The sequence below is a fragment of the Ixodes scapularis genome, unplaced genomic scaffold, assembly GCF_016920785.2.
Source record: "Ixodes scapularis isolate PalLabHiFi unplaced genomic scaffold, ASM1692078v2 PGA_scaffold0__279_contigs__length_252992795, whole genome shotgun sequence".
NCBI lineage: Eukaryota > Metazoa > Arthropoda > Arachnida > Ixodida > Ixodidae > Ixodes > Ixodes scapularis.
This window is the reverse complement of record NW_024609835.1, coordinates 26035916-26108004: the sequence shown is the minus strand read 5'-3', so window position 1 is coordinate 26108004 and position 72089 is coordinate 26035916. Positions and strand designations below refer to the sequence as shown.

Here is a 72089-nt window from a genome sequence, read left to right as displayed (position 1 = left end):
CATCAGAACTGGTGGGGTCATGCTGGCCGCAGCGAGCCAGTCGTAGTGTAGCCACTTGCCCATGATGTACGCCAAGAGCACGCCCACGGAGTAAGACATGGAGCACATGACGTTGAGGAGGCCGCGGATATTCTTGGGGCTCACTTCAGACACAAAGACAGGCGCCGTTATCGACGTCATGCCCATGAAGGCGCCCGTCAGAGCTCGGCCGAAGAAGAGTACACCGGGAACTGTACCAGAGACGATGCAAAGCCAACCGGCGACGCTGACGGCCGTCGCGAGTAGTAGCGTGAGCTTGCGGCCTATGAATCTGATGAGCTGACCTGCAATGTTTAAAAGAGAACAATGATAGGAAGCAATTCGCAACAAGAGCTTCAAGTAGAAAATCTCAGGAATAAAGTTGGTCACGCGCCAGAATGGTTTATGCATGCGTTGGACAGGTCACGTAGGCCGTAAAGTGATTGCTGTTCTAGGTTTAATGCCGCAGGAGCAACAAAGCGGTAGCGGATAACGGCCACAGTTCCTTAACATATTTTCTGAGAGCTATAGAAAGCGAAGGAGATGTAGGATGTGCAGATAAAGAGATGCTGATCAGCCTGAGCAGCAGTTCTGTCGAGCTTCCCCGTAAGGAAATAAAGAATTCGAGATTTAGAACCAAGGAAGAAAGCTGGGACAGAGAGAGTGAAAGAGAGAGAGAAAGAGAAGGACATGCGGAGCCAGAGGGAAGATACGTAAAATATTAACTGCTCCGGATTAACGCATAACTTGTCTTCACTTCACCTAAGGCATGTTTCGACTAGTCTGGGAGATAAAAAAATCACACAATTACCTGACCCGATTGTCAGACTGAATTTATGATAGCCGGCTTATACCCCCAGCATCAACACCCTAGTAATCGTGGTATGCTCGTATGAAGATATGACCGCATTGCCTTACCGTATGCGGAATAATACGAGAAAATGAATCGCTTTGACAGCGAGGCAGCTCCGGGACAAAAAGATTAAACTTGATAAAAGCAGGATTATCTCGTAAGAAACCAAAAGGGACTTTGCTAAAAAAAGAAAAAGAAAACAAGTGACATGTAAAACTTGATATTATGTTTCACATTAACGTGAAGTATAAAGGATTAAACGACGATGGTCCACTGAAACACAAAAGTACTATCCGTAATCAGAATCAACTATATTTGGTGTCACAGAAAAGAACAGCGCGGCTGACAAACACCAAAACACTGCCAGGCAAGATAAAGTCTATAAATAATACGACAAAGAATACGCCATCAATCAGATCTAATTGTAATCCTCAAAAAGAATATGAAATTAAATGAATTGCATTAACCTGCCCTCTGGAAATATTGCTAGACTGTATTTTTTTTTTTATGGTTGAATGCGCTGCGCTTACCTGGTTTTGCCAGACGCGGAGGGTGAGTTACGTTTATCAAATGTAGCGGTCTTTATAATTGTTGTTTGTTTGTTACAGTTACAAAATGTTTATTGTGTTTTATAGTTTGAGCCTTGAAACGGAGTCCTACGACACCTTCGAAGCGAAGGTGTCGTAGTATCTGTAAATAAAATAACACATAACATCCCCAATTGTCCCACAGTCTCATATCACGTAAGAAAAAGTGAGCCGCCAAACTATTTTTTTAATGTCTTCTATCATAGCTAGCGCCTCTTCGAAGATATGGACTGCCTGCAGGTGTTCGGGTGAGGCTTAAACGAGCTTGAAAACAGCGTATATAAACTTGTTCGTCTCTCGTTTGTGAGGGTAAGATTCTTTATGCTTGTCTACAAGGTTCTCGAGGCTAGCTTCTTTGATGAGGATTGCAAAGACGTATTCGTGGAAATCCCTATATCCCCTGAACTTTCGACGCCATTAATCGAACAACCCTATGTACAATCAAATCGCTCCTTTGTAAAGTTTAATTCTTATTTCGGATCAAACTATCATAAATCAGTGTGAAAAAAAATTTTTTAATGGGGACGCTTTATATAATGGTCTCGTGGTCCCTCAAGAAAACTTCTCATCCACTATTATCGAACAACGAAAACGTTTATTCGGTACATCTAGAGGGTTACCTTTCTGAGCTAGACGTAAACACATTTTTGTGTATGTAATAAAATCAGTCAGTGACAAACCTGGCTGCTTTTTTTCTGAATGCGACCGTGCGCATCAAATAAAAATGTCGCTACTTCAATTTTGTTAAATAGAAAAAGAACTAGTGTTTGTTTTTTTTTGTTCTTTTTTTAAGCGTGGGATTGATTTTTTGTCGATGGGCTTCGGTCGCTTCCTCGCATATACAGCCAGTAAATTATCGTAGAAATATTGGCAACACGACGTTTCTGTCATGTATGTGAGTTGAATTCGTTGGCAATTTGCCTATTTGAAGTTCTAACAGACTTCACTCCTTCGAGGATTGCTTCAGGCTTCACATTTTCGCGAAACAACGGTAAGCTTCATTATAGTTTGGGAATTTTTACTTCGAAAATGTCCTACATCCTATTTTCGAGGGTACATCTCATTGCCTAATAGTCTCTGCATTTGCATCTCTCCGTCTCTCCCCACGTAGATTTTGCCCTACGTCCTTATTCATTTGCCTCTTTATCTTGGTCTTGTTCTTTGTATTCATATTTTTTCCATCTCCCTTCCCGAGTCGTTTTCTCTCGCTCTTGCACTCTAGAAAACGCCTGTGCGCTAAATTTTCTGCAGAGCACGCAGATTGTACATAATTACGAAGAACAGAAGGATCCCAGTGAATAACGAAGCACATAAAACGATTAGATCAGAAAGAGAGAGAGAATAAACTTCATAAAAGCCTAATAAGATCCAGAACGTTGGGTTCCTTCTCCTACGGCCGACGACGTGCGCGGAAATAGATCTTTTTCAAAAGTTCATCGAGCAACATTGGCGGTCGTCATTGCTTGGACACGAAGCACGTGATTGGATCCGAGTCCTCGCCGAACCCTGACGTAGCGCTCGTGTCCAATACGAGCCGAGCCGAGTTCACGCCGAACACTGACGCAGTGCTCGTGCTACATGCTTAGAGTATGTGAACAAGCAATGGCGGACAGGCGGTGGCGCAGACTTGTGAAAAGGGTCTGTTAAGCGAGTGAAACGTCATGCTCATTGTCCCTGCGGACATTGCTTTCTTTGTTTAATGTTAATATAATCGTCGTGATTCGCTGGAATGTTCGTATTGTTTGCCGTAATTGCCTGTCTCGTGTTTTTCAGGAAAGCCAACTTGCAGTCCGTTTCTTTTTAGAGAGTGCTCTGTTTATTTGTTTTCATCTCTCTCTTTCTCGAAGCTTCTTTATCTTTTTCTCTCTTTCTGCCATTGCTTCTGTCTCTATCTCTTTCTCTCTCTTTCTCTTAAAGTCTCTATCTTCCGCTTCTCTCGCTTCATCTCTCTTCTTCCGGTTATTTTCAACTCTATATCTTTTTGTGTACACTTTTCAAGTGGATCAGGTTCCACCTTACCCCCAGCAAGGGCTCCGAATATTCCGCCGATGTTGAGCAAGGATCCGAACCAGTCGCTCTGGTCGTCAGACAGGTCCATGCGCTGGCGGATGTCAGGCAGCGCAGGCGACGTGTATCCCACGGACATGCCGTACGACATGGTGGCCATCATGGCCGCGGTCACGGCCAAAAAAAGTCGACGGTGTCCTGCCTTCTGCATCTTTAGGTCCGGCGTCCCCGACAAGCTTCCCCCGACCGAATCGGGGTCGATCGACGATGGAACTGGGGGCGTCCACTGCTGGGCGGGCCTTTGGGGAAGAAGTGGAGACTTCTCAGACACGCTGGGTGCATCCGCCTTAGAGCCCGCCTTAAAGACAAGGAGGTCTCTGGAAACAGAGTGAAGGCGTGAGGAGAGTCGGTGATAATTATGACTCCACGAGGAAGGAACCACCGAGCATACATGCAGCCCGATGGCTGAATGTGTACAAGACATTCCAAACAGAGGTTAGGGAGTATCATTGTGTAGAATCTTAGAAGTTCCCCTTTGCTCGCGGCCCCTCAGTGCACCCAGAACACGCCTGACGCGTTTAACTTAATCGATGAGAAGGTGATCGGAATCTGAGGAGGTGAGCGGTATTCTGTCCCGGTAATCATACCGTCTGTTGTAAAAGCCCATTGACGGCGAGTGCTTCGCGATGCGCTATGCATTCGCAGACATCTGATAGCGCACGAAGTAAGCTTTTAAAGTGCTCTATACTTTATTCTACAAGAGCTTGAAATATACGCTCAGTCTCGGAAGTGCCTTCGCGCATATTATTCACTCGGAACGCTAATCACTCATCCTCTTTCAATCAGCATACATATATTTCCTTTCAATTTACAGACGCCGCCGACGCTAGCTAGTGGGATCGATCAAGCAGCTTAAAAAGCGCAACTCACTGGGCCTTTTCTGTTTTTGATCGGTTCAGCGATGACAGAACACGTACAGACATGTGACGAACACCATCATGGTGCTCGTCGGCTGCGTCTGTACTTAAGATGAAACGAAGTAGGAAACATCTTGCTTCAATGATAACGTCTCAGTGGCTCAAGGACGTCCATTGCATTTGTCACTGAGACTGCATCAGCATTTGAAGCTGGCCATTTTCGCTGGTTAACTGAAGATTAGTGATAAAGGCTTGAAGTGCAATGATGGGAGGGGGCAAGGGAGGCAGCATAAATTCACAAATTTAAGAGGGCGTATACCATATGAACCAGCGCATTTCAATGTTAGGGTAAATAGCGCAGCTATCAAGTGATGTAGATTTCGTGAACTGTCAGAAGTCTAGTCTCTAACAGCTTAAAAAGCGCAGGGCGTGGAGAGTCCCAAGAATCTTATTAGCGCTTCGCAGCCAATGAAGTTCCGAAATTAGGCGATAAGGGCACCGAAGAACGAATCACGAATTGCGAACAGAATAAACCACGTCTTGCGTTTCTTAATTTGTCGGTGACTACAGTGTCTGCACCAATACATTTAACCAGTTCAATCAATGAAAAGGGCTAGCAGTGTCGCGTTTTAATGGTCCTGCAGCCTCGGGGACACAAGAGGAGGCTACCTTTTTTGGAACTGAGGCAGCATGGCCACGAGGCATGATACCGATCGCCCTTCTCATTATCTCCACAGATGAAAAGAAGTTCGGTGATCGGTGTTCAGTGCGTTGTGGGGCAGCATTCAGGCACGAGCTTCTGAGAGTGTATCGACAAGGCTATTTCCCGAGTAGAATAGATATGCAGACCCTATAACGTTACCGTGTAGCCGGTGGCGACGTCCATCTATCCCGTGGCGTTGTTGCCTCGGGCTGTGCTTGCGACGGAGGCTGCATAGTGAAACCTCCCGCTGAAGGTGTGCATATGTATATCGTCGTGGGCCACTCCTCAGATCCTCTTTGATCCAGCGCTCCAGTCTGCTATCGTATGTAGCCCACCGGAACACTTCCTAGGGAGTGCCGTCGTCCCATCTCCGACGGCGTCCCGTGGTCCACCGTCCACCGGCAGTTGCGCGCGGCTCAGGGGCATTATCAATGTTACGGCTTCGCGCGAGTCCCCTTTATCTGGCCGAAACATATCTTTGTGGCGCGCCGAAAAGGAAAAAGAGTGCGCTAGATATCACGATTCCGCATGCGCGAGCTCAATGACTTTTACTGCTGGGGTCAGCGTGCGAGGTGACGGTAGTTGTAGTTTACGGTCCGTGGGAAGAGGGATACATGTTCGTCCTTAAGAAATAGTCCTAATTTTGTGTCACGCATTCGGAAGTTCTTACATCTAGAAAGTAGTCCAGCCCAGGAGGCTAGGCAGAACACCAAAAATCTACCCTGAATTCTCTCTTATAGATTTTATTAGGTTGTCGGGTATCAAGAACTACATATATTTCAGGTAACCGTACGCACAAAGCCTGTATATTAATTTACCTAGCTTGTATGCAACACACCATATAGTTTTTATAATAGTCATAATTATCCTCATTTTTTGTCTCAATCCTCTTGATGTTGATTGCCTTTTTTTAATGTCACCATCACATCTTCCTTAATAAATGCGTTATCAATCTTTGCGCACAGTCCTGCGACTAAATAAACACTGATAATGTTTTTAGTTAGTTAAATTAGAAGGGTGAACCGCATCCGCCACGGTGATGATGTAGTGATGTAGTCTCAATGATAAGGAGCAGGGCCGGATTAAGGAATCTGGGGGCCCTTGGCAAAAACAGTTCATGAGGTCCCTAATGATGATGATAATACTGAATATTGCCGCGTGCGAATAGCTGTGTCAGCAGCGTGCTCGACCCCCGCACTTCAGGCAGGGGTTTGATCCCCGCCAGCGTTTCTCCTTTTTATATTTCTTTTGGTTGCATGACTGGAATGTTCCAGATTAATCAACAATCTTGTTGTTTGTTCGTGCTCGGAAACCTCTAGGTAGCCACGCGCACACAAAAGAAGCTTCGCATGTCTGCTTCAGACAGTCGTCCTTCCGTCGCCGTCAAGTATGTACGCTCTTTGTTACTTTATGTGTCTTGGCATAAGTTCGAGGAATTAAACATTCATCTTAAGTTTTATTAATCAAGTTTATGTTTTCATTCGTGACATCTTGGTGGAGGAGCGAGGCAACGCAATCTATGCCCACGATGAGAACCACCTGTGAACACAATAACTGCGAAGGCGACGATCGTGAAGGCGGCGTCCCCGAAAACATGCGAGAATGACCCCAACTGTGACATCAATGACGACCTCAACTATGGCCTGAAAAACGATCCGGACTACAAACTCCACAAAGCCCCTGGCTACGACCCAGACGACCACATGATGGTAATCTTGACGGCGCCGTCGCCGATGAAACGGTCAACGACTCCAAAAACAAACCCCGGCTACGACATCAACAACCAACCTCACTACGGCCTCGACGATAAACAGTTTCTTCGACCTTGACGACGAGACTGACGACGACACTGACGATGACACAGGCGACGACTGGAACGGCGACATAAACGACGATCCCGACTACGACTTCGACGGCAACTCTGGCGATGACTTCGACGGCGACTCAAGAACAACTCGGACGGTTACTTCATCATCAACCCCGACTATAACCTTGACGATGGCCTTCATGACAAACCCGATGACGGTACCGACAATGAGTGTGATGTCGGCCACGAAGACGAACAGGACGACGACTCTTGGTTTCTTCACTCAACGAGCGTAAGAAAAGTCCGCCAGCTCGGCCGCATTTTGATTCAAGCCGCACAACCTGCTGATAATGGCCGGTACACTCTTTGCCGCCAAGACACCCAGTTCCCGCCCAGCTACCAAGTGTGGACTTGAACACTAATTCATCGTCTCAGCGATTGACTGTTAACGTGGTGCTTCGGCCTCAAGGCTATTCGCTACCTAAAGGACCCACACTGCAAGCCGTTGCCCGACGGAACATGAACATTGTCACGGAGCCCTCTGCGACCCGAAGGTGATTCACGTAGTCAACTCGAACTGAACTATGCCCGAGAGGGGAGTAATGTCATGCGCGCGAATAGCTGAGTCAGCAGCGTGCTCGACTCCCACGTCGCTGCCTGTGGTTTGATCTTCGCCAGCGCTGGTCCTTTTTATCTATTTTTTTGTTTGCATGACAAGAATGTTCCAGATATGACACGAAAATTTTGCTGTTTGTTCGAGCTCAGAAACCTCTAAATACCCACACGTTTACAAAAAGGAGCTTCGCCATGGCCGGACAGTCGTCCTTCCGTCGCCGTCAAGTATTGTGAGAGAGCGTTCCCTTATCCTATCCATAGCATCAATCACGGCGTGCCCCGACAGAGGGAGCCCGTGTCCAAGAGCCGAGGCCTTAGGCAGGGGTGGCCGTTATCGCCTTTGCTGTTTATGTTGTATCTGAGAGGAGTGGAAGATAGACTAGAGAAGAGTGGGCTTGGATTCGACCTTTCGTACAGTAAGCTAGGCCAAAAAATTCAGCAAATCCTTACCGGGATTGATGTATGCGGGTGATATCGTACTGATGGCTAACAACAGGATAGATTTGCAGGAATTAGTGAGCATCTGTGGTAGGGAAGGAGAGGAATTAGGTTTAGAATTCAGTAGTGAAAAATCAGCTGTCATGATTTTTAACAATGATGAAGTTGAGATGCTGAAGATACAGAATATTACAGTTGAGAGAGCTAATAAATACAAGTATCTAGGAGTATGGATATGTGATGGTGCAGAATATCTCAGTGATCATGAAAAGTATATAATAGGTAAGGGCAACAGAAATGCTGCTGTACTGAAAAATAGAGCACTTTGTAATTACAACAGGTATGAGGTGGTGAGGGAGATTTGGAAAGGGGTGATGGTGCTTGGCTTGACTTTTGGAAACGCAGTACTATGCATGAAATCCGATGTGCAAGCAAGAGTAGAAATAAAACAGCGTGGAGTAGGTAGGCTGACTTTGGGGGCGCATTGCAAAACGCCAAACAAACTAGCGAATACAAGGAGACATCGGATGGGCGTCATTTGAGGGCAGGGAAGCCGTGAGCAAGATGGAATTTGAGGATCGGTCGAGGCAAACGGGTGGGGAGCAATGGGCACGAAAGGTTTTCAGCTATTTATAGACCTTTTCATCCTCCTCCGCATGGGCGCTGCCATCTTGGAATCACGTGACGCGGCAGCCATTAGGTTGCTTCAACTAGCTCCCCCGCTCTCCCCTCCGCAACTTGGCGGATGCGTTGCATCCGTGTTTTTTGTTGCGTTTCACCGCGCTTTCTGGCCTTGCTTCGGAAACTGTAGTCCGATATGTCTACTCGACGACTAAAGCATCACGAGAATTTAAAGGTTCTTATGTTAACTATGGTTTGTTTAGTAATAGTAACGGAATATTCCCAGTAAGAAGCGCGTATATTTATATCGCGCATTTAGGATCGGAAGGCTTCAAGAATAGTCAGCGCAAGGAGACTATCGTTATTTCCTGAAAGTATCGTTCTTTGTATTCATAACATATCGAAAACAGTTGCTTTTGATTATGTAAGGAAACTCGCGGAGGAGATGGACAACGAATGTTTAACTTGCATTTTATCTGACGCTAGAAGTAATGGTACGTCAACATCAGGCGAATTGTTTGTTCTTAATATCACACCTACATGTTGATGAGGTTCTCAATCTTTTTTTGCGACATGAATATTCGGTTGGTCGGTTTACTTATGAAGTTTAAGAAATTGTATACCGTGCTCGCTTCCATTTCGACAGTCATTTAAGTGATTTATTGATTATATTTAGATAACCAGTGTCATCCACTCAATTTATTTTAACACAAAGGTTGGGACTTCCCGCGTAAGAAACTGCCACAGACACTTAACGGCAGCGAGTTTTAGAATAGCGTGCACAAAGAAATAACGCTGCTTCTATTTGCAAATCCAAAACGCGGTTTGGGTTCGGCGCATGCTCAATAACGACGACGCTTCTTTTTTTTTTTTGTTTGCGTACGCGGTTTTAGTTTTTGTGCGTATCTAAAATCCGCAATATTTTACGCAAAAAAAAGAAGAGCCGTTTGCATAACAATTTTTTAGTCTAGGATTGTCGATGGTGCATAGAGGTTTAGTTTTGGTGGCTGGCGACGCCTAACTTTAAAGAGCGAATCTGTTCAAAAAAATTAATATTTGTTCACACAGGTTCGTAAAGTGGTGCCTAGGGCTAGAATTCAGCCAAACTATCCGAGGCATTTCTCTTCCTGAGCCCTTTAATTTTATTTGGCCACTTTAACGGAAGACAAATGCCAGATTTAATTTGACGGGCCTGTCACTTATATCTTGAGTAAGCAAATGTTCATTTAAAAATATTTTTTTTTTCTAGGGCCAATATCACGAAATGCTGCTTATGAGTACTTTAGCAGGGTTGACAATTTAAGAAACTTCCTACTCAGCATGTCAAAGCATGCTCGAGTACTGAATTAAAAAAAAAATAGGCCGAGGCGATACTACTCTTTTATACCATTTATCTGCGTCATTACACGAAAGGTTTTATTCTGCGAAGTTCACTAAAGGTTGGGTGCCCACGAAAACGAACAGTGAGTAGTAAACTCTAAACTCGCGAGTTCATCTGTTCTGGCCGATTGAGCACATTGCTGATCAAGCTGTAGATATGCTTATTTATATTCACATGTTAGTCTCTTCATTAGTTTGTTTTTCTGGTCAGCTACATCAAAGGAGTGGGTAAGCAAAAAGCCCACAATTTAGGCTAAGATACATCTCTCAAGGTGACTCAATACCATTGTTTTATTTGTTTTGTGCTACAAGGAAACTAATCGAATCACAAAATTAAGCAAACGTAAAACAGCAACACAGCCGCTTTCACGTTGAAACCGAAACCAACCAAAGTGAAGCAACCTGATGGCGCCGAGTGTGTCAGCGCCCTCTATCCACCGGTGAGGCAACGAATAAAATGAAAAGGTCTATACATGAGGAGTATAGACACAAGGTGGAGACAGCGCAGTAGCAAATTAAGAAGAAAGTTTTTAGGCTATAGTGGAGTTACCGAAGAGCAGGTCTCAGTTAAGAAGAAAGTTAAGGCCACAGAAAGAGATTGTTGCCTAGAGGGAATGCAGACCAAGACACCTCTGGAAAGCTATAGATTAAACAAAACAGTTATTGCCAAAGAAAGCATTTATGACAATTCTAGGGGAAGCTCATTGTTGTTTGAGGCAAGGACCGGTATTTTGCGAACCAGACCATACAGAGCGAAGTACCAGGACATGGATAGAGTGTGAGCTGCTTGTGGAGAGGAGGACGAGGCGGCTGAGCACTTGATACTCTACTGTAAAGGGCTTCACCCTATGCCTACCGAAGACAACATAGATTTAATAAAGTCATTGGGTTTAGAGACAGCGAAGGAAAAGTGGAGTTCAAGACAGTAGAGATTACCTAGCAAAGATTAAGTGAATGGTGGCAGAAAGCGAGAGAAAACTACGTATTTTCTTATTAACTGATGGTGAGGGGTTTTATAGCCTCACTTTCTTTTCAGTGTGGAGTGAATATTGTTTTCACATTTAAATACTCTAAGCTTAAATGGTAAAACAAAATGGCTAGGTGGCGTAAGCTACCGCCCAACCCAAAGGGCTCAGCCGGATTCATCCATCCATCCATCCAGAACCTTGACCAGGAATTGTCTGAGTGAACTATGCTGCAGTTGATCTCTTGCCCTCGGTGCTTTATGTCGTAGTTGAGCGTAAAGACGGTTGCGCTCCGTCAATGTGTACCGTACGAGTTCGTTATTAAACAGTTATTGTTTGACCTTGTGAGGCCTCCCTGCAAAGCCTCACATTCGGCGCAGTCGACAACGAGCCAGCCCAGCCACAACAGCCCGACCGCAAGCCTCGCCCGTTTCGCCCACGTGGTTTCGACACTATATTGAGCCTTGCGTTCGGCGAGCTTCACCCGATCAAGCCTACACCTTCGCTGCCTCGGCCGCCCTGCCAACTTCTTCGCTGCCTCGGCCGCCCTTCGCCTGCGGTGAACGCAGCTTCTCACAGCGTACTGCGCACCGCAGCAGACATGCCGGGCATTGTATGGGAGCAACTCGACGCCCTCACCATGTCAAGCCTCGGCGTGGAGCTTATCAAAGAGCTCGCGAGTCGCGAACTGGACATTACAGGTTCCAAGAAGGAACACAGCTTCTCACCGCAGACATCATGGCGCATCGTGAAGCTTCACCGTGCGTCCCGCCGTTGGACCCAGTCACATTACAGAACCTATCGGTTCTGTGGCAGCACTTGCTGCGACAGCCCACGACGGTAACCATGTTGCCCAACCTCTTCGCCTCCATTCCGCACTTTGAGGGTCCGTCAAAACAAGACGTCAAGGCACGGTTGGAGAACGTTCGACGTATTTAACTCGCGGCGTGGGAAGATGCCTCAAAACGTCTCATTGCCGCCAATAAGCTCAAAGGTCCAGCGCGGAACTAGCACCTTGCATTTTGTAGGTAGTACGACACATGGGCAACATGGAATGCAGCTCTAACAGAGACTTTTGCTACATAGTGGACTTTAGTCCACTGGTATATGTAGGAATGCGTCATGAACATTACTCAAGCGCTTGGCAAGTCTTTGCACCAGTACGTCTTCGCCAAATTACGAATCATAGAACGCTGTCCAGTCACTTTCAGTGATCCGCAGAAAATCGACTGCCTCCTTCACGGTCTGCGGGACCAACACATCGTTGCAATGTTGGCAGCCAACAGACCAACTACGGTCAAAACCTTCGTGGCAACTTGCACTAGTCTCAACAAGTGTGCTCAACACACCAAGGCGAGCCCCTCGCCTCCCCCAGCTCAGCCTAAGCAACGCAAGCACTCGTCTAGGACAGCACGAATACCTGAACGTCCATCCCCAGCCACACAGTCCTCTGTTGTAGCGTTGCCAACATCTTCAACTCACCTCCCACGAATCGCAGACCTGCGTGCTGACTTGCAGGAAGCCCGTTACGAAGAACTTTTCTTGCAATACGGAGCCCCAGCCATCCGTAGTGGCTAGAACATTTCACAAGCGTTATGTTACAGTTGCAAGAGCCTCGGACGCTTAGCTTCGAAGTGCCCTAAACGGAACACCCGTGCATCACAGCCACCATCATCGTCGACAGTCACAAGCAAGCCCCCAGCGACAGTTCCACCAGCCCTACACAGTACTCCAGCAACCCTCAACGGCTCACAGCTAGTGTCCGTTTTTCACAGCTACCATCGCCGGAGTTGGCTACTATGACGCTATGACGCCTCCCACGGACTCTGGCTCTGATGTGACTCTAATAGCCATGTCCCCGAACGTATGATCCACCCCTGGACCGAGCCTCCCCTGGCCGTTGTTGGAGGTGGCACGGTGCTCCCAGCCGCAGCAGCCTTCCTCAAGATTGGCATCGGTCCCATTACAGAAGTGGTCGAAGCTGCCATCTTGGATAACAATGTACTTCCTTTCATCACCAGGGAAGGTTGGTTACAGGCTGCCTACGCCCGTCTCATCTTCAAGCTCTACGGCCCATCCAGCTCTAGCACTCAGCCGCAGGTGCAGCCATCATAGCTGCACAGAAACTTGCCCCGAAGATGGCAAATGCAGTCATCACTGCGCACTCAAGCCTCGTTCCGCAAGTGCAGGTCTTGCCCAAAAACTGCCTGCAGAAAGAGCTCTTTTTGTCACCAGAGCAGCCAACTTGACAAGTCTTTGCCCAGGAAACTCCTTCGTTGGTAACAAGTAATCCTCGTGCCAAGCCCTCGACCACCATAGCTGGCGCTCAGCCAGCCAACATCCAATCAGATCTTCCACCTGCTGTGCTTGGAGACAAGTTTACTCAAAGCTAGCCGTCGACGATTACGGAAATCCTGGCTCAGCACGACATGGTTTTCGCACGCCATGAAGACAACGTGAGTCATTTCACAGGCATGTAACATCGCATCTAACTGCTGCCAAATGCCTTGCCTTACAGCCGCATCCCGTACAGATATGCTCCGGAGTACAGGCAGTTCTTTGAAAGTGCAGAAGTTCATGGCCCAAGAGATTATTCTTCCACCGTGAGGCCCGTGGGCTTTTCCTGCTGTTTTAGTATTTCGCGGAGATAAGAAACGCCTTTGCGTCAACAACGCGCCCCCAAATGACCGCACGATCACAGCGGCGCACCCCTTGCCTCTCGGGGGTGACATCATCCAGGACATCGCTGGATGCGCGTACTCTGCGTCCATGGACGTAAAGCGCGCATACCGGCAGGTCAGCCTCCGCCCCCAAGACTATGAGAAAACTGCATTCATCAGCCAACACTGCACCTACATGTGAACTCGCATGCCGTTTGGCCTCAAAAATGCGTCCTCTACGTTTCAACGCATCATGCAGTCGGCCTTCGAAGATCTGCAGCGTCGCGCCGACAACAGTGGTAGCAGAGTGTATCTTGACGATGACCTTGTCTGCAATCAGTTATTTGATACCTTTGCCCTTCTTCTTCAAGAAGCCATCCAGTTGCTCCAGAAAAGTCGCCTTAAACTCTCATTGGACACGTGTCGTTTTGGCCTCTGGACAATCAAGTTTTTTGGCTTTGTCATCTCAAGCGAAGGTCAGCAGCCCGACCCAGACAAAGCCGCCTCCATATTTCGCATTCCACGTCCCCAGAACCAAGAACAAGTCCTATCCTAAGTTCAGACGGCCAGCTACTACCGCCATTTTATTCAGGACTTTTCCAAGGCCGGAGCCCCATTACAAGTCCTGATCAAAGCTCCAGCCTTCGTGCGGACACCCCAGTGCGAGCAGGCGTTCCAGACTATCCGCACAGCGTTCATACAGCCTGCTTCCTTCGCCTACTTTTACCCAGACGCCTCCAGAACAGTAACCACGGACGCTTCTGTATCAGCAGTCGGAGCTGTGTTTTCGCAAATTGAAGGCAATAGAGAATTTGTCATTGTCTACGTCAGCCGTTCCCTTACGCCAGACGGCCGCAAACTACACGGAAAAGTCTGGGAATGCATTGCCGTGCACTGGGAAATCACAGTCAAGTCCCCTCAATACATGCTTGGTAAAAAATTCACCCTGATCACAGACAATTGGATAATGGCGTGCTTGACTAAAAGTGTAAAGCCTTCTCGGCGGTTCGCCTGTTGCTGATGGACTTGGTAGAGTTCGACTTTACGGTGCAGCATCACCCGGGACGTCGGAACATGGTAGCGGATCAGTTGTTGCGCTTAGCGTGTGCCACCGTCCAGCCACTTCACGCCCTATCCGCCATGCAGCTGGAAGACTCCAAATGCAGTGAAATCTTGAGGCGTCTACCCAACGAAGAGACTTCGCAAGATTTCATCTTCGTGGAGAACATTCGCTACCACTGGTCACGTCTGAAGCATACGTCACCGTGGCTCTGTCAGTGATGCGCCCAGCTATTCTTCAAGTACTGCACGATTCCGCACGGCATTACGGCACCGAGCGGACGTCATGAAAAGTTCAAGAACGCTATTGGTGGAACAACATGGAACAGACAGTACAAAGCTATGCCTCATCTTGTCAAACCTGCCAACTATACAATCGCCCCACTTCCCGCTCGGCAGGATGCCGAAGTCCGATATCCCTTTTTCCAACATCTCCATGGATCGCGTGACCATGCCTCCCAGTGAGTCTTCGGGCTACATCTTGAATGCAGCGCGACTTTGCAACTCGCTTTATTGCTCCTGATGCAGTGTCGTCCACATCCGCACGGGATATCATACAGCTTTTGCATCGAACGTTCTACAATTACGGCACCCCAGACCATTGCATCTCTAATCACTGGTTGGCCCTCAAGTCAGCAAAGTTCGAGCGTTTGATGCGTTTACACAACGTCAAGCTTCACTACTTTACTGCCTAACGGCCCGAAGGCAATGGCCTCATCGAACGAAGCATTGGGACACTGCTGACAGCCTTACGTAAGATATGCGCCTTGGAACCGTTGTTCTAGCCCGCCAAGCTTCCAGATGCCACCTTCGCTCTCAACATGTCAGTGAACGCCAGCACAAACTTTTCCCCCGTCCAACTGCTGTTCGGCTACGCGCGAAAGATCCCGCCCCAGCAGCATCGCCAGCGCCAGCAGTACAGCCTCATGGAACGAGTCATTATCGACGCAACAACCCGACGACATGAGGCAGCAGAAAATTCGGAAGCTGCGCAAGGGTTGCGGAAAGAGCGTTATGGCAACACCCACCGCCCTTACGGCTTCACAATGGGTGACCTAGTCTGGGTAAAGCGACAAACTCCGTTGCCCCAAGAAAAATGGCCCCGCGCTTCAACAGTGTGTACAGACTTGTCGAACAGTCCACACCCACCACATTCAGGCCGTTCGTGTGACCGGCACAGGGCCACGCCTACTCAATCAATCTCGAACTGTGCACGTGTCACAGAAAAAGAGGTACGTTCCGCCCTGTCTCTCCGTTAGTTATCCCCACGCCCAGCCACCGAGCAGAACCGTCCACCCAAGCTGCCGAGTTCCCAGTCAAAGAGCAGAGGAGCCTCTCTCATCGGCACCTCCAATGTCGGAAGGGCAGCGCCCAAGATGAGAGCAATCGTCGCCCTCTCCGTCTGAGAAATTACATTTGGACTGAGCTCTCCAGCGTAGTGTGTTCACATATGCCAGTGTGCCCATAGGCGTAAACTTCGGGGGGGGGGGGGGGAGCATCGGGGCTCGTGCCCCCCCCCCCCCCCCCCCCCCCCAGGCCCGGGCCATGATCCTTACCGAGGCGCTGTCTACGTGCCATGTAACGAGCTCTTAATAGTGGCAGGTAAACAAAATAATGACCACTTTGCTTTTATTGACAAAACACATGGGAAATGAAATCCCAGCGTGCTTTCGTTAGCTTCGATCTCCAGTTCTGGCGAAAAAATAACGCGCAGCAGAAAGCCAGGACCCAAAGACTCTCGTGAAGAAAGGGTAAAAACACAGGCGAGCTGGTGAATAACTTTTATAGTGACCGGGGACACGGAACTATAGAAAACAAAGCACACAAAACAACTCTCAATGTTGTTGACACCTGTTGTGAGTTTCGTTCTTCCTTTAGGTTTGAGCTTTTTCAAACTAAAACCGCGTAGCATTTTCTTTTTTTCTCAAATTTCCGGTGGCCAGCGCGGGGGCCCATTGGCAGCCTGGGCCCCTGGGCTGCAAAGAGGCATTCATAGCCTACAACTCCTCGCCACTGCTACCGAGATTGAGATCGCTTTTGCGCGTTCCGATACTAACAGCCGATACTGCGCCGTGGGTCTTGTGCGGAATTCTTTGGTATCATGCAAGCTTGTGAATGTATACACTCTTAGAAAAAAGTTAGAAACAAATTGTAACTGCACCAGCGACTATCCTTGTAAGGTCATTACTACCTTTTCGCTATCAGTTTTACCTCAAATACGCCACGAGCACAGTGACTGGGATTGCCATACTATCGAACAAAGTCTGTATAGTAATCATTAATACTTTTTTGTGGTTGTCTTGTAAAAGTTATAGGCGTTCAATGCGCTCGTGCACCTTGAACGCCGATCGAAGCTGTGGCACGAGAACTCTAAATGCCACAGAAATGCGGAACTGTACGGAGAAGCGGAAGCATGTCTATGAAGCATAGAGGAGCAGGTAGTTATACCGACTGTCGAAAATAATTAGTGTGAATGTTGTTTTTTGTTTTAGTTTTTTTACCCCTTGGATCATTCAAAATCAGTTTTGATAAAATGACATCGGAAAAAACACATTATTCTTGAAAATGATATCTCACTGAGGTGATTATTGGGGAAGGAGCGCTTTAAAAAAGGCGGGTATAAAAGACGGAAGAGTAACCGACGGAGCTAGCGGTTGATGTAGCCTGCGTTCATGTTTGTGTTTTCTTGTGCTCCGTTTGTGTATGTGATCCTTGTATGTAATGCGTTCAGCCGATTGATAACGCGTGTAATGTGTATGCAATATAAAGTGTAGGATATGCAACGCTAAGTGCACGATCAATGCTACTATTTCTGTGGCCTTTGAATTGGACAATAGCTAGTGCCACCTAGCTTCTTGAGCTAAGCGGCGAATAGATTTATGGCGGTCAGTATCCGTTTATAAATCAATGTAGTGGTTTCAACTAGGTCTTGTGGACAGGGCTAGTTCTCTTTACTAACGTCCTTGGTTAATACCGTTACGATCACGTTTGTTACTAATTTCAGTTACTAAGAGAATGGTAGCATATGTGACAAATCATGGCCTACTGTATACTGATAATTCCTGCTCAATTGCCGGTTGCCAGCTGTTGCCACAAAGGTGCGCCGCTTCCCCGTACACGGCAGAAAATGTGAACGACCTGAATAAGCCTCTTTTGTGGGTTCTTGCATTCTTCGTGCTGTTTTTAGCATTTGTAGTGGTAGCTGTGGGCAAGAATGTGCCAGGGCTGTCATTTCTGGAGACTCCGCAGTTCAAAGACTCAAAGACTCCGCAGTTCTTTCGCAATGTGAATTCCGCACCAAAAAGATCTCCGGTCTTATTGACGACGTGCGCGATCAAAAGCGTCGCTGTGATCGGCCTTCCACGATTGACCGAATGGTCACTATGACGTCAGCAAAGGTTTTCTCATTGAAAGAAATAAGAGCAATGTAAGAACTTCAATTTTGGTGGGGTTGGCATTGTTGGTTTCAGAGCGCAATGATCTCAAGCTTCCACGATGCTATTTATAAATACCGCCGAACTTGTTGTTCGTAAGGTAATGACGTCACGAGAGGATACCATAGGAGGGCGCCACCAAAACATCTCGCCGCTAATAGCAGGCTATTGATTTGAGCTCGTTCTGAGCACGCGCTCTAAGCACCGCCTTCAAATATGGCGTCCAGTGAATACTAAAGCCAGTGGAGCCTAGAAAAGTAGCGCTGCTGCCTTCCCTGCCTTCTAGCCTAGGGTGCCTTCATGTGCGTTTAGCTTAGGGTGGAGACATCTGGCCATTTTGTTCGCACTTTTACATTTCTTTTTTCTTCAGAAGCTCGTGAAAGAGCGTTCCCTGCACGCGTCTGTGGCGCTGACTGTGCTACGGCAACATTTTGTTTTCGTCGTTTGTATTTTCCCCGTGAGCGCGTGCTGTCGGCATCGGGTACTACAAAGGGTGGCATCACTCTAAACAGAAGGTCGTTGAGGCACCCTATTCTAGCCGATCACACTGGGCGCCATACCGAGAAAGCCTTCATGATCACGTGGTTTGTCGGAACCATGGTGTGATTAAAGTCACTGGATCGTGGGAAAGTAGCGCCGTATGGTTGCCATTTTGGTCCGTGAAATGAGCAATTTCTGTTTGACCCCTCCGTTCTTGGTGAGCCGATCTGAATTTTCTGGTGACGGCTATGCTTTTATGGAGACCTTTCCTGTATACCGAGATTTCGCTGTCCACACACCGGCGAAACAAGCGTACATCTTTGTACCACCACCACATGCTGTGTCGGTGCTTGGAGGCAATGAAAAATAAGTTTACTGTCTTGAAATACGCAAGAAGAAGAACATAATTGTAAGAGATCCGTGGACATGGGCATGATTGATAAGTTGACTGCATACACAGTCACAAAGGCGGTTATATTGGCGAGGAACGCTTCCAGCACGATGATGCTCCATGGTGATCTTGGCGTGATAGGTTTAGAACGACTCTCAGGAAGGGCTTCAAAGATTTGAATGGAATGAGGAGAAAACGACGACGAAGTGTTTTGTATGAGGAACGCCAAATCTTCCGCTCCCGGTAATTTCGATAATTCTTTTGCCTTGTAGTCTCCAGATACCTATAAATATTTGCGAACAAGGTATATATATATATATCAGTGTCCCAAACGCCGTATAGAAGCAGACGCACCTCGAAGGAATTGCAGCCTTCCATTGCTGCTCCCCATAGATGTGACCCGGCATGACATCGGCCCAAGGAAACGTCACCGACGTCGAAAATATGGCGCTTAGCATAACACCTGCACAGCATGCAACAGATGGAGCGCCCTCACTGACACCGATGGAAGGACAACCTGGTTCTTCTGATCTATCGAGGACATCGTCCTCAACTGAAATTGTCGACATGGACCACGAAAACGACGCTGGAGGCATATGGCACGAAGTTCGAACCAGAAAAAGAACGCGACTCACAAACAGCCTGTCTGCTTCGAGCTCGGACACGATTATACGGCCAAAACCTAACAAAGAGGGGCTCACGGTAATATTCGCTCCTGGGAAAGCCGAAACGGTGCTTACAGATCTCAGTAGCCTGAAGGTATCAAAAGCACTAGATAAAGAATTCCCCAAATGCGTTCGCGAGGTTCGGTTTAACCATCGACTAAACCTCATTGCAGTTGATGCGCTGAATGGAGAAGCTGTCAAGAAGTTACAAAGCATGACAACACTCTGCAGCATTCCTGTACTTTCCTATTCTCCCTTGGCTGGATCAACTGTTGTCGGACTGATTCATAGCGTCGACAAGGAACTTTCTATTGAAGATATCACTTCAAATTTGAGGGCGGATGCAGAGATTGGCAGCGTACGACGGCTCGGAAACACCAGCTCTGTAAAAGTAACGTTCCGTGGAAACCGACTCCCATCCTACGTTCTGCTAGGGCATGTGCGCCACCCGGTGTCTCCGTTCAAGGCCCGACCAATCCAATGCTTTAATTGCTTTGGTTTTGGTCACAAACAGGTGGCTTGCAAACGCCCGAAAACATGTAGACACTGCGCACAACATCACGACCAAACGGACAGCACATGCCTGTCATTGTCGGCGAAATGTGTGAACTGTGGGCAAAACCACGAGGCCACAGCACGGTCCTGTCCGAAAGGAAGAGAGGTTGAAACGATTCAAACCTACTCGAAGGCAAACTCGGTGGACTTTCACTCTGCCAAAACAGCCTTAGAACACGAGGAACTTTTTCCGGCGCTTGAGTTCACTCCTGCTGACAGCAGTGTCACGAAAGAGCTGGCTGGTGCTTCTGGCTTCAAGGACATTGCAAAGAACAAGAACGACCACTCGAAAAAGCCGACCGCTTTGCCAACACCATATGCGTCGGTTCTCAAGGCAACTAAGCCCAAGGCACCAAAATCTCAAGGAGTTCGACAAGAATCAACATCACAGGGTATACAAATGCCTGCTGTGTCAGAAGCACCACCCCCCGAGACACCTCCGTCTGATTTGCAGCTATCAACTGTGCGCCAGCGCCGTCAAGTAAGGGAGGCGGATGCGAAGCCGTCAAGTTCCGGGGACTCTGCAGGATGGATTCCTTTAGTCAAGGCAGCAGTCAATATCGCTCTCACCCTACTTAGAAGCCTCAAAACATCCTGGGCAACGACACTAACTACCATGATACAAGCTCTGCTTGCCCTTTTTGAAGGATGTTAGTGTCATCGTCCTCTCATGCACAAGACTCGATCAGAGCGACCCCGGCAGTGTCTGTGCGTGCTGCACGTCATGGACGAAGAAATACCCACCTAACCTGTCCATCCATCCTCCAATGGAACGCGCGTGGCCTTCGAAGGCGTCTTCCCGACCTACGACAGCACCTGATTCATTCTCCTGCTGACGTCCTGGCCATTCAAGAACCGATGACGCGACCGGGCGATTTCAGGTTTTCCCCTTACGTCATTCACCACAGTACGCCAGCGCGAAAAGGAGGTCGTTCTCGAGCAGCGCTCCTTGTGACCGCAGGACTAACACACAACCCGGTTGATCTTTCACCGTTCACCACAGAGAAAGCAGAATTTGCAGCTGCCACGATTGAAGTCCGAGGCGAGCTCTTCACTATAATTTCTGCATATGTCGCTCCTGGGCGTGCTAACAGCTGGGACGCGGGAGATTTAAATAAGATAGCGCTTAAATGCCCTGGCCATTTGATGCTTTGCGGTGATTTTAACGCACATAACTCTGCCTGGGGTGACAGGCGAACTACTGCAAGAGGCAGATCGCTCGAGTGTGTCACGTCTTCGCTTCACCTAGAAGCATTAAACGACGGCACAGAAACATATGTTCGCCGAGGTGTAAACGACAGTGTTCTTGATCTATCCTTTGCCCCACCGGATGTAGCTGCAAACTGGACTCCACAACCCGACTCATGGGGCAGTGACCATATTCCTATCAACATTGTATCTCCCAACACTAGTAAACAGAAGTACAGACGATGCAGGGTCACAAACTGGGACATGTACCGACGGCACCTTGACAGAGCCCTAGCAGCAGGTCCTCTGAAGGACCCAATCATAGCAATCGCCAATGCTCTTAGTCTCTCGACGAGGACGATAAAGGTGCCACTCTGGAGGCCAGCGCCAGACCTGGTATACTTGAACCTCCGCGCCGCGCGCCGGAGAGCTCAACGAAAGGCACGAAGAACAAAAGATCCAAAAGATTGGAATACTCACCACAAGATTGATGCCAAATTTCGTCGACATACAATTCGTCTTCAGCGAAAGCAATGGGGACAACTCTGCGCCTCCTTCGGATCGGCTGGCGGCCTTTCTAAAGCATGGAAAATAGCAAAGGCGTTGTCTTCCGCAAAGCAGATTCAACACCCCATATCCGGACTCGCCGTTGCACTTCAAAAGCCTCTGCAGGAAACGGTGGAACTATTGGCGGATGAATTTTCAAAAGCTATTCCGCTACCCCCAGGGTACCAAGAGCCAGAAACTCGCCCGTCTGATGCCTGCGCCCCCATGCAGCTAGATAACGACTTCACCAGAGGCGAACTAGAATACGCGCTACGGAAGTGCACGAAGCGTAGCGCTCCTGGACCTGATGGAGTGACATATCAGGCACTGAGAAACTTAGATAAGAGTCACCATCCCGCCCTCCTGGAGGCACTAAACAAGGTGTGGCGCACCGCAGAACTCCCGGATGTCTGGAAAGTCTCCCATGTGATTCCGATCCCGAAGCCTGGTAAACCTCACGCGTTGCTGTCATCGTACAGACCTATCTCCTTGACAAGTTGCGTCGGTAAACTCCTTGAGCGCCTCGTTCTTCGCCGTCTCACGTGGCAACTTGGCACCAACAAGACACTTCCTGACCAACTGTCTGGTTTCAGGGCACATCGCTCTACAGTCGACGCCATAGGAGAAGTAGCAACATCTTTCGAAGAAGCGCGGGCTGCTGGGAAAACGATGTACTGTGCCTTTTGGACATCCACAAGGCTTTCGACGCTCTACCTCATGCCACCATCCTCCACCAACTCACTCTCTTCGGCATCGCAGGTAGAGCTTACGCTTACATCCGTGCATTTCTTCAAAACAGGACCCTTATTGTAAACGTCCGGGGAACAACAAGTGCCCCAAGATATGTGACCCAAGGAGTACCGCAGGGCAGCGTGATAAGTCCTTTTCTTTTCAATTTGGCAATGGCGTCACTACCTGCTGTGCTTCCGCCAATGACATATCCACTTACGCCACGGACAAGCATCGCCATTTATGCGGATGATGTCGCAATTTGGACGGTTGGGTTAAGCAACCAGGCACAGATGACTGGGCAAATTCTTCAGTTTGCTCTGGATAAAACAGCAAAAGAAATTTCTCGTCTGGGACTGACATTATCTGCTTCAAAGACCGCTCTCCTCTACACCAACAGGAGCCGGCGACAGACCGTCAAAATTACACTCGACGGCGTAGAAATCGCAAGGAGTAGGTCCCACCTCTACCTGGGCCTTTTAATCGATGACCTCGCGACATGGCGGCCGGCAGTGAAAAGACTCTTAGGACAGTGTCGACAGCTCTTGGGCGTCCTCCGGAGTTTCCGTGCATACGGCCAGAGAGGTATCCCACCGGATGGTTTGCTGACACTCTACAAAGGTCTTCTCCAATCGAAGCTCCTATACGCACTACCATTCGTCAATATCAGGCGACCCCAGCTAGACGCGCTCGAACGTTTTCACCGTGTCGCTTTACGACTCTGTTTGGGACTTCCCCCATACGCGAAAAACGTGGCAACGCTCACGGAGGCACAAGAAGAGCCAATCATCCTACGAGAGGAAAGAGTGGCAATGCATTCCCTAGTGCGAATGCACACGACCCCGTCGGCACAGTACTTTCTTGCCAACCTGCTGAAACGACCATCGTCGCATCTTGGTCAACTAGCTGCACAATTTCAGCGTAACATCGGAAGCCCTGGAGTTTTATATTCTTCACGTCCCCCACACTCCATACGCCCACCGCTAGACGTGCGTGAAACACTTCCAGACCTGCCTCGGAAAAAAGATATTCACCCAACTGTCGCCCGCACAGCTGTCGCAGTGGCTCTCGAAAATGAATATGTTGAACATCTTGAGGTCTACACAGACGGCTCAGTTGACAAGAAGAGAGGAACTGCAACCGCGGCATACACGATCCCCGCAATATCAACTGAAAGTGCGGTTCTCTTAAACATCGAGACGTCCTCTACAACAGCGGAGACGGTTGCGATTCTTCTGGCACTTACGGCACTGCAGGAACGTCCTGAAATCGGTAAGGCTGTGATACTAACCGATTCTCGAAGTGCGCTAGTTCACATCGCCAACCCCGAGCACGCTCCCTTGATCGCCCAGGAGGCTGTACACATAGCAACAAAGCTAGAGGACAACGGATGGAGACTGGTATTTCAGTGGGTGCCATGCCACAGCGGAATTCTAGGAAATGAACGTGCAGATACCCTGGCAACAAGGGCACACAGCATATCGACTACCACACACAACCTGCGACGCTTCCACAAGGCGCGCCTTCTCATCGCACGCGATCTCAGGAAAAGACACCCCGATCCCGGAACAGCCGATGGAGAAGGTCCTGTACCAGTCCCAACCTCTAAACTGACGCGGAAAGACGCAACGCTTTTGCATCGTCTCCGAACTAATAGTGCGTTCACGAGGAAGACATTGCATCGCTTTGGAAGGACGTCTCAGAGAACCAGTGCTGACTGCACTGCGTGTGGGGACGTTGAAGACATCGATCACATACTATGGCACTGCCCGGAATACGAGAAAGCACGGAAAACATTACTAGCTTCGGTAAGGGCGACAGGGGCACAGGCGTCCACGACAAAAGAACTGCTATTTCCTACTGGCGGCAAGCAACGGGCGCGGGTCATATTCCGTGCAGTGCTCGAGTTTGCGCATGTGACTGAGATTTCAGACCGCCTCTAACTGCCGCGCGCAATTCGGAAACCGGTAAAGATCTCGTCACACGTTTGCGACATGACAATGATGCAAAACTCCAGTGAACGTAACTGTGCTGTGGCAGAACTGCGGAACTGCGGCTGTGAAACACAAGTCTCGCCGCCGCTTCGCGGCGGCGCGACACGTTACACAGGTTCAGCTCGTCGCCGCGAAGCGGCGACGAGCTGTACTTGTGCAATTGACCGAATGTTGAGAGCGATTGAGCGACTGTTGGCACTTGAGCGTTTTATCGAACCTTTACTTTGAACAATGTTTTAGCCGTGTGTTAGCAACGCTTTGCCCCCTCCCCCCCCCCCCCCCCTCCCTCTACCCTACAAATGATTTGATTGGCGCTTTCCCCTAGTAACTGCTAAAATATTTTATTCAACCCATCTCAATCCACATCTTTCCCTCCCTCTCCCCTTTGGCTATGCGAGTCTTTTCCCTGCCTGGAGAATAACATTTCGCATAGCCATTAAACCCCCTTTCCCGTTTTATACACCACATCCCCCCCCCCCCCCCTTGAATGGAATGAGATGGCGATTTTTATGGCAGCGTTCTAGACCGCGTTAGGCGGAGAAAGGGGGAAACGGGACGCGATGCGGCCCTCTCTTTGAGGCGTCGCAGGGGCGGGACGTGCGAGCGCGGCACCGGTTGGTGTCTCAGCGCGAGTGATCGCACGGACGGGCGCTTTGCCGGGCGGCGGGCGAGTGCCGGCGCCTTAGGCACGAGTTTGGCTAGCTTGGCTTGTGAATAGTAGAGCCCGTATGTACTGTACATAGCGCGTTTTCGGTTTCTGGTTTTGTTCTAGGCATGACACCACTGTTGTAAACAAAGTTTTCTAACCAGAGGTACATAACACGTTTTAGGTTAGAACAGAACTGCTCTAACGTCACCCCCCCCCCCCCCCCCCCCCGCAAGGCAAAGCTGATGTTGGCAAAAGCAATCAAGGTACGGAGTGCCCAGCACCCCCAAACCCCCCCCCCCCTTCGCCCCCCCTTCCCCCCCCCCCCCCCCCCCAAGAAAAAAAACGAAAAAATTGTGATACCGAAAAGAAAAATTATTAGTGTCCGAGTGTTCTGCAGACCGTCGATGAAGAGACTGGTAGTGCATGGTTTGCAATAAACTTTGGAGCCAAGCAGCCCCGCATTCAGTATAAATCTAGTGCATAAAATGCTAGGAGTGGACTCATTAACAATGCGTTAAAGCTCACACAGTGCGTTTCAAGTGTTTTTATTGCAAAAAGTGAACGCGAACCCCACCACGTTGTCTAATTTTGCCCCACAGGGCAGGGCAAAATGAGAGGCTGTGTGACTTTCAGATATTTTACTTTTGCTTAATGTTTCGCTTGCTCCAGTTAAGTAATATTTTACTGAACATAGAGTCAAGACATTTAAAAAAATTGGGTTGTGTGTGTGTTTATACAGCCTAGAGCTTGGTCTGCCTCACAGGGGCGACGAGTCTCCCAGCTGTAGATGAGAAATTTGGCCAGTGCGGTACAGCCGCTAGCCTGGGGTCTTTAACGTGCATCACGCAGTAGTGATACACGACATTTAAGAATATCCCTATGCTGTGTTTTTTTTTTTTTTTAAATAAAAGTCACCATTGAAATGAATGTTTTTTTGTCTCCATTTCGCCCACCTTACCCTATGGCCATAACTCACTCTGAGGGCTCTAAGCATCCTAGAAATTCATGAATCATAACGTTGAGCGGCCGATTTACCTATTAAAAAATCAATCAAAGATCGAACACACCGAGACAATTTTGTCGATGGGTGGAGCATTGTTCCGGCAGCTAGGATGACATGTGACCATTGAAAACGCTACGTTTCGTTGAGATTGAAAACGCTGTTATTACAAAATATATAAGCTTTTGTAGATGATAAAAGCAAATAAGAGAGGTCGACAAATGTCATTTTTCGCGGAGAGGGAACATAATACTGCAATAATCGTCTCAAAAACAGTGCACTATCTTGTTGTTGTTGTTGTTGTTGTTTTGTCTTTTCTGGGAGTGATGTGTCGGGTTGTCAGCTCTAAGCGCTCGAGCGCACGCTCGCTCGGTTGAAACGTAGTACGCGCTGTATGAGCAACGAGCTGCGCGCATTCGAGATATCACTCAGTGGTTCCACCGGTCGGAAGGGCGAGGATCCTTAGCTTGCTATTAGCTGACAGTGGTCCTAGTTTCGGAACATGCTCCTCTCGTCGCCGGAGATAATCTAGGTGTGTTTTTATCTTTGATTGCTTCCTTAAGAGGGAAATCGTCCGCGTATTGTCATGATTTAGGGATCTCTAGGATTCTAAGATCCAGCAGAGTGAGTTATCGCCATACTTAAATGACCCCAGACACATCCTCAAGCCACGTTAAAAGGAAGGCCTATCTGGTTCCCCTTCGTGAAGTCTGCTGAGACTTTCCTCAAAACCCAGATTGGCTCAAGCCTTCCTGGCGTTAAAGGTGGATGAGCCCATGTACCCTTCCAGGTCCCCTTTCGGTGCTGCTTGACTGGCTCTCACTGCTACCTACCCACATGTTTCTCGCGCATCTCGAGGTGATGACAAGTGAATGACGACAGGCACAGTGCGTATTTATCTAACGTGAGTCCCGGCACAGCTAACACCTTCCACACTGTTTCGGTGACTTCGCAGCGGTTGTAATCCCAGAGGACCTTGGCCGTTGCAATTCCTCTGCATCGTTCGCTCTGTGGACTCACGAATTAATACTTTCAGTGTTCGCCATGTGAAATTTTGCCAGCTCGCCTGTCTGGTATGATATTTGTGTTGGATCATACCTTCCATCCATTACTTGCTGCTCGCCTGCTATGAAATATGGGTTCCAAAAGTATTCAAATCACGTACGTTACGGTAGTAGCCAGTGGTCAGCCGACAAACATCGTCTTCGTTGAATGGGGGGGTGGCGCCATTGGCGGTGGTTGCGTGAAGCAGGCGCAACAGCGCTAAAGCACGGGAAAGCCAGAGATTGGGCAGGCATTAACAGTATAAAGAAGGCTGTTTGCACGCGTTTACTAACCTAAAGTTACTAAGTACTACGACCTGTTTCCTAAGAATGTAGGGCAAACTAGAGTCACTCCATGGCAGATCACACATACTTCTCAGCCCAGGCCTATCGTTTAGGAAAAGTGGGACTACCAAATTGGGATAACCGGGAGGCCACGGACTATGTTGACTTGACTGACCAGCTTGTATTAGCACTGTTTTTCCTGCAAATACTGCTTCAAGTTTAGTACGTTGTGACACAAAATGAGTCTTTGGAAACAGGAAAAATAATTTCCCATCTCATAGTAAAATTTTTGTTTCGTCTTTTAGTTTATAGTTCTGGGAAGTCTATCATGGAACCAGCAGGCTGCAGGTCCACGCATATCGGCAAAATATACGTCTCACTACAATATATATACTCAAAGTTCTGTGGGGCAGTGTTGCAAGATTTTTGCGGACTCGAAGGAAAAACGTCTGACTCCGTGTTTGTACAAAACGGTTCTGTTTATTGTCCTCTCAGGCGGCAGCGCGGAAGGGACCGAGCGGCGAGCCCCGCGGGGGCCCGGTTTTATGACCCTCCGCTGCGGCTGCCGCGTTCTCATTATTTTCACCCCGCGAGGGAAGGGGCCGCGCTGGTTTTGCCGCGCGGACCCCACTTTTTGCTTCTCGATGTGACTGGCGGTGAGGAGACCGCCACAGAGGCCCCCTCCAGTTTCCTGGCGTGTGAGTTGCATAGCCGGGAGACGATGCGAAAAAACAAAAAGAAACTCAAAGCTGCGGAAGGGTCCATGTCACTGTCCGGACTTTGCGCTGGAGTGATGGGCCGGGTCCGGTATGCGAGGGGGAGGAGATGACTGAAGATGCAGCTGGGGGGACATCGAGAAAGGCGGGTTTGATGCGGTCGATTGTGATGACTTCCTGCTTGCCTTTAACATCTAAAGTCATTGTCTTCGCTGCGCGTGCCGATACCTTAAAAGGGCCATCGTACGCCGGTGTTAGCGCCTTCTTGACCAAATCGCGGCGCACGAAAGCATGCGTACATGTCTCAAGGTCCTGGGACATGAACACTTTGCGGGAGGCAGGATATCTTGGGGGCGTTGGCTGCAGTTGGTGGAACGCTTCTCGCAAGCGGTTCATATAGGCACATGGTGATGGCAAGGCTTGCTCGTTCAGGGGGGTGAAAAACTCTCCTGGTAGCCGTGGTGCTGTGCCGTACACGAGTTCCGCCGACGTGCATTCCAAATCGGGTTTGAAGGCACATCTGATGCCGAGAAGTACGAGTGGTAGGTGTTGGAGCCAATGCGTGCGGTCGTCCTGTGCTGTGAGTGCGGCTTTCAGCTGCCGGTGAAGTCGTTCCACCATTCCGTTAGCCGAAGGGTGGTAGGCTGTCGTGCGGATGTGCCGTGCCCCGAGGAGCTGAGCTAATGCCGTAAACAGCGCACACTCAAACTGTCGTCCTCGATCTGTCGTGATGGTAGACGGGCATCCGTACCGGGAAATCCAGTGCATGACGAAGTTCTCCGCGACGGTCTCAGCTGTGATGTTGGAGATCGGTATGGCCTCAGGCCACCGTGTGTACCTATCCACGCAGGTGAGGATATAGGTGAATCCCTGGCACGGTGGCAGGGGTCCAACCAGGTCCAAATGAATGTGATCGAAGCGAGCCTCGGGGAGTGGGAAACGTACCAACGGAGTGATGTTGTGTCTCGTAACCTTGGAACGCTGGCAGTGTAGACAGCCTCTGCTCCAGCGGCGCACGTCAGCATTGATACTTGGCCATACGTAACGAGCCGTGACCAGTCGCTGCGTGTTGCGAATCCCAGGATGGTGGGGGTTGTGCAAGGCGTCGAAGGCCGCCTTCCGAAACGAAAGAGGTACGAAGGGCCGTGCGTTGCCAGTTGACACATCGCAGGTGATCGTCGATGAGCCCAGGGGCAAGGGTATGTCATCGAGCTGTAGCGACGATTCTTTCTGACGCTCGGCTAGAAGGTCAGGGTCCTCACGCTGTGCTTCGGCCATTGCTTGGAAATCCACTGTCACGGGTAGGGGCGCAAGTGCCGCCACCCGCGAAAGGGCGTCGGAAGCGGAATTGTCGGATCCTTGCACGTGTCTGATGTCGACTGTGAATTCGGAGATGAATCCCAGGTGTCGTATCTCGCGGGCAGAGTAGTTAGTATGATTCCCAATGAACGCGAAGGTGAGAGGCTTATGATCCGTCAGGACGTGAAATGTGTTGCCTTCCAAGATGTGACGGAAGTGTTTTACGCTGAGGAAAATGGCCAACAACTCACGTCCAAAGGTGCTATACCTTGTCTCTGCCGGCTTCATCTTCTGGGAGAAGAACGCGAGAGGGTGCCAGTCACCTCCGACGTACTGTTGCAGCACAGCTCCGACAGCGACGCTCGAGGCGTCTGTCATCAAACGAAGGGGGGCATCGGCGCGTGGGTGAACGAGGACGGTGGCGTCGACCAGGGCTTTCTTCGCGAGGGAGAAAGCAGACGCCGCTGCGTCCGACCATTCGACCGGCGAGTTAGGGCCTTTCTTCGTGCGGAGCAGATCAGTAAGAGGTTGCAGAATACGGGCACAGTCGGGTATGAAGCGTCGGTGAAAGTTTAGAAGGCCAAGAAATTCGCGTAACTTGCGCAATGATGTAGGTTGGGGAAAGTCACGTACCGCTTGCACCTTGTCGTCCAGTGGCGTGATGCCGTCTGGCGTGATGTGATGGCCAAGAAACTCGATGGTTGGGACACCAAATACGCACTTCCCTGGGTTGACAACGAGGCCGAAGGATCGGAGGCGATCGAAAAGGAGCCGGAGATGTTCTTCGTGTTCCTCAGTGGATGAGCTGGCGACGAGCAAGTCGTCGAGATAGGCAAACACGAAGTCCAGGCCTCGGGTCACCTCGTTGATGAACCGTTGGAATGTTTGTGCGGCGTTTCGCAGCCCAAACGGCATGCGCACGTATTCGAAGAGCCCGAAAGGTGTTGTGATGGCTGTCTTGGCGACATCCGAGGGTTCGACTGGTATCTGGTGATACGCTTTAACCAAGTCTATTCTGGTGAAGACGGACTTGCCTGCGAGGTTCGTTGTGAAGTCCTGGATATGCCGAAGTGGATACCGGTCCGGGACGGTGTGGGCGTTCAGAGCGCGGTAATCGCCACATGGTCGCCAATCACCAGCTACTGCTTTGGGGACCAGGTGCAGAGGCGATGACCAGTTGCTCGCCGATGGGCGTACGATCCCCAGTTGCAGCATGTGATCAAACTCGCGGCGGGCAACGTTGAGTCGCTCACCCGTGAGACGACGCGGTCGCGCGAACGTGGGAGGGCCAGTAGTCACGATGTGGTGGGTGACTGAGTGCCGCACAGGTTGATCCAGGCTGTTGGTCCTTGTGAGTTTGGGAAACTTGGCCAGCAGGTCCTCAAACGTTGAACTCGGGGGCGCAGGACGTACCTCCGAGATCACATAAGAAGACTCGATGCCGTTGACGGAGAGACGAGTCGTTGCGTCAAAGAGGCGGCGGGAATGCATGTTCACGGCGAGGTTGAAGTGGCTCAAAAAGTCTGCGCCGAGAATAGCCATGCGAATGTCCGCCACAATGTAGACCCACCGAAATGTCCGGCGCAGGCCCAGGTAGATGGTCAAGGAGCGTTGACCATATGTTGGGATGGACGAACTGTTGACTGCACGAAGTGGCGCTGTCTGGGAAAGGCGACGCTTCTCAGCTGGTGTCACTGGCAAAACGCTGACTTCCGCTCCGGTGTCCACGAGAAACCGGTGGCCAGCGATGCGATCCACGACGTAAAACAAGCGGCTTTGTCGCGAACCGGGAGCACCCGCCGCTGCTAGTGCCCGGTGGTCGGGTTTCCCTGCCACGAACATGGCTGGGAGCATTTGCGCGCAGCTGCCCTGAAGGTACGATGGTACCAGCAACGTTCGCTGTCCGGCGATACAGCCGCCGGGGAAGTACGACGGGAGCTTGATCGCCGACGGGAAGACGACGAACGGGAGGATGGCAGTTGCAGGTCTTGGATGGCCTTTTCCAAGCGGCTGAGTCGAGCCGCTATATCCGGGGAAGGTGCGGCTGCTGTGGGATCCGATGCTCGTGATTGAAAGCTGGTCGCGGCGACAACCGGGGGTGTCGAGTATTCCGCAACACGATCCGCCAGATCAGCCAGGCGTTCCAGGGGCATGTCCTCAGCCGCTACGAGCACGACGACCATGTTGTTGGGCAAGCGCTGCAGAAATAGCTCACGGAGGAGCGATGTGTCGGCATCCGAAGTGGCGTCGCCCAGAAGTTGTCGCATCCGGCGCAGTAGCTGGGAGGGACGCTGGTCACCAAGCTCCTCCATGTTTAGGAGGTGCTGGAGGCTGCTCCGATCCGACGCGGTCTTCCGGGCGAGGATAGCGGCTTTAAGGTTGTCATACTGGTTGGATGTCGGCGGCGCCGCGAGGATATCCTCTAGTTCGTCGGCGACTTCAGCTGGCAGCGAGGAGACGACGTGCAGATATTTAGTGGCTTGCGAGGTGATGTGATGCAGCTGAAATTGCGCCTCAACCTGCGCAAACCAGACCTTGGCGTTCTTCGTCCAAAATGGAGGCAGCTTGAGTCGAATTGCCGCCTAAGATCCCGTCGGAATGGCATCCCCAGCAGCAGACTGTTCGCTTTCGGACATGGTTGGAAAATTGCCGGGAACCGTCAGGAGTCGCTCGTCCGGGTCACCAATTTGTGGGGCAGTGTTGCAAGATTTTTGCGGACTCGAAGGAAAAACGTCTGACTCCGTGTTTGTACAAAACGGTTCTGTTTATTGTCCTCTCAGGCGGCAGCGCGGAAGGGACCGAGCGGCGAGCCCCGCGGGGGCCCGGTTTTATGACCCTCCGCTGGGGCTGCCGCGTTCTCATTATTTTCACCCCGCGAGGGAAGGGGCCGCGCTGGTCTTGCCGCGCGGACCCCACTTTTTGCTTCTCGATGTGACTGGCGGTGAGGAGACCGCCACAGTTCTATGTGCGTGTCAAAGAGGGGTAACGTTATCAAAGTGCGTGTCGTTCGTCAAAAAAGTGCACGGCGCTCTAAGAATTCTTCTAGTGACGAAAACACCCGCTGCTGAAAAGAATAAGACTCTCACAAGTGGTCACTCCTCACCCGTTAGCTAGTGTTTCGCAGTGCGAATGCACGAGCGGCAAGGGTTAGTTCATGCATATGGCCTAACAGGAAGACTACAGTTACTGACTGCTTTCTCGTTTCACTCGCCCAGGAATTTAATCACCGTCGAGTCACAGGACACTTCGCTACTACAATTATATCTGATGTGATGGTAAAAAAACCAACGCGCAGATTTCCCATGAAAAATAAACGGACTCTTTATTTAGGTGGATGGTTCAACGTCTCGGTGTCTAAATTACAATAACGAAAGCTGTACATGGAACACAAACAGACGTCACAGGCTCTGTCATCTGTGTGTCGCCTGTGTCGTCTGTATGTCTTTCATTTTCCTTTTTCGTTATCGTAACTTTCTTTATAAAATTTTTCTCTTCTTTCGCAAAAGAAATTTCGCCACGAGTTTATTTTTTTTATCGCCTTCATGCCTACGATTGCACTAGTAAAATATACAGCAAATTCATCAACTGACTTATCAACTTATTCTTATGATGTGTATTATCTCCTAAACACGTGATTTACGGAGCCAGTTCAGAGCAAGAGCTCCAAGAACGGAACCAAATTGTTGCGATAGCCAATTCACTTCTTTTATTATGCTCTAAGCTAGACATAAAAAAGTAAACACGCCAAGATTCCAATTTTATTAGTTTTATTTTATAAACTATATCTCGATAAAAATTATTAAAACTTCAGACACCTGAGGAAGCTAGGAGACTTAACTACTTCTGAGCTGTGAAAAAAAAATGTTTTGGCGAAACGTCGGCTGGCTTTCTGCGGCTTCCGGAAGCTTCCTCTTTGAATACATTCTACAAGGTTCAACTATAGTTTGCCTTTGATGATGACGTACCTCAGTAGTGCTTAGAATAAACGAGTTCAAACAAATGATGTCGAGCTTTAGAAACACCCATTCGAACGCACGCCGAAGCTCAATCTGGTCATCTGAAGATAGTTGGAAAGTCACCAAAAGCACGCGTTCTGTAGGGTATGATACTACTAAGGGACCTCACGCCTCATTCAGCCTCTTTTCACGGGGTTCTACATAACACGGGTTGGGTTTCCGTCTGTTTTCCTTGGAAAAGCTCTTCGATCTCTTCCAACGACTTCCCGTTCGTTTCTCGCATGAAAGCACCAATCAGGACAAAACCAGCTACAGCGAAACTCGCGTAGAACCAAAAGATGCCGTCCTCCCCAAAGAGCATCAGCATGGGGTGATACTGCAGCGTCGTGACAGCCGCACACGCGAAGAAAAAGCACATGAGTACGCCCGACGCGAAGCCCTTGATCCTAAGCGGCAGCATCTCTCCCATTAGGAGAGGCGGTACGGGACGGAGACCGACCGAAAACCCGAGGAAGTAGATACAAAGCGAAGACAGGGGCAGCCAATCCAACGACTCGACAAAGCTTGCATCCCCCTTCAGCTTAAAGTGATAGAATGTGCCCAATGCTGCCAAGCTCACCGCACACATCGTCAACGATAGGAGTAAGAGTATCTTACGGCCGAGTCGGTCCGTGAGTACCGCCGCCACTCCTACGCTGAGCAAAGGCACTGTTCCCACGATGATGGAGCTGTCGGCCGCCGACAAAATAGAGCCAGCCATAGCGAATATGTCCTGCGTGTAGAACATGAGCACAGAGACGCCCGTAAACTGCTGAAGGAACAGAACCAAAAGGATGATACTGATTGGCCAGTACAAGCTTGGTTGCTTCAATTCTGACAAGCGAAACTCCTCGGCGTTGTCCACGTTGTCCTTCATCTCCTTAAACTCGCCATCAATGTCGAATCCTCTGTAGGACTGCAAGGCCAGCCGAGCTGCTTCCCGGTGGCCGACTTGGAGGAGCCATCGCGGCGATTCGGCGAGCCACGGTAAGATCAGAGCTGTCAGGACCGCGGGAACTATGCTGGCTACGGCGAGCCAGTCATAGGCTAGCCATTTTCCCAAGACATATGACATCAGTACGCCCAGGCTGAAAGCCATGGCGCACAAAGAGTTGAGAAGACCTCGAATGTTCTTGGGGCTCACTTCAGACACAAAGAGTGGACCAGAAATCGACACAAGGCCCATCGTCACACCTGTAATCAGCCGGCCAGTAAAGAGGACTCCTGGAACGGTGCCCGCAAAAATGCAGATCCAGCCGGTGATGATGACCCCCATAGAAAACAGCATGGTATTCTTGCCACCGATGCTCCTCACAGATAGGCCTGAAAGGTTGATGAAACAGAACGTATAAGTCGAAGACGCTGTCGCCCCTGATATGATTGTGCCTTAAAATTTCTGTTTGTTCGTTTGTTCCAAGTATTTTTGCTCGACCTGCAACAAAATTTCGGCACCTAGTTTCTCTGTATACGTGTTGAAAGGAGCAGTATCACATCGGACACACCAATTCGAATGAACTAGACCTCAATCCCTTGTTGAAAAGACACGAAAAACAGTTTTAAAACGAATTAAATGATTAGCAAATGGCACCTAATGGATGTCGCTAAAGCCTCGTTTGTAATGTCCATCTAGCAATATTAACAGGTTGTGACGATGCGTCTAGGGTGCCTCCATGTGCGCTTCGCATAGGGTGATGCCAACTGCCTGTTTCCCTTTCCCACACCCTCGTCCACCGCCATTTTGTACCTCATTGTTTCCCCGTGCGATGGAAAGTGGCCTTTGTGTCCATCGGTCCTCCCATCCGAGAGGGGAAATGCTAATCCTCCCTCCGTGGGTTCCACAACGCTGGTCCGAACTTGTGAGATAAGGTGCTTGCTTCCGGGAGGGTTATAAGTCCACGGATTATCGCCGAGGACCAAAATGGCTGCTGGTTTGTCGGCGAGTGCTGGTTTGTCGGCGACCCTAGCAAAGCGCACATGAAGGCTCCCTAGATGCGTCTCGCCCAGAACTACTGGCGACTCCAACCAGCTATGAAGGCGCGCTGATCAGGTAAAATGGCGGACGAAAGAAGGTCCTTTTCGTTGTTCAACACGCGGACCACCATAAATTTCTTGCACTTCAACGTAAAATCAGTGTTATATTTGAAAGCAAAAGCAATTTTTTTTGATGGTACTAACTTTCTAGTCGGTGCGTAGGAATAGCACGGCGGATGCTTAAAATAAATTCCTGGAAACGATGTTTCTTTTTATGCTGCCTACGAAATCCAAACAGCGATAGCAGACGACATACCCAAAACTACCTCCTCTCCTGAGTTTCTCGACGTTGCCGCAACGCGGCGTCGATTTCGTTGAAGTCGCCAACAGCCTCACTGGAGCCAAATGTGTGCAAGCATGTGCTGCGTGCGCGCGAACGTAGCGTGTAAGTTTCAGATGGTTTACCCTTAAGAGGATAATGCTCTGCATATTGTAACCATGTATGCGCCGCACATTTTAACCATTATTTGAACGCCGTGCTGTAATCTATTACAACTCTTTCCTTGCCTGATCTACGTGTGCTCAAGTTTTCTGATAAAAATGATATGAAATAGTTGCGTGTTTTCTTTGAATCTTATAAAGCATTACTTGTTCAGCCCACGTATTCTCAGTTTTTGGACTTAAGTTCAATGTTAAAACGCGTGATAAAAATTGTCACGGCTTATAAGCCATTTTTTACAAGTGAACGTCGGGTGGTCCTCGGATGGTCGTGGCAGCCATGAAGAAATATAAGATTCTCACCTTTTTGCGACCGTCGCTTGGGTGGTTCATCGCATAAATGAACACAAATTTGAGTGACAAGTGAAGCGAGCTGACTAAGGTCAAGAAATAGAAGACGGGCAGAAAAGGAGACAGAGAAGTTAACCTGGGGTATTAAAAGCACACTAAAACAATCTCGTATGTACCGTTTCGTTCCATTATAAAAAAAAACTGTTTTTAAGTTTTAGATATCCCTTTCAAATATCTAATGTTCGGCCTTTGCGACCACGAAAATGGGCATTTCATTTAAAACGCTCACCATCCGACAAACCGAAAGCCGCAGCTAATTCTTCGCTGAAACAACTTGAAATTCGCTTCTTTAAAGTCGCAATTGTTTTTATGTAAAGGAAGGGTAATGTAGATTGTACTGTCCAATGCATTGAAGCACCATGTTGCTAACGATCGTGCCGCAGCGTAATTGATGCCGCGGTACGACTGCTGGCAGGTCGTAGCTGTATCAGAAATCCTATGTGCACTCCACCAAAGCGGCACCAAAGATTCATATTTTCGCGCGTGCAGCCGCGCATGCGCACACCTTCTGGATAAGGCGCCGGACGCGACACCTGTTGCGATCAATACCACGCGCTTCAGGCGAGCCCTTCCGGTCCCAACACTACCCAAGTATTCTAGTACAATAATAATTGGGTTGTGTGTGTGTTTATACAGCCTATAACTTGGTCTGCCTCACAGGGGCGACGAGTCTCCCAGCTGTAGATGAGAAATTTGGCCAGTGCAGTGCAACTGCTAGCCTGGGGTCTTTAACGTGCACCACGCAGTAGTGATACACGACCGCACGCCGGTACGATGCTCATCCAGATCGAAACGGGCAGGGGTGGGGCTCGAACCCAGGATCCCTGGGTTCTGCAGCGCGAGCTTTCGCTCCACGTGCTCCGAGCTGGTGTGCGCTAGACCACTCGGCCACCGATCCCCCCCTATTCTAGTACACTGTAGTCATACTGAGCGATTCTCGGCAGCAGGAGGCGCGCCGTCAGGGAGCGCTACGGTGTTATCTGTGTGACGTCACGTCCGTGACCAAGTTTTTCGTGACATAGATCTCCCAACTTTGCACCCCCTTCCAAGCGCGGAGAAAGACGTAATTTTACGTCAAAAAAGAAAGAGAACATCTACGCGTTGTCGGCGATGTGTTGTTTAGGCGGCAGCAGGTGGCAAAATTTGAAGGAGCCACCACACACGACCTAGAAAGCGAAGAAGCTTCAGCGGCCGACGACCAGTCGCATGGCCGCCGGATTACCTGCCGAGCGCCAGCCTGTCCCCACGGTAGCTCTCTGCTTGCCTGTTGTCTATACATTAAGAGGGGGTGATGAGGAGGACAAGAAGGGAGGTATTTTCGTTTCGTTTTTTGTTAGGGGAGAGCCAATCCAGCATCAAGCAAGTCTCGCTTTTTTCTTCTTCTTCTTCTTCTTTGTTTTGTTTAAACAGTTCTTCTTTTCTGTCTTTCTGTCTTCAATACTCTCACTCTCTTCGTTCCCTTCAGCTTCGACATGCGAGACACGAAGGATTAAGGTGGGACTTTGCATGTTAATACTGTTCTAGCAATACCACAAACAAACCGATAGTAATTGCTACTTTAGTAAAAAGAACACTGCACAAAATTGATTTTTTTTCTACTTTCCATTGCGATGACAGCGAAGCACCAGTGCAACAGTTTCAGAGCCGCTTACATTGGGGGAGTGCGGCAGTCTTTCAGAGATGCCGATAACGAGCCTAAGTATACCAGAAGTCTGGCAACCGGAAAATCCCGTTTGCTCCCCCATGTTGTGTAGCTGAGGCATAACAAATCCCCATGATCGTGTCTCGATAAAATAACATGCCATGACGTGTTATCTCGAAATCGGTTTGTCCCATAGGCTTCGCCCACTGGCGAACCTTTCGCAGTATAAATGACTCTGAACAGTTAGCTGGATGAGAGCCACATCCGGCTCGTTGTTGAATACTTATGCTCACTCTCCACCCCTCTCCTATATAACTTTGTCACGTCAGAAAGTAACACGAGCCGCCTTACCACCCGCCAAAGAGCCGAGCATTCCACCAAAGTTGAGCAGACCGCCAAACCAGTCACTCTGGCTCTCCGACAGACCCATGCGCTGGCGGATGCTGGGTAGTGCCGGAGACGAGTAGCCCACGGACATGCTGAACGACAGCGTGGCCATCGCGGACGCTGACACGGCCAGAATAAGCCGACGCCGGCCCGCCCTCTTGGCCGCGTCCGCGGCCGACAAGTCCTCACAGGGGCTGCCGATGGAGATGCTCAAGTGGCGAACGGTGCTGCTCGACCGTTCTTCGTGCTTTATTAGTGGGGAGCTTTCCGTCATGATGTCTGCACTCGCTCGAAGACAGGAGGACGTCTGGAAAATAGAGAACAAAGAATGCAGTAAGATGGACGTTCGTTGTCGTATCAGTTCAAACAGTCTGAGACGAGTCTTTTAGCGACGTTTCGATAAAGGACTTAGCTTTTTAAGAAGAAGAAGAGGTTTATTTAGAAAGACAGAGAGGTCGCTCCATGCAGTTTGCATTAACCAGTTTCTCTGTGCTGGGGAGGGGGAATAGGGGATGCCAAAGAAGGGCAAGAAGAGGAAATTAATAAAAACACATCAAAATAACGTGGAGCTCTATATCTGCTCCTTAAAGACGGCAAATAAGTTGGGTATCACGTAAGAAACGTAATAGGTATTTGGTCGCATCAGCCAGCTTTTCTGGGCTCTCCCACGCTCCTAAGATCTTCTGGAGAGAGAACGGTCGGGAGTCCAGCTGGGAAAGTTCTTCAGTAAGCACCTCCCTTTCCACGTCATAAATTGTGCAAGTGCATAACAGGTGTTCTAGTGACTCCACTTCTTCACATATCAAGCAGTTTGCAGAAGGTTTTTTCCCAATACAGTGGAGATATTTATATGTAAATGCAACGCCCAGCCTGATTCGGTGAAGTACTGATTCAGTCTTTCTTGTAAGGTTTCTGGGCGGTCTGAACTTAAGTTCAGGATCTATATTATAAAGTCGTGGATAGTGGTGAGAAGGGCTTGCCCAGAGGGCCGCACCTATCTTTTTTCCGACCCAGAAAACCGTTGCACCAGCGTCAGTTCTTGAATATGGAACAGAAATGCTAGATATGTTCTCGTGACCGCTCTTTGCTGCTTGGTCGGCGGCCTCATTACCAGGGACGCCACAATGGCTCGCGATCCATTGGAAGTGAATGTGGTGGCCAGCCTGTTGGGCCTGTTGGCAGAGGCTGACTACGGTGAATGTCAGCTGTTCATTTGCTCCACGTCGTAGATAGTGCTGCATGCTCTGGAGTGCAGCTTTTGAGTCAGTGAAAACGGACCATGCTCGTGGTTCGGTGCGTATTATATATTTCAAGCTTTCCCTAATGGCCACCAGCTCCGAGACAGTTGATGAGGTGCGGTGGTCTAGTCTGAATTTAAGCACGACTTGTTCCATGGGTATAACTACTCCGGCAGCTGAGCTTTGATGAGTTGTTGACCCGTCAGTGTAAATGTGAGTTCTGAACCGATGGTTGATATTGATTAATGAGAGGGTCAGTTGCTTTAATACAGTTTGTGCAGTTGACGCTTTTTTCTGTATGCCATCTATATTGAGTGATATTGTAGGGCATGTTAGTGTCCAAGGTGGAACATCCGCCAACTTTGGTGTTTCAAACTGCTTTGGTATATTTGGCTCCTGTTGTATCAAGAATTCAGCATAGCTTGAATCTTTCCTGGATGATTGTATCCGGGCAAGGTGGTGGGATTCATGCCTTGTTAGGTGGCGTAAGTCTACACGTAGTGTTTCTTTTGCACGAAGTGCTTCAATGGATAGGCACCCAGCTTCTGCTATAACATCCAAAGTCAATGTTGAGTGCGGAACACCTAAGCAAGCACGAAGAGCAGAGCCCTGTACACTTTGTAGTCGCTTCAAATTCGTGGTGCACATCCCATGAAGGACTGGCAGGCTGTACCTCAATAGACCCTCAAATAGAGCTTTGTAAAGACGCAGTACTGATGTTACATTCGCACCCCAAGTTGTGCCACATATAAAACGTATGAGGTGTATAAAGCTTGTCAATTTTTTTCTAAGGTGCATAATGTGAGGCGTCCATGTCAGTCCTCGATCGATCGATATGCCTAAAAATATGTGGTGTTTTACATACGGAATGGCTTGGCCGGATACCTTGAGGGGGTATTTATCCATGCAACGTCTAGTAAAAGCTATGGCGGCTGATTTCGATGGAGAGATGGTCAATTCGCGATGAAGAAGATATCTATCAATCGTGCCTAATGCTTTTTGAAGACGAGCTCTAACCTGTACTCTGGTAACTCCGGAGGCCCATATGCAGATATCATCTGCATATACCGATGATCGGACTGTTTCTGGAAGTTCCACTCTGAGAGCATTAAGGCATATCATGAATAATGTCGGACTTAGTACGCCACCCTGTGGGACACCCATTGTGACATTATAAAGGGTAGTTTTTTCTTGTGCCGTAGCAACAAAAATTGCCCTGTTAGTTAAGTAACTGGAGATCCACTTGTAGAGTCGCCCTCCTATTTCTAGTTCTTCTAGTGCGTCAAGTATAGCATCATGCGTCACAGAGTCAAAGGCACTCTTGATGTCCAAGAATACGGCTGTGATCATTCGTCGTTGAGATTTTTCGTGTTCAACCGATGAAATTAAATCAATCACCCCGTCTATTGAGGACCGGCCGCGTCGAAAGCCTGACGATTCATTTGAATATAGACCATGATGTTCGAAATGCCATTCTAATCGCGCCAAGATCATACGTTCCATGAGTTTACCTATGCAACTTGAAAGCGCAATGGGTCGATAGGAAGTGATGGTAAGGGGTGATTTACCTGGCTTTAGTAACGGTATAACTTGAGAGACTTTCCATGATGTAGGTACCTCGCCTTCGTTCCAGGATTGGTTGAAGAGTCGAAGAAGGCATTTGATTGTACTTGGTCCGAGTCGTGCAATTGCCGAGTAGGTAACACCATCTGGTCCAGGTGAGCTTGACTGCCTACATGATGCAAGAGCAGATTCGAGTTCGTTCAGAGAGAAATCAACGTCCATGCATGACAGAGTTGACGGTGGTGTCGGCCGTGGCGTTTTCGGTGTGATTGTGTGTGTAGACTGCGCCTGCGTAATTCGTATACAGAACTGGTTCGCGGCCTCTATATCTGAACACTGCATCGATAGAGCTAGTGCCCGAAACGGATAGCGTTGTTGCGGTGTTGCTCGAAGACCTCTTGATATTTGCCATATTCTCGTAGTACGTTTCCTTGGATCAAGTTCTGAGCACATTTTCCGCCAACGACGTTTTGCAAGTTTGTTCAAATGACGTTTGATTTTTTTAGTTACTCGTCGGAACTCACGTAAATCCTCGGGCCTTTTATGCTTTCTAACTCGCCTCTCAGCACGCCGGCGAATAGCCCGAAGTCGCTCATATTCGGCGTTGAATGTAGTTTGGTTAATCGGTAAGGTTGTTTGCTCTCTTGATTGGTTTAATGAACGAGTGATGGCTTCTGTGAATGATGGTAAGTCCATCTCTTGGTTGCATTCTTCGGTCATTTTTTCTTGAAAGTTTGCCCAATGGATATGGCTAATCTCATGATGAGTTTTCATATTTTTAAAATTCCCAAGCCTCGTATAGGTGGGCACGTGATCACTACCTCTTGATTCAATGTCTGCAAACCATGTTGCTTGAGATGCTAGCGATGGCGAAACGAATGTGAGGTCTAGGCAGCTGCTACTTTTAAGATTCTGTATATACGTAGGGCTACCGTCATTCATTAGGCAGAGATGGTGACAGGCAGCAATATCGGCCAATCTCCTACCTCGAGGGTTGGTGTGCGTGCTGCCCCATACAGAATTATGGGCGTTAAAATCACCTGTTAAGACAAATGGCAACGGGTACTTGCTGAGAATGTCAGTGAGGTAGCCTTCGTCAAATTTAGCTTTCGGTGGGATGTACCCAGCAATGATGGTGAAGTTGCCCTTGCCGTCAGTGACTGTAGCCACTATGTACTCATTATCTTGATGTGGTGGAATAACGTGATGCACGTAACTGAGGTCTGTGCGCAGGAGAAGGATGACTCTACTTGGTCCTGTAGTCCGGGTTGAAGAAAGATATTCATACCCAGAAAAACGAAAATTGTTTGGAAGCCTTGACTCACATATGGCCATGACAGGAAATTGATGCTTCTGTGAAAACTGCCTAAGATCAGATAGACGCCCCCTTAGGCCTCTCGCGTTCCACTGGAATATAGTCGCATTGTTGTATCTATCATCCATAGTGAGTGCTGTCATAATTATAATAAATGGTAATTAAGTAGTAACAGTTGAGTTAACTCAACCATTGTTGCAGGAGCGGAGTAAATGTGTCAATGAGTTGGACAATGTAGATGGCAATGGGTGAAGACACGTGTTGAAGCAGTCCACGTAAGGCCTTGATCGCAGCACAAAAGATGCTTCCGATGCCCAGCGCAGGTGGTGGTGGTTCAGCTGCAGCATTCGGTTGTGGAGTGCAGGCACTCTTGACAAGGTTGGTGGCAATGTTACTTACAACCTTCTATGTGGAAGGTTGATTGTGAGCGAGGTCTTCTTGTGTCGTAGGTACTGTGTTTGGGAGATGCGGAAAGGACTCGAGGTCGTCTGTATTAAGTTGTGTACTTCTTCCTGGTTTATCGTGTGGCTTTTTGTTTTCCTTTCTTTGGGAAGGTTGCGATGCTGGGGGCGGCTCTTGAATTGGTTGTTTATGTGGCTTGTTACTCACTGGCATGCTTCCTGCTGACTTTTGACCGTGTCCGGGACCAGTTGTGTTATCGGTATTGTGTTCAGAGGCATCAGCTTTTACTGCTGCCTTTGCTGTTGGATAGTCGCTTCCGTGAAGAACCCGGTAACGAACGACATCCCTTTCTTCTTGCCATCTTGGACAGCTTCTAGAAGTAGAGGGATGGTCACGTCCGCAATTGACACATTTGGGTGGTCCATCTGGACAGGATGTCGAGTCCTGTGTTTTTCCGCATTTTGTGCAAATAGACGAAGATGCACATGATGCAGCTACGTGTCCGAGGCGACCGCAAGTACGGCATTGTGTTGGTTTTTCCACGTATAAATATACTTTGTGGCGCACATAGCCTACACATACCGCATCGGGTAGAGTTGGGCATGCGAATGTTAATGCAACAGATTGTGACTTTCCCAGTCTTCGGATGCGAACGATTGATGTCTTTGAGAGTAGTGCCTCAGTTAGTTGGCTGTCGTTGATATCTACCGGTACTCCATGGATGACACCCATTGCCATGTTCTTAGAGCGGGGCTCGTATGCACTCACCGGAACCCCACAAAGGGACTTGATACGCAGTAAAGTGTTTGTTGTATCTAAATTGCGAGTGTCTACAGCAATCACATTCAGCCTTGAGTTAGGTCGAATGCTGTAAATTCCATCAGGACAGTTGGCTTTCAAGCAGTCCGAAAGCTTGATAGGGTTGAAGCTTTTGATGTTGGTGTTTTGGTCGTCTGGTGTAAATATGACGGTGAGCCCAAGAGCCTGGCAGTTGATTGCTGGTTTGGGAGAACTTGATTCTGAGTCCGTACTCTCCCTGCGTCGTTTGCGTGATTCAACCGTCTTGTACTGGTTGTCGGGATCTTGCGACTCTTCATTGGTAGAAGCATACAGTTCTTCCATATCTTCGACATCGTTTTGGTCATCGGTTTTTTCTTTTTCAGAGAAGGTCTCAATTTCCGTGTCAGTGTCGTATTCCTCGGGTGGTAAGTACTTCATAGTAGACGTCAAAATGTTGGGCTGCAAGTTTTGCGTGGTGTGCGTTACAGAAGTCATGTCGAATCGAGCAGGGGCGAGTATTGGTTTCGAGGTGGCATCATCGGATTCCATCAGGCCTACCGGATCGGTGCCGTCCAGAGCACCATCGGGTGGAAACCCTTCGGTTTATCGAGGATACTTCCTGCAGTGAAGGTGTTGGTGATATTGCAGGAGACAGTGAGAGTGTTCTGTTGCCGCGGGGTAAGTTGCAAAACAGCAAAAACTGCCAGAAATACGAACGCAATGTCCAGGCGCCGACTAAGAGCAAGCTTCGTCGTCTTCCGTTCTTCTTAGCTTTTTAAAAGTTCTCAAGAAGTAGCTTAGCGAAATGTTAACTGCTAATTGAAGTTTCTTTTTTTTTTTTTAACAAGCTGGAGATTACTTTTGTGTTTTGTTTGGAATGTTCGAGACGACGAACGAGCACCAACATGAGCTCACTCAAACCCCGATTGAACCAGAGCTAACATATTCGAATACGAGGCGCTAGAACGGTAGATGAATTAAAGCAAGGCGCCTTTTGTTTTGTATTTAGACAAAAAAAAAAAAAAACTTGTGAAATAGTTCTTATTGTGTGCGGAGTTAGCTCATTGTCTCGATTCTGTCGGCTAAAAATTATTCGCGCCCAGTTCCCCGAGGTATGGATAAGCGAACGTACATGTTAATAGGGAGTTTTCCTGTGCCGTTTCTGCAAGTCCGGCAACGCTCTACGCAATCCGCTACGAAATCTGGAACTTTGCAGACAACGCTAACGACGCATATGCGTCCTATAGTGGCCGCTCCGTCGTGAAAACCGTAGCGGATGGAGAAAAATTGTCTACGAAAATTCCCTTACAATAACTTCGAGGGCGTGAAACTAGAAGTGTTACAGTTAACTAGTTTCTGTATTCGGTAGCCAATGCACAGCTTTGTTAGTTTCCGCGAAGAAAAGCCGCGTAGCGCTTAATTTATTAACGACTATAGTAGTATTGACGAAAAGGCAAACAGCGCACAGTAAACGGAGACTAAAGGAAGTGCAAAACAGTCCCTTTAGTCCCCGTTTACTGTGCGCTGTTTGCCTTTTCGTCAGTATGAACCAACTAACTTACATCGCCACCCTTATAGTAGCATTCGATCATCTTATTTCTGAAGAACCTGAACAACATCAAGATCGTCTAAAACAAATCCCGTGTTTGCGTCAGAAAGACCTCGCGGAAAGTAACAAATCGCGGACGGATGGCCATCCGCGATTCAAGCCCAGAGCACCGGAAGAGACCTTCCCCAAGGAGAGAAATCACTCGGGAAACTAAGCACGCCCTCTTCGGCCGGACCCAATGAGGAGGGGAAACTACGTGTCGCCGTCAGATTTTGTGGAGAGACCAGTCCGATCGTAGCCGGAAAAGTGAGGGGCAAGGACGTGCGTATTTTGATCGACACAGGGTCGAAGGTTTGTTTCTTGAAGGAATCCGTTTTCCAAGAGCTAAGCAAGGATGGGGACGTTTTTGTAGCAGGGATCACGGGCCAAGAGCTCGAAACATATGGATGCTTCAGGATACCGTTTGAAATTGGCAGTATATACCTTGGGCGACTCACCCTTGCTTCATATGCACAGACGACGCCATGATACCCGTTTCTGGCATCTTGGGCCAACACATGGTGCCAACCCGTGCAATCGACGTATTGTCGTCGAGGGTAGTGGCGGTGATACATGGCCAAGAAATTCCTATCTTGAATGGGTCGCCCGACCAGGTAGTGCGGGGGTTACAATAAACCGAGGTCCCCATAATATTGGTGTCAGAATGTGTAATTCCACCAAGAACCGAAGTCATTGTGGCAGGCAGAGTTCCAGGCAACTTGCGCAAAGGCTCCGAGGGTGTAGTGGAGATGACGGAGCTCGAACCTCACGGTCTCTTTGGAGTCGACTCACTGGCTCAGACCAACGACAGGGGACAGGTGCCGGACAGAATTGTAAATGTTTCGATGGCCGAGATTCGTTTGCCCAAACACAAGCGTGTTGCGGTGTTCGTTGGAGTCGAAGCTGATCGAGACTTTGAGGAGGCCGTGCTTAGCTGTGGACCTGCAGGGAAGCTATCTGACACTGAGTTCTTGAAAATGTTTTCCCTTACACACCTTCCCGCGGCGGAGAGGGAGCGGGTCAGCCAGTTGCTGTGTAAATACCGCACCGCCTTTGCTTCGTCGAGGCTCGACGTGGGTCACTGCGGCTCCATCAAGCATTGTATCGTCAGATCCGATGTCGCTTCCGTCTACAGACGCGCTTATTGAATACCCTTTCCCAAGAGAGAAGAGATGCAACAACAGGTTGAGGAACTGATAGAAAAGGGCATCATTGAGCATTCCATCTCGCCCTAGGGTTTACCGGCATTCCTTGTCCAGAAACCTGACGACTCCTTCAGGTTTGTCGTCGACTATCGGGAGCTGAACAAGGTCACCAGACCAGAATCTACCCGTATCCTCTCCCCAACATCCAAGAGACGTTTTTTCAGCTAGGCGCCGCCAGATTTTTCACAGTGGTGGACATGGCCTCTGGCTTCTGGCAGATCGAGATGAACGAAAATGACAAAGAGAAGACGGCTTTCAATACACCAACGGGCTATTAACAATGGAGGCGCATGCCCATCGACCTTGCAAATAGCTCTGCCGTCTGGCAGCGTACAGCCGACGTCATCATGACAGGGTTGGTGGGAAAGTCATGCCACGTGTATTTGGACGATGTGATCATCTACAGCGAAACCCTAGAACAGCACCTCATCGACGTCGAGACAGTGCTGGTGCATTTCCGCTCCGCAGGTCTAAAGTTAAAGCCATCTAAATGCCAGTTCTGGAAGGACGAAGTCAAATATCTCGGTCACATACTTTCGAGATAGGGTGTCAGACCAGACTCGGAGAAGCTGAGCTGTGTTCTAAGTTATCCTGCGCCTCGTAATGCCAGGAGGTAAGACAATTTTGGGGACTGATAGGCTACTATTGGAGGCACGTAGCCGGCTTCGCGGAAAAGGCTAAGCCGATAACACGGCTGACTTCATCCAAGACCACGTTCTCTTGGAGTGAAGAGGCGCAGGAAGCTTTCGTGCTTCGCAAGTCCGCTTTAACCAGCGCCCCTCTTCTGCGATTCCCAGACTTCACAAAGGAATTCGTCTTGATGACCGATTCCTCGGGCAGGGCCCTCGGAGCGGTACTGTCTCAGATGTTCGACGGGGAAGAGCACCCGGTGGCTTACGCAAGTTGCCAACTGAACGACGCGGACACTCGGTATGGGGCAACAGATCAGGAATGTTTGGGTGTGGTATGGGCCATTCGCCACTTTCGGCGCTACCTCTACGGACGGCATTTTCGCTTTGTCACGGATTGCAACTCTCTTAGGTGGCACATGTCTTGTAGGGATCCGAATTCGCGCCTAGCCAGATGGAATTTGTTGCTGCAAGAGCACGACTTTGAAATCGTTCGCTCGATCAAAACGCCGATGCGCTGAGCCGGGCACCTGTATGAGAGTTGAGCGAGTTCGCGCCGGCACTGGACGTCGAACGCATTCGGGTCGAGCAGGAGAGAGTCGAGGAGCTGAAGGCGATCTTTGCGAAATGTAATCGTTCGGAGGGGGAAACAAGCGGCTATTTTTTTAAGCCGAGAGGGTGCATTGTGCAAACGAAGTCTGGACTGCGACGCGAGGCCTGACTCATCATGCGGGCGGATGGTGATTCCCAGATCCCTGAGATCGGAGGTAATGAGAGCTACGCACGACGCTCCGTATGCCGGTCACCTTGGGCACCGTAAAACCCTCAAGGGGCTTTTCCGTGAGTTTTTCTGGACTAGAATGAAAGACGATGTAACAGACTACTCTGCGCGGCGTCACTCCTGCGCTCTGCGGAAGACGCCAAAGGGCCGGAAACCAGTGCCCTTACAGATCTTCGAGGAGGTTTCCAAGCCATTTCAGCGAACTTCAATGAACATCATCGGTCCGCTTACGGTGTCAACTGAGGGGAATCGTTATTTGATGGTTTTTGTTGACCACCTGACCAGGTGTGCGGAGGTGATCCCTGAGCCAGATCAAAAGGCACAGACGGTTGTGCGTTTGTTCGTGGAGCTTGTGATTCTCAGACACGGTGCGCCGCAACAGCTTCTAACGGACAGCGGGGCAAATTTTACATCCAGGCTGTTAAGCGAGGTATGTGGAAGCTTGGGAGTTCAGAGGTTACTGACCACGCCATATCACCCACGTTGCAATGGGGCGGTTGAGCGCCTGAGCCAAACCGTGTCCGGCATGTTAGGTCACAACGTTGCACGAGATCAGCGGGATTGGGACGTCTGGGTGCCCTTTATCTCCTTTGCTTACAACTCCACTAGCCACGAGAGCACGAAGCAGTGTCCATTCTTTCTTATGTATGGTCGACACCCCGAGCTGCCATTGGTACTGTACGCGGGCCCGACTGGGAACTACGGCACTCTTGAAAACTACAAAGAGGAGTTACTCCAGCGGCTCTCCAGCGCTCATGACCTGGCACGTAGGATGCTAGCCAACTCAGCTGAATATAGAAAGCGCATATTTGACAGAAAGGCCGATGCTCCAAAGTTTGCAGTGGGAGACGTGGTTTGTGTGTCTGACTCAGCCGGGACAGCAGGACTTGCCAGGAAGCTGCAGGCCAAGTGGCGCGGACCATTTCGAGTTGTGGAGCGCTTGTCAACCGTGACGTTTAGAGTTAAGGACCTCAGAACTGGCCAGCAGAATGTTGTCCATGCGAACCGCCTTCGACGGTATGGAGCGGGGGTGGCTGAGGAACCTGACGCGGAGGCCCCTACAATTGCGATGCTAGGGAACAGAGGTGACTCTCATTCCGCGCCACCAAGGGAGCTTCATCGGAGTAGGGACAGGGAACGGGGGACACCGGAAGACGACCCGATGGCGGGTCAGAACAAGGCGAATGAACTCATTAAGCTGGGTTTAATGGTTGAATCGAAACGCGCCGCGGCAACTTCTCGCGAGGAAGGCCCGCCGGCTCGACAATGTTATTCACTGTGAAGCCAGGGCCCCATTCCTCGCTATAGCTTCGGATCGACAGAGTCATCGGATCCGCACGGAGAGGGGGGAACTAACCCCAACCTTGTTGGGGAGTTGCGTTGGGTCGCTATATATAGTGTGGCACCATGGCAGAACAGCACACGACAAAACAGCACGCGACAAAACAGCACGGTAAAAACAGCACGCGTCAAAAAAGCACAGCGTCAAAACAGCACGCGTCAAAATAGCACGTGACAAAACAGCACGCGACAAAACAGCACAGCGTCAAAACGGCGCAGCGACAGAAGAGCACGTGCCAAAACAGCGCGGCGTCAAAACAGCACAGCGTCAGAACAGCACAGCGTCAAAACAGGACATTGACAATAGAGCTTGGGTTCGACGTTTTCGATTTTAGTTATTTTGAAATTCAGCGTACATTTTTCAGTTTTTATTTCAAGCAGAAGTTTTCGGTTTATTGACGAAAACCAGTATACTGACGAAAATGCAATATTTAAAGGCGTTTTTTTAAAATGAATAGTGAGTGAACCAGGTACTGAATTTCCTATTTGTTGCTGTCTGTGGCAGCCGACGCGACCTGTTCTGCAAGATGCACTGGGGCCCTATTGTGATCTGACATTATCGTCGTGGGCTCGTATTTGTACACTAACGTCCCTGGATATTTTTTCGTTTTTACAGGTAGCGACAACTTTCCTCCTTTCCATCTACGATCCCTCTTTCCCCAAAAAATGTTCCCCTCTCCCTCTCTAGCGCCGCCATTCGCTTCCTAACGTCAGACGGGAGGGCGGTTCCGCTGTGTTGTTATGTGGTTAGCAGTGGCGTAGTCTTCCTTGTTTTGGTCATTTCCAGCGCGTGAAATTAATTTGAATATCATCGGGTTACTTACGTGAATCGAAGGTAAGCTGTTATTTCCACAAAAGCACATATATATATCAATATTTTGCCGCAATCCCTATCATACCGCAGCGAGAGCTTTCGCGAGCAATGCTCTCGGCGATGCCAGATACGTGCGCACCTGCGTTACAATAAACTATTTATATTTGTAATAAAGACAAATGCCTTGTGAAAATTTCATTCAGTCGTCGATAGAGCCGCATGGTTAAGCTATTGTGAGAACTCTATTTTGTTTGCAACCATTCTTCCTCGTGGCGAGCGTTGGTAATGCTACGCAAACGTGTGCACGGTGTAGACGCAAACGCGTTTGGAACTCATTTTTTTTTTTTGGGGGGGGGGGGGGGGTGTATCTACATGACTTCAACGCGCATTTTGTTATCAGTACTAGTAGCAGTGTTAGGAAAACAAACGTCGTGCGAAGTAGTGACCTTGACGAGTTTGGACGATGCGAGATCCGTGCGGATGAATTTACAGCACTTAACTCACCAGTCCCAAACAATATTTCGGGTGAAGTTACACCATCGCACGTGTTATTCCCACATGCGATAACGGGATATCTCGTCCTCGAACTTCTACTGCGGAGCCGTGTTTGGTCTCAAATAACTCTGTGAAGGATTCTAGCTGGCAACTTTCGCTGTTTTTGATTGCTGGATAGCATACCTTCAGCGTGCAGTGAAGAAATGTTGCGTACAACTTTTATTATTTTGCCGCATTAAACGGTGAATCCAAGACCAATTTTATTAGATCGCGTTCAAGGAATTCGCTATGAACGTGTTTAATGTCTCTGTCTACTTTTTTCTGCCTAGATTGCACTGTAACATCCACGTAGATATTTTTTTAGACAAAACCAACGAGACTGGGGGGAAGGAAGGACAACACAACACGAAGCACATGCATTGTGCAGACATTTTTGTTTATTTCAGCTCTTGTCGTGCGATTATATATATATCTCAAAAGGCAAGTGTTCTACTTCCACAAGCTCCATTATTCCTCAACTTCGCTTTCTATTCCTAGTTCGGACCACAGCTCTCTCAAACACAGGTGGTAAGCAAGCATGAAAGGCGTTTTCGGCTCATACTGTCCTCGGTAGCAGCTTTTCGTGTTTCGTAGAGGTTCACTGCGGGACACTCACAGCTGAAGCGGCCAATCGGCGGCTTCATCCATTCATATCCTGTCCCTTAAAAACTCAGATTACGCGAAAAACTTTGCCGGCGAACAACCGGGTTTTCGAGTGAAAAACAACAGGCTAAAACGGCAGAGCACCGATGCCGCATTTCAGCTGAGACCGAGTTCCGCAGTCAGGCGCGTCAGGAAAAACATTGCATGTGTACCTATGTGAACGTGTGTGGAAGAGGTAACTAGTTCAGAAATGCTCACCTCACAAAGCTTGCTGCTTCTGGTAGGGACAAAGTTTTTCCTCCCAATCATGGGGAGCCATTCCTTCTGCCTCTTCAGATCGGCTTTCCGAAGCGGAACGGCGAACAACGTTTTTCCACTACCAGAACCCTGGCTACACCCAAAAGCGCAACACCCCGTCATCTAACACAAAGGCTTACTACTTGACTTGCCTCATTACGGTCGAAAAACACCAGGACGTCGAGCTAAAGTCGTCGGCGAGTATCACGAAACACGCGAGCGGACGGAGCAGCCGAGCAGCTTGGAAGCAAATGGCGGACGGAAGGGGCGACAATTCCGGAAATTACGTAACATCGCACTTCTCCAATAGAAACAGATGTCGGCGCGGCAAAGAATGACGGTACTTGTAAAACGCAGTGAAAAAACATCGAGGGACTTAATTGTACACAGGACGAAAATGAGCTTTACTACCACTTCGGTCGGAGCGGCAAATACCAAAATCCATAAAACTGCAAGCATTGTGCTCTGTGCGCCTTTTTCCCCATTTTCACGACTGCGAGAGGTGGTTAATTCGCGCAGTCCAAGAAACGACAATAAGTCAATCGTATTTATGCCCGCCTCTAGTAGACGGAAGCTATGGGTGTTAAAAAATGTGCGGCATTTACGGATGCCCTTTAATTTCATTGTTCAGTTCACGATTAAACTCTCTTCTCTGAACAAAGAATTCGACACACAAATCCCTATCAGGTGAAAAACCCACATTTCGTCCAGAAGACTATTGCGTCGGTTCAACTTTTGTTGAAAGTTGAACCGATCTTGGAGACAGGCTAAAAACTGCAGAAGGAAGTGGTCATACGGTCAGGAATGAAGCACATTCCCCCATCCACACCTCCAAACGCCCTCAAAAATACTGACTTTTTTCAGTTAAAACCGAATTTTTAAAAAAGATTTCGTCGTACTTTACTCGTTTTATTGGTTTATACCGAAAACGCTTAACCCTAAATATAGCGATGGAGTTAAAAAATGCATGTTTCAAAGTAGGCACTGTAAAAGAATGGAGGGTCTAGACCAATTCCTCGAAAGTCATCTCGTCGACAGCCAATTCGTCGAATCCGTTCTCATGGGAGCAAGTTGGGAGTGGGGAGTATACTCGGATGCGCACATGAAGGCTCCCTGGGCAGTACCGAAGCCCCCGCTGTTGCGTATTTTGGCTATTTCTCGAGAAGTTCTGCTAATATTGACGCTCAAGTTTGCTGGTGATGTCGTCTACAATAAATTATACAATTGCACGACAATGTGCTGTTGTTAGTTGTTAAAAATAAAACAGAAAGTGTGTGCGGAAACGGTGTACTTAACCCACGCTGTACGGCAACATCACTGAGGCTATGGCATGTTTCTGCTTCACCGGTTTTCACTCGATCGAAGCCTTCGTCGGAAATAATCTGTGAATTTAACTCAAAACAACTTCTCGCCTGCAAGCTGCAGCCACGTGTTCCTGGGTCATTTTATTCACGGCGAATGAACTCCGCAGAATCGTTGCCCATTGTACACCTTGAATTCGCTCGACGTTAAAGTTACCTTATCTTCCCGGTTCCATCAAGGCATCTGTAATCGGCGCATCTCCTGCTTTTTTGGGGAGACGTTCTACGCTTAGGTGGTAATTGCGAAGCGACGAGTACTGCGGAACCTCACCAGACCGCCGTAAGCCAGACGGTTCATAACTTCAACTTATGAATTTCTTTTTCCCAATAAGTTTTCATCTTTCGTTGGTTCTAAAAAAAAATACCAGACAACGCGCATCGACGTGAAGATATCGCCTCTAACTACCCAATCTCTTCAGTGATCAGCGTAGTTAAGTAGTAGTAACTACTGCTAACTTCGTTTGTTTTTAGCAATAGCACAACAGCACCAGTCGGGACACTGACTCAGCAATGAAATATGCAATAAATTCCTTTCTAACCTAGCGACAATATATGAAAGGGTTAAGGAGGTTCGACATTATTTGCGCAGAGAGAGGTGAAGAGCGCGATCGAAGTTGCTACTTGCGTGCTGTTTTGTCGCTGTGCTGTTTTGCCGCCGCGCTGTTTTGGCACGTGCTCTTCTGTCGCTGTGCCGTTTTGACGTTTTGCTGTTTTGTCGCGTGCTATTTTGGCGCCTGCTGTTTTGTCGCCGTGCTGCTTTGACGCTGTGCTGTTTTGACGCGTGCTGTTTTGACCGTGCTGTTCTGTCACGTGCTGTTTTGTCGTGTGCTGTTCTGTCGCGTTCCCCTATAGTGTAGAGCGCAATCTTGTTCTGTCATACCGCAGGCAGCTACGGTTTGTGCTATTAATGTATTGCACGGTTTTTTTGTCTTGTTCTCTGCCTCGCGAGTGATTTTGATGAGACTGTGTCACGTTGTGTGTACTCAGCTTATAACCCATGTAGCGCTAGAGCAGTGCAAATTCGATTTTGTGTATAAATTCTTTTGTTGTGGGAGCGTGTGTGACGTTCCCATCTGATGAACAATGCGGATTCTCTCCGAAACTGTGAGGTGCGCCTCACAGTCAGTCTTTGAGGTGCGCGTGGGTGTGTGTGCGTGTGTGAGAGGGAAAAAGAGCTAGTGCTCCCGCAGCTTGAGTTCTGCTCGTCGGTGTGGAGCCCTAGACAGGTCGCCGCAATTGCCTCGCTGGAGAGTGTGCAACGGCGCGCGGCCTATGCTATCCTGCGTCGCCAATCGCCGCCGCAGCTGAGGCAATACAGGGGCATTGGCACCCCGGAACTTCTCGGAGCTGTGGGGTGGAATTGCCTGTCTGTCCGTAGGCAGGTGGCTTCGCTCCGCCTCCTAGCCTGCACGCTGGGTGGCCCTCCTACGCCTCTCCTAGGGTATGTGAGGAAGAATCGCGCCGATAAACTACAACCCCTACTTGGACGGACGGAGCGTCACAGAAGCACGCTCCTCCCGAGAACCATCGAGCTCTGGCGCTCCCTCCCGAGTGACATCACACAAGGGACATTTGAAAGCAAAGCGGACATAAAAGAACTATGTAAATGTGCAACCATCCATCTGAAAGAACTGTGATCTGACACTCAATCCGACCCAAATCCCAGTGTACAAAGATTTATATATATATATATTTTTTTGTATGTATATGTGTATGTGTAGCGGGTACAGTGGGCCTCTATGGCATGGGCAATAGCCTTTTCACTGTCGCCCGGGTTTTAGAAACCGAATAAAGCATTATTATTATTATAAGGAGGGGCTCTTCGGGACCGGTGAGGAATGCGGATGCACCCCTCTGAAACTGCTGGGCATCTACCCTCTGATGGGTGAAGTGGACTAAACTGCTAGGCGACTACCCTCCGATGGGGAAAATTCACAAGCCTGAAGAAGGGAACAGAAAGGGAAGAAAGCCCAGCGACCATCTCTCTCGGGCGGCGGAGACGAAGGTTGGGAGGCGAGGCCAGGCCGGTGGGAAGCGGAACGAAGGGAATCGGTGAGGCTGCGGGGCAAAACCAACGAGAGTTTCGACGTTCCTGAACTCGGCACAAACTCCGAGACGTCCAAGTTCCCTCCGAGACTCCACCCAAGCAGTCATCCAAGTCGTGAGTGTTCGTCCTTGGAACTCCTTATCGCGTAGTGGCGTAGAACTCTGCCGGAACATTCCTAATTCGTTTTTGCGAGAGTGTGAGCCACTGTATGTCGTAATTATTTACCTACGTGTATAAAGTTGCAATTTTTATTATCGACAGTTTTGGTGCCTCACTCCAGCGACAGAGCCCGTGACGATTTAGTGACCGAGACAGTGCCTATCTTCTAACAGCTGGGAGAATAATTTCCCCGAAATTCTACCGCAGTCGCGGTAAAATTTCGGGGAAATTCTACCGCGACTGCGTTTTGTGAAAACACGTTTCATGGACACCTTTTCGTGGATACACGTTTCCTGGACACACGTTTAGTCGACACTAACGTTTCGTCGACACTCGTTACGCGAATTGCACGCTGCAGGGACATTTCGTCGCGCCTGTATTCCTGAGGCGCGTGCTCACCGATTCCGCCCACCCGTTCACGCCACTTCTTGGCGAGTCTGCAGCAACTCATTACAAAAAAAAAATAATATCTGAGCTGTTTATAAACATCACATGTTGATGAAACGATTTGTCGATGAAACGTCGTTCGATGAACTGATTGCAGCGCCAATGAGTGGCGACTGGTAGTAGAATTTCGGGGGGGGGGGGGGGGGGGAGGGGCGGGGGGGGTTGGCCGGCTGCCGGGAGACTAAATTTTACCCAGGAATTACCTTTGGTTCTTGTTTGCTTTGCAATATTCTCAGTTGTATAACAGCTCAGTGGTACCTCTTCACATATTACAGATTGCTTAGTTTGTGTTTGTCTACAGAATGGGCTGTGTGTAATAAACTTCTAGATTTGAAAACAATTCATTGTGCCTGTTTACCTGTGCTTTTGCAAACACCTAGGAGAGTACATTTGTATCTTGTTATTTTTTGTTGAAATGTTAGTTCTTTGTTTTAAATGGGGTTATGAAGTTCAGCACGTCCTACAAGTTTTTTTAAAGATGTAAAGTGAAAACAAATAATTTGTTTCACATTTCATACGATTGCGGTAAAAAAAAAAAGAAAAGAGACCCATAAGGCGAGCTCTAGAAGTAGCCATAGGAACCCACAGAAAAAGCAATAGGCGGCTAAAGGAACCATAGACAAAGCCATAGGCTGCTATAGCACGGTGTCTAAAAAGATCCATAGTCTAAGCCATAGATATCTCTATAGCAGGCCATACAAGAAGCTATAGGCAGCCAAAGGAATCATAGAAAATGTTATAGGCAGCTGTAGCACGATGGGCATAGAGACCCATAGAGCGAACTATAGAATGAGCGATAGCGGACCATACAAAGAGCAATAAGTGACTAATAAAACCATAGGAAAAGCCATAGACTACTATAGCATGACGTCTAAAAAGATACGTAGAGTAAGCCATAGTGGTCTCTATAGCAGACCATACAAGAAGCTAAAGGAGGCTACAGGAACCATATTAAATGTCATAGGCAGCTCTAGCACGATGGGTATAGAGAACCATAGGACCAGCTATAGAATGAGCTATAGCGGACTGCACAAAGAGCAAAAAGTGGCTAAAGAAACCATAGGAAAAGCCATAGGTTATTACAGCGCGGTGTCTAAAAAGATCCATTGAGTAAGCCATAGGGGTCTCTACAGCAGACCACACAAGAAGCTATAGGCGGCTAAAGGAACCATAGGAAATGCCATAGGCAGCTGGAGCACGATGGGTAAAGAGAATCATGTGGCGAACCATAGAATGAGCTATAGCGGACTGCACAAAGTGCAAAAAGTGGCTAAAGAAACCATAGGAAAAGCCATAGGTTATTACAGCGCGGTGTCTAAAAAGATCCATAAAGTAAGCCATAGTGGTCTCTACAGCAGACCACACAAGAAGCTATAGGCGGCTAAAGGAACCATAGGAAATCCCATAGGCAGCTGGAGCACGATGGGTAAAGAGAATCATGTGGCGAACCATAGAATGAGCTATAGCGGACTGCACAAAGAGCAAAAAGTGGCTAAAGAAACCATACGAAAGGCCATAGGTTATTACAGCGCGGTGTCTAAAAAGATCCATAAAGTAAGCCATAGTGGTCTCTACAGCAGACCACACAAGAAGCTATAGGCGGCTAAAGGAACCATAGGAAATGCCATAGGCAGCTGGAGCACGATGGGTAAAGAGAATCATGTGGCGAACCATAGAATGAGCTATAGCGGACTGCACAAAGAGCAAAAAGTGGCTAAAGAAACCATAGGAAAAGCCATAGGTTATTACAGCGCGGTGTCTAAAAAGATCCATAGAGTAAGCCATAATAGTCTCTACAGCAGACCACACAAGAAGCTATAGGCGGCTAAAGGAACCATAGGAAATGCCATAGGCAGCTGGAGCACGATGGGTAAAGAGAATCTTGTGGCGAACCATAGAATGAGCTATAGCGGACTGCACAAAGAGCAAAAAGTGGCTAAAGAAACCATAGGAAAAGCCATAGGTTATTACAGCGCGGTGTCTAAAAAGATCCATAGAGTAAGCCATAATAGTCTCTACAGCAGACCACACAAGAAGCTATAGGCGGCTAAAGGAACCATAGGAAATGCCATAGGCAGCTGGAGCACGATGGGTAAAGAGAATCTTGTGGCGAACCATAGAATGAGCTATAGCGAACTGCACAAAGAGCAAAAAGTGGCTAAAGAAACCATAGGAAAAGCCATAGGTTATTACAGCGCGGTGTCTAAAAAGATTCATAGAGTAAGCCATAGTGGTCTCTACAGCAGACCACACAAGAAGCTATAGGCGGCTAAAGGAATCGTAGAAAATGCCATAGGCAGCTGTAGCACGATGTGTATAGAGAACCATAGGACGAACTATAGAATGAGCTATAGCGGACCATACAAAAAGCAATAAAAGGCTAAACAAACCATAGGAAAAGCCATAGGCTACTATAGCATGGTGTCTAGAAAGATCCGTAGAGTAAGCCATAATGATCTCTATAGCAGACCATACAAGAAGCTATAGGCGGCTAAAGGAGCCATAGGAAATGTCATAGGCAGCTCTAGCACGATGGGTATAGAGAACCATAGGGCAAACTATAGAGTGAGCTTGTATGGTCCATACAAAGAGCAATAGGCGGCTAAAGAATCCATGGGAAAAGCCGCAGGCAGCTATAACACGGTGTCTAAAAAGATCCATAAAGTAAGCCATAGAGATCTCTATAGCAGACCTTACAGGTAGCTATAGACGGCAAAAAAAAAAAAAAAAAAAAAGAAAAGCCGTAGGCGGCTATAGCATCCTTTCCAAAGAGACCCCTAAATAAAACCATACAAAATTCGATGCGAAAGTTCTATTGAAAAAGCTATAGACAACCATAGAAGCGGCTATAACTAATTGGACCAATTTTTTATAGCCGGCCATACAAATGATTTTCCATAGCCAACCATATACCATCTTTGTATGGGAGAGTTTCAGAACTGACCGTTACCTTGTTCAAAAGTTATTAGTGATTTTCTGGAAATTTTTATGCAAACTTTGCGATCCATTTCCGGTAAATTCAACTATTTAAGCGCTATTCAGGCTCCCCCTACGTCACCGACGATCGGCACAAGGGAGAAGCTGCAACCGTACTTCCGGGCCTACCGTTTATAACCGGTGCCAGCACAAGAATTCGACCACAACAGCGGGCGATCCAGGAGAGTCAGCTCCGATACGGATTCTCACGCCACGTATCTTACAGGTGCAGTTAAGTCTATCTTCTCTTACTTTGCCTGGATCGCCCTGCTGAATAGTGAATAGTGTACTGGTCCTTGGAATACAGGAATATAAAGAATATACATAGTGCGGATTACGAAATTCTTTTCGCAAAAATCTCTCATTATATTATGATCGCGGTGGTACACAGGGCCGCGGGATCACGTATCGAGACTTTTCTAGAACATTTGGAAGACATTTTTGTACAACTAGCGGAGCGGGAGGGTAACGTAATAATCTGTGAAGATTTCAATATAGATATATCTAGGACCTTAGATGAGGAATATCTACTCGTGTTACAATCATTTAATTTTTAGACCTCACAGATAATTCTGCTAGATGGGGGAACGACACTTCCTCGGTTATTGATCATATATTGTGCAACTTTAGTGTTGAGGGGTTTTTATACGGAGTGCTAAACGTTTGCTTGGCAGACCATGCATTGACCAATAGTATTATTAACGAGCATACCTGAGCTTTCTCACTTAAATTAGGGTGATTACTATAAATCAATTAAAAATATTATGCCTCTATCGATACCGCCTAGGAAGGCACAACCGACTTCAAGTCAATTTAAAATTAAAAAAGGGTGACAAGTCCACTGAATGTTATTTCTTTAAATTAAAAACCAGTTGAGGGGAAGAAGGAAACTAAATCGTTAAAGCGATACCCTTGTGGTTTCTAACTACAAAACATATCTCACTATAAACAAGGTTAAATATAAAGAGCTTAAAAATCGCATAGAGGCGTTAACATTTGAGGCTATGTATGCCATAGACGTAAATGAAAACTACAGATGCTTGCATAATAGACTCAGGCAATGCATAACCCAACTCACATCTAATGAACGCAGGAGTTACTATACACAACCAACCTGCCCATGGATGAGAAGTAATATATTGAAAATATTTAAAACAAAAGACAGAAGAACAGCATGGATTCATACAAGCTAAATCAACTAGTACAGCGGTCTTAATTGTAAGTCACTTTATAAACGCAGCTTTAAATAAGAATCAAATAGCAGTTGCTAGATATAAAAAAGGTTTTTGATACTGTTAATCATTAAATAGTAATTACCAAATTAGAATGATATGGGTTTTGTGGCTTTTCTTTTAATTTCTTTATGTATCGTCAGAACTAGTCGCAACCAATCAACATCGGGAACAGTACTCCACCAGTGAGACTGCGTTGACAGAAGTGCCACAGGCATTTGTGCTGGGACCGATTCTTTACTCTCTGTACATAAATGACTCACCTCAGGGTATGGCCAAGTTGCGTTCCTTTGGGAGTTAGGCACCACAATATACTGGCATCCTCGCCGACAATTAAAAAGCTACCCTCATTTTCCCGGCTTTTGGCGTACGTTTCCTACACGTGTTGCGACCTTTTTATTCATCGTTGCCATTATGTCGTCTAGCAAATATAACGGATACAGATGAGTGATATTCCACGAAGTTTCGGCCTTGTGTGATGAGGTGCTTTGTCTCATGAAATCTTATCTCCTCCTACACTCGCCAAAAGATATGAACTAGAGTGTTTCTCGCTGCCTTCGAACGAATGCGAAATTTTTTTTTCTTTTTCGTAAGAATAGATGTTTACACGTGACCTCAAAAGCAAAAATACGGCGCGTTAAGGATTTAACGACTTGTCGGCAGGATACTAAGTCACTTTTAGCCACTCTATACCCTTAAACATCTCACAGCAAAGACCTCAACTCGTTAAACTAAATTATCGAATCGGGGCCAAAGCATTGAAGCTCTCTGTCGTGCGATATCTGAAAGTGTATCTCGTACGGCACATATGAACTCCGACTGCTGATTGTTGGGTATTTTGGCACCGAGCGGACGTTATGAAAAGTTCAAGAACGCTATTGGTGGCCCAACATGGAACAGACACTACAAAGCTATGTTTCATCTTGTCAGAACTGCGAACTATACAATCGCCCGACTTCCCGCTCGGCAAGATGCCGAAGTCCGACATCCCTTTCTCGATCATCACCATGGATCGCGTGACAATGCCTCCCAGTGAGTCTTCGCACTACATCTTGAATGTTATAGACTTTGCAACTAGCTTTATTGCTCCTGATGCAGTGTCGTCCACATCCGCACGGGATGTCATACTGCATTTGCATCGAACGTTCTACAACTACGGCCCCCCAGGCCATTGTCCCTCTAATCACGGGTCAGCCCTCAAGTCAGCAGAGTTCAAGCGTCTCATGCGTTTACACAACGTCGAGCTTCACTACTCCACTGCCTAACGGCCCGAAGGCAATGACCTCATCGAACGAAGCAGTGGGACCCTGCTGACAGTCTCACGTAAGATATGCGCCTTGGAACCGTTGTCCTGGCCTGCCAAGCTTCCAGGTGCCACCTTCGCCATCAACACGTCAGTGAACGCCAGCACAAACTTTTCCCGCGTCCAACTGCTGTTCGGCTACGTGCCCAAGATCCCGCCCCAGCAACATCGCCAGTGCCAGCAGTACAGTCTCATGGAACGAATCATCGACGCAACGACCCAACGACAAGCGGCAGCAGTCAATTCGGAAGCTGCGCAAGGGTTGCGGAAAGAGCGTTATGACAACACCCACCGCCCTTACGGCTTCGCAGTGGGTGACCTAGTCCGGGTAAGGAGACAAACTCCGTTGCCCCAATGGAAAATGGCCCCGCGCTTCAACGGTGTGTCCATACTTGTCGAGCAGTTCACGCCCACCACATCCAGGCCCTTCGTGTGTCCGGCTCAGGGCCACGCCTACTCAATCAACCTCGAACTGTGCACGTGTCAAAGAAAAAGAGGTACGTTCCGCCCTGTCTCTCCGTTAGTTATCCACACACCCAGCCACCGAGCAGAACCGTCCACCCAAGTTGCCGAGTTCCCCAAAGAGCAGAGGAGCCTCTCTCATCGGCACCTCCAATGTCGCAAGGGCAGCGCCCAAGATGAGAGCAATCGTCGCCCTCTCCGTCTGAGGAATTATATTTTGGACTGAACTCTTCAGCGTAGTGCGTTCACATATGCCAGTGTGTCAGTCTCCAGCATCCCCACTAGCTGGTTGCAACTTTTGTGCGCAACTTGTGTTATTCTTTTATTCCACATGCCAAATACTGTGTTTCGGCATCTGAAGTTCATAGTACCAACCGAGAGCTTTGGGCCTAAAAACTCGTCAAACACAAAGTTGGGGACGAAGTTGACGGAGCACATTAATTGGCCTACCACGACGATGACGCGATTTTTTCGCCAAGGTCCAATCGGTGCGCTCCGCGAACTTACGGCTCCAAGTTTGTGTTTGACGAGTTTAGGGCCCTTGGTCTTCTCAAGAAGGAAGGAATGTGAGAAGAGCGCTCCCTTTTTTTATCCATCGCGTAAGTCATCCATGGCGTGCACTGAAAGAGGGCGCCCCGTGTCCAAGAGCCAGAACTTTGGCCACGACTCGTCTGAGTGAACTATGCTGCTGTTAGTTGATCTCTCGCTCTCCGCGCGACATGCTGTAGTTGAGCGTGAAGAAGGAAGCGCTCCGTCAATGTGTACCGAACGAGTTCGTTATCAACACTGATCCCTATGACAATTGCTGGATCGCGTTTGCCCGCTCCGCGAATAAGGCCACTGGCGGCCATCTTTTTGGTAGAGTTATATCACCTCTAGCCAAGGTACAGCTGCTGCAGCCACTATCATCCATCCATGGCAGACAGCGTTGTGGTAGTTGTGGTGGCAGGCTGCCATCAAAATAGCGTGGGTGATATTTCGTGCTTGATTGAAATCGTTTGACGAAACATGTTTTTAAACCCGGCGTGAACGGTTGCCTGATCTTTGAGGACCCGGTAAAAGTTTCATAAAATCGCAGCACCGGGTGAAATGTAGCACAGCACGCATCGAAAGAAGCATCGAAAGCAGACGCCGGTACGGAGTCTGCTTTCGATGCGAGCTGCGCTGCTTTCCGCCGGTGCTGCGCTTTTGTAGAACTTTCGCCGGGTCCTCAAAGATAAGGCTACCCTTCACGCCAGGTTTTAAGAATCTGCTTCGTCGAACAACTTCAATCAAGCCCGAAATATCACCCTCGGTACAGTGTACTAGATCCACGGCTATTTTATGGCAGCCTGCCGCCATTGCGCTGTCCGCCGTATTCAACGAGGTAGAGGGGCTTAGAGTGATAAACCGGAAGTTCGGAAGTGGCACCCCCCCGGTTGCCGCCATATTTTACGCAAATGTGACCACTCGTCACGTGACCTCCCAACAGCCGTGACGTCACAGGTAAGATGGCAGCGCCCAGAGCTGGCGGATGCGAGTTTGTTCGGTGCGCGGTAGCCGTGATGTGCAGCTGCTTTCCGACGACTTCGGGCTTCTTCGTGCTCGCTGACGCAGGTATAATGTGAAAATATGAAGGAATGAGACTTTATACCGTTTTTGCGCAAGATCGCTCTGGATCATCTGGATATTAACGCCTGTGAGACAGCATCAGCTCTGCATCGCCGTACCGGTGCTTGGATTCCGGGATATGTTTGAGGATCGATAGAACTTTGAGTGCTTTTAACATGAAATTTTCGCATTCTCTTAGCTTTGTTTGAACGTTGAATTATCTAAGAATCTACGCGAAATGTATACGTCGCGTAAGGGCCTAAGGGAAGTTGTTTCAGCCCTCCGTCACCGAACAACCATAGCAACTTTTAGCGAGGAAGCTCCTGCGATTTTAACCTTTTGTGCTAATCCACGATTCTACATTCGATCGCTTTTCTTCCTTTTTTTGTGTGTGAGTGCGAAGTGCACTTATTTTCAGCTACGAGGATGACGTTTCTTTTGAGTGTGGGGAAGAATAAATCGTTGCAGGCACCTGCTTCAAAGCTATTCGACTTGCTGTAAGAACCACTGTTTTGGTGCATGCATAGATTAACTGCACACTTTTTCTCTTGCAGCAATACTCTTTTCCATCAAGAGTGCATTGTATTAGTCGGTCAATTATTTAATTGTTTAATTACCTGGATAAGATGATTCATATTTGTGTTCATCCCTTGCCTGGAGAGCAGTGTTGTTGAAAAATGTTGACTACCATTCCTTTCGGTCTTTTCAATAGACTCTTTTCAAAAGTGTGGGCTGCCTATACTTCGTATCACCGTAACTTCGAAAAGGCCAACCGCCACAGTCCCCTCGAGCCAATCAGAGAGACGGACCGAAGGTGTGTGACAAATCTGTGCAGACGAGCACTCTGATGACATGTTGTCATGTGCCTCTCTCCAACGTGTGTATTGACTCACCGAGACTGTAGCCTTTGCCATCTGCCAAATTCTGCTGAAACAAATTACAGTAGCTACTACTCTAGTTACCCCAGGCTTTCATACTTTGGGCATTTGTTCGACAAGAATGTTTTGTCCGCCATCCCTGTGAATTCGGCTCAGTACCTATTGGACTCGAATGCTGCATTAGCGTTCGACGTGAACTGGGGCCCATTCGTGTGCTTTACGCCGAAAAAAATGGTGACAGTTCTGTTGCTTGATGGGGTTCTGCAAAGGGTCTATTGTGTTATACATATAGGAAGTGACATGCTATATACCAATGCATCAACACATACTACATACTATTAAACTATATGCTTAGAGGTGTGTTTGTTTTTCCAATTAACAAGTTACAGCAGTGTGCTTTAATGTTATTATCATGTGTGTAGTTTTAAGTATCCCCTCTGCATTGCCAACGAAGGACCCTGGAGGGAATAAATTAATAAATAACATTTTCACATCACTGGAGTTGGTTTTCTGACGCACCACATGTTCAGGAAAGGTTGAACGAGTGCAAACCCATGCAAGAAGTCTGCCAGTCTGGTATGTCCCATTCATTAATATTGAAAGGTCAGAGATGCGAGTGTCCTCGGAAGGTCCAGAGCGTGCAGTGAACACAATTCTCAGTGTATAGACTCTCAAGGCGTGAAGGCAAGCGGAAATATGTTTATCTGGTTAGTTTATCAAATATGTTTATTTCCACTTGATTACATAATTATTGATTCTTAGTAAATGGTTCCATAACGAGTTCTTTCTGCGACAGTCTCGTGTCAGGCGTTCAGTCGTAGTACCTGTGGACCTTGTTGTCGGATGACGCTCCTGGCACGTCAGCGTTCAGTTTGGTCAAGTGGCAACTTTGACCGACTGATGCTGTCTTGTAATCATACGTCATGTGCGGCCACTGACGTCTGATGCACTGAAGCTGCAGGGAGGGCTTCTAATCCGAAAATTTTCCTGGTAGTTTTCTGCATCAATGCAGCAAGCTCGGGCATTTATTGCTTACGTGGCTGTGCCTTTTGCTGTACCGTTGACTTGATAGCTGGTGACAGTGTTTGTTTGCTATCCAAGTCTGGTGATGCTTGCAGTTCACTTTTGAGAGCAACCAACCATTCCATTCCTTCAAGTTACTCAGGGGCATTCTCCCTCAAAGTTGGAAATTGTGTGCTTCGTGGAGTGGACACAGATAATTGGTGTCAGCAAAATTTTAGGTATTGTCCTTGGACGACAACGGACACCAAAAATCCACTTTTACTGCATTGCCGCTCACCTTCTTTGTCGTGCTTACATCTCGTTGAGGTCATGGACATCAGGAGCTTCGGGGTAATCAGGCATTCAGCATCTTCGATTCAGCACCTTCGGCATCAGGGACAAAGGTCGCCGAAGGTAATCCTTAATCTCCCGTGGTCTCTCCTCGAGACGTGATTGAGGGTCGTTCGGCACGAACCCTCGCAGACCAATCCATTGGTACGGGCAGCTTTGGTAGACATGGTCGGCTTCATGCAGTGGTAGCAAAGTGGTTTTCGGTCGGCCATTCGCATCACCTACGTTTTCCTCGGTATACTTTGTTGAGCACAGACCTACACACGATGTCAGGAATGCTTCGGCATTGGAGTGTCTCACTGAATTGGCATTGAATACTAAGGGGCAGCCGGTGGCGGTCGTTGTGCCATTGTGGGGTAAGTTGCCCTTGGTTTGTCAAATGCCGCTTCGCTCCCAGAAGTCTCGGTTGAAATACCCGTCAAACTTGTTCCGAAACAATCTCGGCAATCAAAATAAAAGCCGGGCAACTGATGGCAGGAAATAGCTTCCTGATCTCCTCCCAGACAACGTCGTGGATGATGTCGTGGATGCCTGGGAGGCTGGCGTCGAAGTAGCAGCTGGACAACTCGAGTGTCGAGACGCCGAGAAGTTGTTCATAGTGACAGGCTCAGGCATGCAGTGCACATTCAATGTTGCAAGCCTCGGTGATATGAACACTTCGACTGTTGTTGGGGGGTTACGGACAAGGCTGCCGAAGGCGTTGTCCCTTACATGAGGGGCATGGGATTGTTAGGTTCTTGTCTTCTGTAGCATCAAGGTCGGCGTGGCCGCTCGATCAAGCCCAAAACACCCTCCACGAGTGCGGTGGCGCTCTCGTTGAAGCAGTGTCCTGGACAGAATCAAGAATGCGGCTCTCTCTCTTTGATGTTGGCTGACGAATGCGCGCTTCAGCTCGATCTTGCAAACTTCCCATGACGCTAAGGAGGATCCATGGTTCTCAAACCTGCGCCGGCAGTTTCTTCCCCGAGAAGTATAGGTTCTGCAGGAGCTGGTTGTCTGTCCACCCAGTGTGGCGGGCGACACTGTCATATTGTTTAATCCAGTCCTTGACGTCTTCATACAGCTTGCGTGAAAAAGCGTCGGAGTGTGATTTGCGACGGGCATGCAAACAATGGTGGGAGGGGACACGGTTTGCTGCTACAAGGTTGTCATTGTTGGCTTAGTCAGCTTCGGATTTTCTGGCAGGAGACCGAATTCCGGTGGTTTTTCCTGGTGGCAGCAACTGGCTCGGATTTCAGGTGCTTCGTGGTGTATTTCCGAGGTTACTCCTTGTGGTACTCGCTCGTCTTGCGGTTGTTCTGCCAGGCTCGGGTTAGGACTTTGCTTACGGCTCGCCGGGGGTATAAGACGGAGGATAGTCAGCCACCCGTGTCTCATTATCGGGCAACTCGGCTGAGGAGCCGCTGGGTTCACACAGAGTGAAGGGCTATGGGTAAAGTACCCAGCACCTCCACTAGAACATACAATGACAGCCGAGCCTAACCTGCAGTGTTCCAGAATAGTGAATATTGATAGAAGATAGGACTGGAACAAGGATCCGTGACAACATAACAAAACTCGCAGAAGAGAGCCTATCCTGACCACTGAAGAAGCTGCATTGCTTTAGTGGCATTCTGTCCGAATAAGTCCTCTCCTTCGGGGTTTGGCGACTACCGTGGACGAACTGAACTGAAATGGATGTGGAACCACTTTTTTGGTAATGAGTCATTGCAGACTGTTGCCACAAAGCGGCGTGAGCTGGGTAGGTAACACGCTCGATGAAATGTCCGTACAGCTTGCAATTCGCGTAACGAGTGTGGATGAAACGTTTGTGTTGACGAAACGTGCGACAGACCAGCGGGATCAATACCAACTGCAACACCTGTGCTCCGTGAAAGTGCACGTCTACACCGGAACAATTTCGGAAGCAGCACAGCATCACCTAAAGCATGGCACAGGAACTACCAGCTTGAAGGCAGCTCTTCGGTGCGCCGCACACCTGTGCTCCGTGAAAGTGCACGTCTACGCCGGAACAATTTGGGAAGCAGCACAGCATCATTCAGCACGGCACGGGAACCACCAGCTTCAAGGCAGCCTTCCGGCGCGCCGCAGAACCAAAGTGAGCCCTCGGTCATTTGACCGAAGCTGCATCATGATTGCACATCGCCAAGCACGACTCACGGAATTTCCGTCGCTAAACTGTGTATCCAAATATATTGCACACGCTTCAGTGCAAACCTCGAAGATTCCGATGGTCAACGAGAGCACGGAAACGTCACCTTAAGTTTTATCCTAGCGGTATCCGAATCAATCCGAGGTCCGAGCAACGTAGGTCAGATTGTCTCTTCCGTGGCAATATCCCAGTCGGTCACCAGCGAAATGCACACGGTCACCAGCGAAATGAACACCGTTCCTCCGTATTTTCACGTTATACCTACGTCAAACACCACGCTGAACTCTGAACTCGCTTTCGACCGTCCTCTTATGACGGCTTCCGCGTCTGAAATCAACTCGCCGAGACGAACGACAACCAACAAAGCATCCGACAAGCTCCGGCCCAGCTGGGGCCAGCCGCTGCATGGGCGCTGCCATCTTTCCTGTGACGTCACGTATTTGGTTTGGTCATGTGACGTGTGGTCAAATTTGCGTACAATGGCAGCCGCCTTATGGGGGTCACTTTCGAGTGCAGACCGGAACCCCGGTTTATCGCTCTAAGCCCCTCTACCTCGTTGGCCGTATTACTACGATGGCTAGAGATAATATAACTCTATCAAAAAGATGGCCGACTGTGGCCGCATTTCTGTCCATAGGCGGAGCTGCTTAAACGCGATCCAGCAAATAGACATAGAGATCAGTGGTTATTAAACAGTCACTGTTTGATCTTGCGAAGTGCCAAGCTTCAAAGCCTCACAGTTAGTACGCTTTTTGTTACTTATGTCTCTTGGCACAAGTTCGCCGCATAAAACATTCATTTTCACGAAAAGACTGATGGCGCAGGCGAACTGGTGTAGATTTACCCTTCTCTTGAACCACCTGAGACTAGGTGGAGAACTTAGAACCAAAAGTGGAAGGGACAGGAACAGAAAGACAGAAGGCGTCGTCTCAAACTCAGCTAAAAGTTTATTTAGTAACACCTTTTATGAGTAATTTAGTAACACTTAAGTTTTATTAGTCAAGTTTAGGCTTTTATTCGTGACAATATGATGGCGACGTTGGGGGTGGTGGTAACGACAATTACGGCAACATGTATATTTCACCACTTTATAAAATACAAATATAGTTCATTTTATGATACATCTTAGAAGGTTTCTGTATCGGTAGATTCGACCATTAGGAAATTTGTGTTTCTCTGGGTGAAAATCAAGCAGATGCGATTGTGGATTAGAGGCTGTTTGGAAAAGAGTCAATCACTTACTAATAGCGCAAAGCAATGAACGATTGGGAAAAATGTTAAGTGTCGCGCAAATTCAGCAGCTCCATCGCCTCGGGAACTTCCGTTGAAGAGTTAAAAATTATGACTCCGCGTTCCTATAAACTTGTTTCACCTGGTCTACAACATTATTTATGGAGTGCGTGTCTCTGCCGGTTTGCATAAATTCATTATGATGTTGAGCTAGAGAGGTGGCTCAGATCACCTCATTGATGTCGAGTGGCATGATTACTTGGGCACAAATTGCATTAGACAGTAACCGAAAGGATACCCGCAAAGTTTCCGTTGAGAAAGACAAAAGAATTTCGCTGCCCCTAAAGACTTGCCTCGCGAGCACAGTGCTCGCGAGTGGCAACTCGAAAATTGTTTCGAGGTTGTAATGTTTTTACTTTAGAAATCGCTCTGATTGGAGCCTGTCTAACTAGCCCTTTTTAAATTAATTACTGACTTGATCAGTAATACAACACAGACAACAAAGTAGCCTTGGTGGTTAAAGGGCTGAAACCGCTTTGTCCACCCTCTTCTGATAACTGAACTTGTGTTCCATTCAAACAAGCTACTGTATTCAAATAATAAAAGAAATAATTGAGACTGAATTTTTGAACTCCTCTCCCACATGCTGTCCATTTTAAGGGGAACATGTTTTAATTAGTTTTAGAAGTGGTGGTGTTTCTTCTAATTTTAGTAATTAAGAAATTCTTAGCTATTTGGGCGTACTGCTGTAAGCCAAGAATAATAGGTCATACGTCAAGGGCTCTTAAAACAATTTCCGTGGTCATATCACTCGATGGCATGAAAAGAGTTGTCTCGCACTGGCAGATCAGACACAGGATCCAGGGACGTTGTTTGCAGTCACTGCCTCTCGAAAACACTTAAATCCCGCTCACACACTTGAAACCGAGTACGACCGAGTAAAACAAGGCCGGTTTTTAAGCCTCGTGCTACGTCTTAGGACCTGATGCGGTGCTGCGGAACTGGTCGAAGACGTTGCAAGAGGCTTAAAAACCGGTCTTGTCTCTCTCCGTCCTAATCGGTTGGTGAACGGCGCTTTATGGTGTGTGTGTGTGTGCGTGTGTTTGTGCGTGTGCGTGTGCGTGTGCTTGTGTGTGTGTAGGCGACCTCGGAAGAGGAAACAGAGGCAATCGAGGGTGTTTTCTCATAAGCACTTTTTAGCGGACATCTCAAGAGCCGGCTTTTAGTAGTTAGATTTTTTTTTTTTTTTTTCAGTGTGTTTTTGTGACATTTTGGTGAAAGTGCGGGGTAATGCAATCCATACTCCGGGGGGTTCAGCGATGTCTCTTTTTTGCTTGTTTTAAACTTGTCGTTTCGGAAGAAAGGTTTTATAGGAGCTGAGCTAAAAGACCAGAAATGAACAAAGATAATGTGGAGCATGTGTGTTACTTGCGTAGCCTTCGGGAACACTTGCCTCCATAGGCGTACGCACAGGGGGGGGGGGGGGGGGGGCAGGGGGGGGGGGGCGGCCGCCCCCTCTAATCATCTACGGGGGGGGGGGGGGGCGCAAAGTTGGCCCGACTTGAGGCGCGACTGCGCCGGCGGTATGATTTCTTTTTCGACGGCATAAAACACCGACGCCAAAGTTCCCTCCCTCTAGTGCGCGCAATGAAAAAAACAACCATAAAAAGACGCCGCTACGCAGCCCCAGGCGCCAACCCGTCTATGGCCGGCTTCGGTGACTGCTTTTACCGTTCGTTGAGCAACAGATTGCATTGTCAACAAGTTCTGAGTCAGTCATCGAACGGTTCGCGACAAATTCGCGTAGAATTTTGCTTTAGACTTTTCACGATTGGTGAAAAGTACCACATCTCCCGCGTGCTACACATTTTTAGTAACCTAGTCATAAAATATGTTTACCACCACATAACATATCCATCAGTTTGTATAATATTTGTTGAGCATGACATAATGCGTGCGTGTTATCTTGTGCAAAAAAAGTAATTATAGCCCTTGTTTCTATCAAGCGCCACAAAGTATGATTATCAACTTTACATTGGGATGCTCAGAAGAAGAAAAATGGCATGTCATAGCGTTTATCTTCAATAATTACTAAACTCCTGGCGATAGAGCAGAAAATGGAATCTATAACAGCTCTTGAGGGTAGAATCACTGCCTGTGAGGAACAAATGTCCGTAGTGGCTGGGACTATAAGAACACTCTCTGCTAAGATAGACGATCTTGAAAATCGAAGTCGAAGGTCAAACCTGATCGTTTATGGAATACCAGAAATCGTAAACGAAAGTAATGAATCGCTTGATAGTTTTGTTACCGAAAAAATTCTCAAAGAAATTCTCGAGGTTCAATCTGCAGGTTTTGAGAGGATACATAGACTCGGCAAAAAAATGGAAAACAAAACTAGGCCGGTCATTTTTAAGCTATTCGACTTCAGAGACAAGGCAAAAATACTCAAAAACTGCTACAAGTTGAAAGGGACGATCTATGCAATCAGCGAAGACTTTTCCCGCCCCGTACAGGACATTAGAAAAAAGCTGTGGAATAGCGCCAAGGAAAATAGAGATAGAAGAGAAAAAGTTCAACTAGTCTTCGACAAAATCAAAATCAATGGCAGTCTATTTGTTTGGGACGATATTAAGAACGATAAGATTCCTCTTCAAAAAAACGACCAAGCCAGCGCAAGCAAAGTCTCCCACGGAACCAACCTGCGAAACTAAAACTGATCAATCTAAACGCAAGAAGCTTGTTGAATAAAACTGTCCCTTTTGAATGCGTACTTCTTGATCACGAGCCTGACATTGTCACTGTCACAGAAACTTGGCTATCACCGTTTGTGCTTGATCATGAAGTTGTACCACCGAACTATGTTATCATAAGGAAAGACAGGCAGTCACGTGGAGGTGGCGTAGCCATAATCATTAAAAAAGGAATCGTTTTTACACGTTTGCCTGACGTATCTGACGTTGAGGCCGTTTTTTGCAAAGTCATGTTCGAAAAGAATGCGATATTTGTTGGTGCAGTTTATAGGAAACCTGGCACTGAGCTTGACAGCTTGACCGCGTTGCATGATTACATGTCTAGTCATCTTAAAGATTGCAAACTTATTTTGTCTGGCGATTTTAACCTGCCTGATATCAATTGGTCCACTCTTCAGTATGACACAACCTGTTCTGACGCACTTTTTGACATTATGTTAAGTTTCAACCTCACGCAAATGGTTCACCAGCCTACACGTGTCGACGGAACAACTAGTAACGTTCTTGATCTGGTATTTTTTAGCGACCATCTTCCAGAAAGTGAAGTACAAATTGATGTTATAGACGGCATATCTGACCATAAAATTGTTGTCTGTTCTTTCCCAATT

General features: G+C 48.3%; 2 protein-coding genes across 2 annotated transcripts in view; both read right to left on the bottom strand.

The window, feature by feature from the left end:
* LOC8029702 (facilitated trehalose transporter Tret1-like) overlaps positions 1-3809 on the bottom strand; it is a 4787-nt gene extending 978 nt beyond the window's left edge. Inside the window, exons 1-2 of the mRNA XM_040500787.2 lie at positions 3478-3809; positions 1-323 (exon numbers count right to left, since the gene is read on the bottom strand). The exon at positions 1-323 is cut by the window's left edge and continues 978 nt beyond it. Coding sequence (XP_040356721.2) covers positions 1-323; positions 3478-3676 — 522 coding nt within the window. The 5' untranslated portion in view covers positions 3677-3809. The remainder of the gene's footprint in view (positions 324-3477) is intronic.
* A 29938-nt stretch (positions 3810-33747) lies between these two features.
* LOC115309264 (facilitated trehalose transporter Tret1-like) lies at positions 33748-38611 on the bottom strand. The gene is made up of 2 exons (XM_029967463.4): positions 38413-38611; positions 33748-34922 (listed from the first exon to the last, which is right to left on the bottom strand). Exons 1-2 carry the CDS (start codon positions 38558-38560, stop codon positions 33748-33750), a joined length of 1323 nt encoding a protein of 440 aa, XP_029823323.3. The 5' UTR covers positions 38561-38611.
* Between the last annotated feature and the right edge of the window lie 33478 nt (positions 38612-72089).

Coding starts and splice junctions, on each gene's coding strand:
- LOC115309264 (XM_029967463.4), bottom strand. CDS start 38,560: ATGGCCACGCTGTCGTTCAGCATGTCCGTGGGCTACTCGTCTCCGGCA. Junction 34,923..38,412: donor GCTCGGCTCTTTGGCGGGTG/GTAAGGCGGCTC, acceptor TCAACCTTTCAG/GCCTATCTGTGAGGAGCATC.